The sequence below is a fragment of the Miscanthus floridulus genome, chromosome 9 (genome assembly GCF_019320115.1).
Source record: "Miscanthus floridulus cultivar M001 chromosome 9, ASM1932011v1, whole genome shotgun sequence".
NCBI classification, from domain to species: Eukaryota; Viridiplantae; Streptophyta; class Magnoliopsida; order Poales; family Poaceae; genus Miscanthus; species Miscanthus floridulus.
In genome coordinates, this window is record NC_089588.1 from 22,184,217 (window position 1) to 22,256,305 (window position 72,089).

At 42.1% G+C, this 72,089-nt stretch overlaps 1 protein-coding gene and 3 pseudogenes across 1 annotated transcript; 1 reads left to right on the forward strand and 3 right to left on the reverse strand.

Annotated features, from left to right (window-relative positions):
- Positions 1–16,892: 16,892 nt before the first annotated feature.
- On the reverse strand, positions 16,893–17,384 carry LOC136479437 (uncharacterized). The gene has a single exon (XM_066477312.1). It carries the CDS (start codon positions 17,382–17,384, stop codon positions 16,893–16,895), a length of 492 nt encoding a protein of 163 aa, XP_066333409.1.
- A 21,141-nt stretch (positions 17,385–38,525) lies between these two features.
- Positions 38,526–41,145, reverse strand: LOC136479438 (protein FAR1-RELATED SEQUENCE 5-like; annotated as a pseudogene).
- A 7,395-nt stretch (positions 41,146–48,540) lies between these two features.
- On the reverse strand, positions 48,541–58,795 carry LOC136479439 (zinc finger BED domain-containing protein RICESLEEPER 2-like; annotated as a pseudogene).
- Positions 58,796–63,513: 4,718 nt separating this feature from the next.
- Positions 63,514–64,428, forward strand: LOC136479440 (uncharacterized; annotated as a pseudogene).
- The last annotated feature ends 7,661 nt before the right edge of the window (positions 64,429–72,089 follow it).

A 72,089-nucleotide genomic window follows, 5' to 3' on the forward strand; every position in this document is an offset into this window, starting at 1 on the left:
ATTAGTTCATGCATTTGTAAGACTCTGGCTTATTGCTCTGAGAATTTGTATAGACTTTGTCCAGTTCTATGTCTTTGCTTCTGAATTTTGCATATTCAATGAATCTAACTTGTCCTGCTCCTGTATCACTGGTTTGCCTATATATGCAATTACTTCATGCATGCAACAATAGTTTGTCATACCTGATTCTAATATCGTGCTTGAAAGCTTTTGTTCATTCTGTTATGGTGCATGCTGACCTAGTACGAGTAGTAGTGAACTAAAGTAAAAGAGCTCACTCATGTGAGTTACTGAATGATAAGCATGCATTTTTTAGAAAACACTAGTTCATTAAAGTTTATTATTTTTTATTATATAGCCATGGTTGATGATGAGTTGGGTTCTGATGCTCAATCTATAAATGGTGAGAGTGATGGTGAGTTTGATATGAACTCTGAAGAAGACAAAAACTCTGATTCATTGAATATTGGCAAGGTAATAAGTTTACTTGATTTATCTTGTTTATGCACCTATGTATATAATATGATATATCTTGTTGCCTTTTTAGGATCCAAATTCCTCAGATGGTGATATTGATCCTGCTATAGCTATCCGAGCTTTGAAGCATCTGAAAGGAGTGTTCTCTAGAGTATGTTCTAAAACTTTTTTGACTGAACCATGCATATTTCTGTATCTCTTTGGACTATTACCTTCACTATGTCATAGTTATAGGAGTAGGACATCAGTCTGTCTCTCATTTGCACATATCAACCTTTTCTGTTCTTATTCTCTAGCAGTTAAGTTACTGGAATCAGTCCATGCCACTATGTTTTTATGAACTAACTATTGATATTGTTTTTTCAGTTCTCTAAGTCTATTGAGAAGAAAGGGAAATCACGACGTTCTGGAGTTCAGAAGCGTGCTGGAAAGGTAAATTCAGTAGCATGTGCTTTTTTTGACACCATGTTTCATGAATTGATGATTAGTTTCATAACTGGAAATTTTTTCATCGGTTTTTCGGAATCTTAGAGATGTTAAAGGCACCGGTAAAGGAAAATCAACTGCTGGTGAAAGTTCATCTGCTAAAGCAGGAAGCTGGTGCAATAACAAGTATTTTGGAGAGAAAATAAGAGAATTGGATGAGCGTAAGAAAAAGATCATCAGGGATCATGGATTTGGAATCTTGCTTGAGTATGATGGATGTTCAGAGCCTAGAAACTTTGTGCAATGGATTGCGGATCAAGTCGATGACAACTGTTGTGATATACTTGTTGGAGGCAAAGTAGTCCCTTTTTCTGCAAAATCAGTTCACCTTTTCTTAGGGATTCCAATTGGTGGTGAAGACATTAGGCAACAGAAAGATGAGTCTACAAAGGCCAATTTTCTTAAAGAAATCAATGAGACTTCTTTGCCCCTCATCAAGACCTTTGCCAAGAAGTTGGTAGGCAACAATTTGTCTGATGATGACATCTTCCGATACTTCATGGTTGTTGCATTGTCAACTTTCCTGTGCCCAAACTCAAGTACTCTTCCCAGCCCCAAGTATCTAGGTGCCTTGATTGATGTTTTGACTATGAAAGATTGGGACTGGTCTAAGTTTGTATTTGAATGGCTGTTTGCTTCAATATCATTATATAGAAAAAAGCAAAGAAGGACAACCGGTGGCTACATATACTTCTTTGCGGTATGTCTTTTTTCCATTGCTTATTTTCCTATCAATTCCTTTTTTGTCATCTATATGTAATGTATTTACTGACCACTTTGTAATTTCTTGTAGGCTTACTATCTAGACTTCCTGAACTTTGGATCTCATCTCCAGCTTCCCCCAAATTTGCCAAGAATTTTGTGTTGGAAAGGTTCTATGATCAGAAAATATGCTTCATATGATTGTGTCTCTGCTAATAAGTTTGGAAAGCATCCGGTAAGTCTTGGTTTGAGGTTTTATGAGTGTTGTGATGTTTGTTTTGTTCCTATTGAGATTACTGACTGACTAACTATAATATATTTTGTGTAGGTCAAATCTATTGAGGAAACTTGTTATGCTGAATCTTTGTTACCGGTTGATGCTTGTGCTTCTTTTAGGGATTCTCTGTATACTGATTGCAATTTCTTCGATGAACAAGTAGGTGCCTTGTTCAGTATGTTCATGAGTATTTCATTTAATTTTTGTGAAGAAATTACTGGTTTAGTTCATTGCTATTTTAATATGCACAATCTGTAATTTTTGTAACCCAGCCTCTATATTGAACTTTACATGATTCATATGGCACTATTAATTTGAAGCTTTGTGTGGCATTTTCCAAGAACATCACACAACACATGGAAAAGCGTCATGGTCATGCAGTTGATGATGATCCACTGCCTAAGAATTCTCAATGTTCTAGTACATGAAAAAGCGTCATGGTCATGCAGTTGATGATGATCCACTGCCTGAGAATTCTGCTGCCGGAATCCTTTCTCTAGCCAACGTTAGTGAGAAAGATAATGATGCAATGGCTCTTGAATATGAAGCCCCAATGCCTGCTGATTCAACTCATATGACTGTGGAAGATGTTTTGGATACCACATTGGCTGCTGCTACTGAAGTTAATGTGGAAGATGTGGATCCCACAATGGCTGCTACTACTAAAATTAATGATGAAGAAGTTTCTGTGACTGAAAATGTTGATACAGATAGTGCATACAATGTTTTTGGTAGTGAGAATTGTGGCTTTTCTCAGGCAACTATAATTATTTCTTCAAATAACTCATCAGCTCAAGGTACATGAAGTGTTCTGTAACATTGTTTCAGCATTGAGTTAACTTTGTATCTCTTGTTCATACTCTTATGAATATTTTTCAGGTGCAGATTCAGGGAGAAGGAAGAGGAAGAGGAAAAACAATGCATCACAATCTTCTAGCCCTGATAGTGTAGCTTCTAGGACTAGACTTGGACTATCTCAACGTCTTGGCAAATCCCCTCTGAGCTGCAGAAAAGATGATTATGCTAAGGTCAATGTTCCTACATCTTATTTACTTTCCTTTAGTTTTTTATTTTATAAATTGATAGATTATGTGCATTCAAAATTTTCTTTTTGTTGATTATGTTCTTGTGTTTTGAATAGTCATTTCAGTTACAAATTATTTCCTTGAATAATATGTATTTGTGAATTTTAGGCAAATGTGTTGGATCATACTGGAAATGGAGGTGCAAAGGATAATCCTGTACTTGTTGAAGAAGCCCCAATGTTAGCTTCTAAAGATGCAACCAAAGGTCAGAAGCTCGAACTAAAAGTGAGTTTCTGTGTGTTCCCTGTTCGTTTTTTTTCTGTGTGTGCACCTCATGGCTATATGTAGATAGCGCTGCAAAATATCTTCTATGTATAGGTTGCACCATGTTTCTGCTGTTTGGTATTGGCTTTTTTTTATTTGTACAATGATTATGTGTTGAGTCTGCCCAAGTTGACCTTGTTAAAATAAAACCTATGCTAATCATTCTTGTGACAGTATAGCTGCTGCTGCTGTTACTGCTCTTCTCTGACATGGGGATCCTTTGAGCATTGCTTGGCACATGTCCCCTAGTAGAATGTTACCTGCCCTACATGCATCAGATGAAAAGGGAATAGAATTAATACTAGCAATGTAATTAAATCTGATAATTAGGAAGTGAGTTGACACAGTTGGAAGGCTTCTGTTGCTAAAACACAATCAGAGAAAGAATCACAATTGATTAGTAAAATTTGGCATGCAAGGCTGCTGTATGCATGTGTTTAAACTTATTTTATGGTGGAATTTACACATAGTGCTGTTGGCATCAATATTTCGTAAGATAGAATATGGTAATGGCACAAGGGAATTGAGGGCTGACTGCATATTTTTTTGGGGTTGACTTATTAATGGCACAAGGGAATTTGAGGGCTGTTTGTAGGATTAGGTATTTGCCGAAGTTCTTTCTCCTCGGGAAATTAGCATGTGGCTGCTTGTGCTCTTGCATCATGAGTTTGCGACTATGTATGCCCTTGATGTGCTCCATCTAACACTTATAGTACTATCAATTCAGAGCTTTAGGGCCATAGTTTTCTGTTATGTTTTAGCAAATCAAACCAAGCTTCCAGCTGATTCTAATCTTCCACCTGTTTTCCTTAACTATTATTTGACCGATCTTCCTATTGCATCCTATTCTGCAGGGAGGAAGTATACCTGCTGCTTCTAATTCTCAGATGCCACCTCTTCCTCATGAACCAGCTGGCTTGTACAATGATCGTGGTGCGACAGTGGACATACCTCTTGATTCAACAAAGGTAACAGACTTCCATTATTTTTGTTATTATTGTGGGATTTTGTATTTTACATCATCTGTTCTGGCTAAGACTAAAATATTACCATGATCTTTCATTCCAACACTCTTAAGTATGTAATTGTTGTGCATGTGTTCCTTTTGGATTATTTTTTTCTGAAGGTCATGTACAATGTTATTGATCAAGGGTGGTCATGTTATTTATTTTTAGATGTTCGATTCAAAATAAATTGCACATATTCTTTTATTGATGTGTCTATGGTTTTTTGATTATGTGATGCTTGTATGTAAATGTAGGACCTAAGTAAAAAGGAGAAAGAACTACAGGCAAGGGAAGCTGAGCTGAACAAACGGGAAAGGGTATGTGCCTTTTTGATCAAAACTTGAAACCACAATATGCACTTGCATGGTTGGCTTTTGTATCTAGTTCATTCTTTTATCTGCCAATGATATGTTTTCTGTTCAAATAAAATCCCAGCTACACTAAATTTATATAGGCTTGAGAGTTCAAACCCACCCTGATTACCTGAATGTTTTGTTTCACTCTTCTTACCTCTGTCTTTATTGTGCTTAGAGATATAATCTGTAGTGCATGACATATCTATTGCCTGATGCTCTGGCACAAAAGTAAAACCATTTACCAGAACACTGGGAGGCTATGAGTTTTTTTATTCTCTGGTGATCTATTGTGATTCTAGTAAAATTTAAATGTGAAAACGGGAAGGAATACTTGATATCAAAAGTGTAGTGTTAATTAAACTATCAAAGACATTTATTCAGGAAACGCCCAATGTATTCTGGGTTGCAGTGGCTTACTATGAACCATGCAGAGTGTCATATGTTTCAGTTCTTCTACCAATCATCCCATTAGTATGTCTAGTTGAAATTTGTGAGTCCAAGTCCATGGGCTTTTTGTTGGCCCCTGAGATCTCCCGCACGGGTGAGCCGACCGCTCACCGTCATTCCCGATCACATACTACGGCTGGAGGAAGAAGAGGGAGGGACAACAGAGCGTGCGCGCACACACACAGCACAAGCACCAGCGTTGGCCGGAGCTCTGCAGAGGATATGGCAAAACTGAACTCGCTCTCTTTAATGAGTTGCAGTGGGAAGCTACATATACAACTCTACCCATCTAATACTAGTACACAGACATGCCAGGCTGCCATGCTGCTACAGTGACTAGATGTGACAGTAGGACTGACTTTGGCGCATGCTCCTGCTGTGGCCACGTCAGGGGAGCCTTTCGACGCCTGCCCCTGCCACGGCTACAGTGCAGTAGCAGGGGAGCCCTTTCGGCGCCTGCCCCTACCGCGCGTACAGGGATGAGCAGCAGATTACTTTACAATTCTTCCCCTAATCCTGCTACAAAACCCTAGAACCTCCACCATGCTGATCATCTTCTTCAGCTCCGTGAACCGAAGATGGCTGAGTGGATTGGTGAGGATGTCCGTGAATTGTTGACCAGTTTCGACGAACTCGATGACGATCTACCCTCCATCGACACAGTCCCTGAGGAAGTGGAACTTGACGTCGATGTGCTTGCTCCGGTTGTGGAGAACCAGATTCTTCACGAGGGCGATGGCGGGTTGGTTGTCCACCATCATGCTGGTGGGTGGGCTTCCACGTCGGCCGGCGCCATGAAGCATCCCTCCAAACGATCCTGGAGGGAAATCCGGACTCAGAGTCCTAAGGCTCTACGGAGACTGTCTCCAAAACCTCCACCATGCAACCTCCTTTCCCGCCTTTCCGTGCGGGTGGAATCTTCAATGTCAGCATCGACAGCCCCCCACAGGACGGGGAAACCGAGGAGGAACACGCCGCCCACGCCAATAGGAATGTCAACCATGCGCAACGTCGAGCAAACGAGGATGCCCTTGTGCTAGCCGAGGCTGCTTGCAACGATCAACTCGACTCATAGGGAAGGCCATGCCAACTCCATCACAACCTCGACGATGAATTTGTCTGTGATGACAGCCACGACGTCTACAAGACCCCAAGTGCCAACTTGGCTGCGGCCGCCAATGAGCTCGCCCAGCTCCCGCAAACACCAGAGGTCGCCGCCATGCTTAAAGCGGCACACTGTCAGGTCAACGAGATCTGCCAGGATCAGAGACCTTCATGCTCGATGAGCACGGTTCGCCAATCCACTGCCCCCAGATCTAATAGCCACCCTAGCAGGAGCCGCTTCGCCGACCAGCATCATGATGATGCACTACCCCTCCAGGGGGAGCTAGGGGGGACTACCTCAACCACCCTCATCAACACAACCAAGAAGTCGAACAAGACGTCCGAGAGCACCTCAACAATCTCCTAGATGCACGGCGTTGTATCAACGGGCGCCGTTTTCCTCGCCATGAAGAAGAAGTATGCCGGCGTCAAGAGTATGAGCAAGAGTTCGGGGATCTGGACGTAGCCCTCTAGCCACTCAACGCCAGCAACGCTGCAGACGGTGACGATCCTAAGGGACCTCGAGCATCCACGAGGGCACTCCAAACACTCCAGTGGCCCTATGGTTTCAAAATCACCGGGGTCGAGCCCTACGAGGGACGGATGAACCCCACACAGTGGCTACAGGCTTATGCCACTACTATGCACGCCGCCGGGGGAGATACTAGCATCATGGCGAACTATCTTCCCATCATGCTCATGCCAACAACGATGAACTGGCTCATGAGCCTTGCCCTGGACTCCATTGGATCCTGGGAAGAGCTGAAGAAGGTCTTCACCGACAACTACATGGCTACGTGTGTTCGGCTGGGCACCAAGCACGATCTAAACCGCATCTATCAGAAGCCGTCCGAGCTCCTTCGTAGCTACATCAGATATTTTTCTGAGATGAGTAATTCTATTTCTAACATCATGGAAGCTGAGGTCATCACTGCCTTTGTGCGAGGACTCCATCACCGTGACCTCCGCTCCAAGTTCAATCGCAAGCCGCCGAAAGGGATTGGCGAGATTATTACGACCGCCGATCAGTATGCTGACACCAAAGAGGCTGAAGTGCGCTTCAATGAGGATGCGGGCACTCACCACCTGGCTCGCCGTAACGATGAGCGTCCCAACAACCAGTGCCACAATGACCGCCGCTATGATGACCGCAGTCACCATCGAGACAGTGGCCATAATCGGCCAGAAGGATCCAAGTCTGGTCAATATCGCCGCCGCCAACCAGACCACATCATCACCGCCATTGATGAACCTCGCGCCAAGTGCAACTACGACAAGCAGTACAAGAAGATCCTCAAGGGCCCGTGCCCTCTCCACAAGAACACCAAGCACAAGATGAATGACTTCCTCAGCTTGGCTAAGGAGTTCCAGGCTAAAAAGCTGGACGACGACAACAACGACAAAGCGAGAGGCCGCTGAACCACCTGGGGGCAACAACAACACCTTCCAGGATCATGATAAAGTGGTTGCCGCCATCTTTAGGGGCCTCGCCACCGCTGAAAGTAGAACAGATCAGAAGCTCACCGCCCACCAGGGGCTCGTCGTCAACGCGGAAGACGCCGTCGCCAGCCCTAGCTATTGCCCCTAGTTTGAGGTCCCCATCACCTTTAGTAGGGCTGATCAATGGTGGACATCCCCTACATAGGGTGTTTCCCCCTTGTCCTTGATGCAACCATCTAGAAAGTGCTTTTTAGGAAAGTGCTCGTCGACGGCGGAAGCGCTCTGAACCTCCTCTTCGCCGGAGCCCTAAAGGAGCTGGGCCTCAGGATTGGAGACCTCACACCCTCCGACTCCTCCTTCTAGGGTGTGGTGAAAGGTCCTAATATGACTAGAGGGGGGTGAATAGCCTATTTAAAATTCTATTAATCAACTAGAGCAATTTGATTAGTAAGACAAATAGCGAATTGCAAACTTGCTCTAGCTCTACGAGGGTTGCAAGCCACCTATCCAATAATTCTAGTTGCAATGATTACTAGACACACAACTTGCTATGATACTACTCACTAAGAGCTCTCAATCTTGCTACACTAAAGAGCTCCACTAGATGAACTTAAATAACAAATCAAGCTCTCAATTCTAATTACACTAAAGAGCTTGCCACAACTAGTTTGCAAGAATATAAAAGAGTGAGTAGGGTGATTATACCGCCGTGTAGAGGGATGAACCAATCACAAGATGAATATGAAATCAATCACCAAGAGAATGCCAAATGGCAAGAGACAACCGGTTTTCTCCTGAGGTTCACGTGCTTACCAACACGCTACGTCCCCGTTGTGTCGACCAACACTTGGTGGTTCGGTGGCTAAGAGGTGTTGCACAAACCTCGTCCACACGATTGGACACCGCAAGAACCTACCCATAAGTGAGGTAACTCAATGACACGAGCAATCCACTAGAGTTACCTTTCGGCGCTCTGCTGGGGAAGGTACAAATCCCCTCACAATCACCAGAGATGGCCACGAATAGTCACCAACTCGTGCCGATCCTCCACCGCTGCACCAAGCCATCTAGGTGGTGGCAACAACCAAGAGCAACAAGTGAATCCCACAGCGAAACACGAATACCAAGTGCCTCTAGATGCAATCACTCAAGCAATGCACTTGGATTCTCTCCTAATCTCACAAAGATGATGAATCAATGATGGAGATGAGTGGGAGGGCTTTGGCTAAGCTCACAAGGTTGCTATGTCAATGCAAATGGCCAAGAGAGTGAGTTTGAGCCGGCCATGGGGCTTAAATAGAAGCCCCCACGAAATAGAGCCGTTGGACTCCTCACCGCACTGAACACGGGCCGACCGGACGCTCCGGTCATATTGACCGGACGCTGGACCTCAGCGTCCGGTCGTGCGATATGCGCCATGTGTCATCGGCTTCAAACACCGATCGCCCGATTTCAACGGTCAAGTGATGACCGGACGCGTCAGTTAGAAAGTGACTGGACGCTGGACCTCAGCGTCCGGTCGTTTCCAGTAAGGTTCCAAACGCGAATTTTCACGACCGGACGCGTCCTGTCATGCCCGACCGGACTCTTTCAGCGTCCGGTCACTCAACGTCTCCTCTGTGCGCCTCATGTCAATGTCTGTCAGCACTGACTAGATGCACCCTGCCAGCGTCCGGTCACAGAGCGACCCAGCGTCCGGTCATAAGACCGAAACGTGCACGCTCCACCAGTGAAGTTTCTAACCCTTGCTCAAATGTGCCAACCACCAAGTGTATCACCTTGTGCACATGTGTTAGCATATTTTCACAAACATTTTCAAGGGTGTTAGCACTCCACTAGATACTAAATGCATATGCAATGAGTTAGAGCATCTAGTGGCACTTTGATAACCGCATTTCGATACGAGTTTCACCCCTCTTAATAGTATGGCTATCTAACCTAAATGTGATCACACTCGCTAAGTGTCTTGATCACCGAAACAAAATGGCTCCTACTATTTATACCTTTCCCTTGAGCCTTTTGTTTTTCTCTTTCTTCTTTTCCAAGTTCAAGCACTTTATCATCACCATGCCATCACCATCGTCATGATCTTCGCCATTACTTCATCACTTGGAGTAGTGCTACCTATCTCACAATCACTTTGATAAACTAGGTTAGCACTTAGGGTTTCATCAATTAACCAAAACCAAACTAGAGCTTTCAATGGTACCTAGCAGGGCATCCATGCCACTTGGAGAGATCACCCATCCAGTATAGTTCAGCATGGCCAGCAACTACCGTGTCGAGCACATCAACTTCTACGTTGCTGACTTCAACACCACCTACCACGCCATACTTGGTCGGCTAGCTCTGGCCAAGTTCATGGCCATACCGCACTATGCCGATCTGGTGCTAAAGATGCCTTCGCCTGTAGGAGTTCTGGCCCTACAGGCCAACCTCTCCATCGCCTATGCCTGCGAGACAGAGAGTCTTGCCCTCGCTGAAGCCATCGACCACTCCATCCAGATGGCTAGCGTGGTCACCAACGCCAAGATGTTGCTCGCCGACGACATGGAGATCCCATTGCTAGAGCCTCCTCGCGCCTCTACCAAGTCCAAGGAAATGAAGGAGGTTGGCCTCGGCCTCGATGACCCCTCCAAGACCGTGAAGATTGGGGCTCACCTCGACCCCAAATAGGAAAGTGCGCTCGTCTCCTAACTATGTGCCAACGCCGACGTGTTTGCTTGGAAACCTACAGACATGCTGGGGGTACCACGGGAGAAGATTGAGCACTCCTTGAATGTCTCGCCGATCGCCAAACCGATCAAGCAGAAACTCCAATGATTTGCGCTAGACAAGAAGGAGGCTATTAGGGTAGAAATAAATCAGCTCCTAGCTACCAGATTTATAAAAGAAGTGTATCATCCTGAGTGGTTAGCAAACCCTGTTCTTGTTCCAAAAAAGAATAAAGAATGGAGAATGTGCGTTGATTACACTGATCTCAACAAACACCGCCCTAAAGACCCCTTCGGTCTGCCTCAGATAGATGAGGTTGTAGACTCCACTGCCGGCTATGAGCTGCTCTCCTTCCTTGACTGTTACTCCAGCTATCACCAGATGTCCTTGAAGGAAGATGACCAGATCAAGACATCATTCATCATGCCTTTTGGTGTGTACTGCTATACCACCATGACCTATGGACTCAAGAACGCCGGGGCAACCTACCAAAGGGACATCTAGATGTGCCTCGATCAACAAATAGGCCACAACATCGAAGCTTACATCGACAATGTGGTCATCAAGTCCAAGACCGCCGACAATCTTATCGCTGACCCCGAATAAACGTTCGCCAACCTAAAAAGGTACAGATGGAAGTTGAACCCTTCAAAGTGCATCTTTGGAGTTCCATCCAGCATACTCCTGGGCTACATCGTCAGTGCCTGCAGCATCGAGCCCAACCCCGACAAGGTCTCCGCTATCACCAACATGAAACGACCAACTTGCGTAAAGGACATACAAAAGCTTACAGGTTGCATGGCTGCTCTCAGCCACTTTATATCGCGCCTCGGTGAAAAAGGACTACCATTCTTCAAGCTCCTCAAGGCCTCCGAGCAATTCTCCTGGTTGGAGGAGGCAGATATAGCTTTCGAGCAGCTTAAGTCGTTTCTAACGAAGCCTCCGATCATGACGGTGCCTCGACCAGATGAAACCCTACTAATCTACATCACCGCCACTTCTCGCGTCGTTAGCACAGCTATCATCGTTGAGCGCGAGGAGGCCAGACATGCCTATAATGTACAACGCCCGATCTACTTCATCAGCAAGGTCCTTAATGAGTCCAAAACTCGTTATCCTCAGGTCCAGAAGCTACTATACGCTATTCTGGTCACGTCACACAAGCTTCGCCATTACTTCGAGTACTACAAGATCACCGTGGTCACCAAGTTCCCTCTGGGGGACATCCTCCGCAACAAAGAGGCCAACGGCTGCATTATCAAGTGGGCTGTTGAGCTCAGCACTTACTCTATCGAATTTAGAAGCAGGCCTACCATCAAGTCATAGGCGCTCGCTGACTTCGTCGCTGAGTGGACCGAGATCCAAGAGCCCATCCCCGCTACCTGCCCCGAGCACTGGGTGATGTACTTCGATGGCACCCTTAACATCAATGGTGTTGGTGCTGACATCTTATTCATTACGCCGACCAAAGACAAGCTCCGATATGTTCTCTGAATACATTTTCCAGCCTCCAACAACGCCGCCGAATATGAAGCATGTCTCCACGGACTCCGTATAGCCGTCAAGCTCGGCGTCAAGCACCTTATGGTATACGGGGACTCCACGTTGGTCATCAACCAACTCAACAAAGATTGGTCTAGTTCCAGTGAGAAGATGGACGCATACTGTGCCGAAATTAGAAAATTCAAAGAGAAGTTCTACGGCATCGAGTATCACCACGTGGTACGAGATCAAAATCAGCTCGCCGACCACCTATCTAAGATAGGATCTTCTCGCGCCGCAGTTCTGCCTAGGGTCTTCATTCAAGATCTCTTTAAACCATCCATCAAGGAAGAGAAGGAAGTTCAAGAAATCCCCTTGCCGAGAAGCTGGTACTTACAGTACCTTCGCCGACCGCCGATTGGAGGGAACATTTCATCAAGTACCTCACCAGTGTCAATGTACCCGCCGACAAGACCGAAACTGAATGCTTAATTCATCGAAGCAAGCATTACATGCTGGTGAACGACAACTTGATGAGGAAAAGTGCCAAGGAAGGGATACTGCAGAAATGCATCACCCAAGAAGATGGAGTGAAACTACTTCTTGAAATTCATTCTGGTTCCTACGGCAATCACACGGCCTTGAGAAACCTGGTCGGCAAAGCTTTCCGAGCTAGTTTTTATTGGCCCACGGCCATCGCCGATGAAGAAGACCTCGTCCGATGTTGTGAAGGATGACAATTTTTCACCAAGCAAATACATGTGCTGGCACAAGAATTGCAGACCATCCTAGCTTCCTGGCCTTTTGGATGCTGGGCACTGGACATGATTGGGCCTTTCAAGCCAGCACCAGGTGGTTTCCGGTATGTGTACATCGCCACTGACAAGTTCTCCAAGTGGATTGAATACAAACCGCTTGTTTCGGCTACCGCAAAGAAGGCAGTCAAGCTCTTCGAAGATATCATCCACAGATTCGGTCTCCCAAAAAGCATTATCACTGACCTCGGAACCACATTCACTGGTCATTATTTTTGGGACTTCTACGAAGACCGATGCATCTCCGTCAAATACGTCTCTGTTGCCCATCCCAGAGCCAATGGCCAGGTCGAGCGGGCGAACGGCATGGTCCTTGATGCCCTCAAAAAGAGCCTATATCAGAAAGAGGAAAAGCATCCGGGCAGATGACTCAAAGAGCTCCTAGTTGTGGTCTGGGGGCTCCGTACTTAGGCTAGTCGTAGCACCGGTGTGTCTCCATATTTCCTAGTCTACGGCACAGAGGCCATACTTCTAGCGGACAATGCCTTCCGAGCACCTCGGGTGGAGCATTTTAATGAAGAGCAAGCCCCAGCTGTTTGGACAGAGGACATCGATAGGGCTGAGGAAGAACACCTAATCACTTGCGTCCGCATAGTCAAATACCTAGAAGGCTTGCGAAGATACTACAACTGCAACATCAAAGGTCGTTCATTTGCTACCGGCGACCTCGTTCTCCGTAGAAAATAGAAGACTGAAGGGATGCACAAGCTCTCCTCCCCCTGGGAAGGGCCTTACATGGTCAAAGAGGTTACCCGACCAGGGTCTTACTTCCTATGTGACTTGGATGAAATCGACATCCCCAACTCATGGCACATCGAGCACCTCATACGTTTCTATCCTTGAAATGCTCCAGATATATACTCTCCACTCCTTGATGAATAAAGTCTTTGTCGCCATAATTTGTCTCCATTTTTTCTCCACTACGGTCGCCATAATTTGTCTCCATGATGAATAATTTGTCACCATTAATCTCCATTTGCGATCGCTAGCTCTAAGCTACTCCTTAACGAACTCCAAAACGTGATCGCCATAAATGCTCCGCCATGCTTCTCCAAATCTCCAAGATATTTTGCCAACCGCCGAGCAGCACATGTTCTGCTCTGTGTTCTTTGGAGAAGACCCAGTCTTCGATCTCTCCCTACACGTGCTATAGGCTCCGCGCTTTGTGTTATGGGTGGTCGGCTGCGGTTCCTTAGTCACGCCTATTCCTCCTACACGTGCACAGGCTCCGCGCTCGACGTTATGGAATATGGGCTAGCTAAGGCCAGGAACTCAGTAAGGAACTAACTGCTCGGACACTACTTATACTATGTATAATTGTGTTAGGGTTAACGGGTTAACACTACAATGATTTTTTCACCGAAATACTGGCAAACGGCATAAACATGCACATGTCACTTTATAAACATTTATACACATACATGAATGTTTTTCTGTGCCCTAGAGCGTTTTAACTGGTCACTCCAGATATTATAGAGTATTCTCTGAGCATGTCATTGGGCTTCACCATCGCCATCCATCTCACCCAACAGGTCAACATCGCTGGCCAGTTTCTTCATCGTGTTCTCCACCTCATCCTCCAGCTGCTGATGCTCCGTCGCGCCCGTTTCCCTAGCGAGTCCATCCCCTATCGCTTGAAGGTCAATGGAAGGGTAGTGGGACCAGACAACAGCTAGGGCGTGTGTAACGGCGGTGATGGTGGTGTCACGGTTGAAGCTTTTGAAGGTCTCCCATGTCGCCTTGCACCTGTCAATGATGGTGTCAGGGCACGGCGGCCTACCGTCGGGCTGAGGGGCCACCTCCATGTTGACACAGTCGAGCATCGGTTTGACTCTGGCAACTACCGCGTCGAACTTGTTCGTCTAGGTTCTGGCCTCCTGCTCTAGCACATCGAACTATGCCTTGGCCCTCCGACGGTAGTCTACAGGCATCACAAGGATTCATCAAGAAAAAGAATTACTCCAGCAACAACTTCGACCATGAACTATTCACCTTTAAGCTCCTCGGCTAGCTTCTCCGCTCGCTCTGACGCCTTTGCCTTCTCCTCTTGTAGTTGCTCAATGGTTTGGCATAGCTGGCCAAGCTCCGCATCTTGCTCTACAAGCATAATGGTCGTCAGCAACAATATGACTATTCAACAATGCAAAGCAAATTCACCGATACGCCATACCTTTTCTCTACTCAGAGATGTTTCTCAGATGCTTGGATTGGTGTTTCAGCTACTCGAAGAGACTCATCACCTGCTCAGAGCTATGTTCTAGCTGCTCGGAGCTGCTCTGTAGCTACTCGGACACGCTCGCTAGCTATTCGGATAGGACACCCTTCTAGTACTCCAGGTCCTTTGCGTTGGACTCAGCAAGATCCCACTCGCGCTAGGACCTCTGGACATTTTTCTCCATGAGCTTCATCACCTCCTTTAGCTTTGTGTTCTCCTCAGTGAGGGGCTCCATCCTTTTAACCAGCTGTCGCCACTGTTCGGCGATCTGAGCAATGCCCTACAAAAGCGCCAAGATTATGAAGAAGAACAATCTCCAACGTCAAAGACGAACATTGCAGATGCAGTACTAACCTTGATCTGCTTCGTCACTGTGGAAAGGGAAGACTCTAGCCTCCTGAGCTCCCAGGTGGTGTCCTCCTCCTCGACGACCACCACTTTGTCTCCCCGCTTGTGGAGGATTCGGATGGGTTGAGGTCATGATTCCTCACGCTCAATCTCTTCCACCTCGTCCTCTTCCTCCGCAGCTAGTGGCGTCACCTGGGGGCTTGGTGTCCACACAACGCATCTGACCATGCCCTCCGTCATTTTTGGGGGAGCTGCCTGCTCCTCTAGTGCCACTGGTTCCTCCAGCCTAGACTCAGGCACGGCGTCGGCAATTCCAGCATCCGTCTGCGAAGACCCGGCGGTCTTCACCGTTGCCCCGGGCATCGCCGCTGATTCGCCTGCCACTGGCTCCAACTGTTCTCCACCACCAAGTACATCAGCAGCGGCGGTCAACTCCTCCGCAGGTCACCGAGCACCCGGGACTCCAAGACGTGGTCTGCCGACATTGCCTCCACGCTAGGACCAGCCCCCCGCTGCTCTCTAGTCTGGACAGATGGAGTCAAACCTTTCGTACGCCTCACCCTTCATTAGATTAGCTCGTTAATCACCATAGCTGTAAGGATCCGACAACAAAATAGGTCCAAGGAAAGGATACTTACACGTCGGCCTTCTAGAATACTATTCGGAACTAGCGCTGCCTACCAGAGCCCCCAATCGTGGCCCTAGGGTCAACACGAGCCCTAGGGTGGAGGTCTCGCGGCCTCCATCATCGGCTTCTCCTCCACCTATCGCTCTGGGACTCCCTTCGCCTACTGCTCAGGGACTCCCTTCGCCTGCTACTCGGGGACTCTGTGCGCGGAGGTGGAGCTACTGGAGCCTCGTCATCATCCGACCACTCGGACATCACCGCCCTTCGTGTCCGAGTGGTCTGGTCACCACTAAGCGAGATGCCGCCTGGCTTGTAGGGAACAGCTCCCGCCGTCTTCCTCTTCTTTTGTGCCAACTCATCTGCGGCTGCCCTCTTCCCCCGAACTTTATCCGACACCGGAGTGGGACTCTTCGTCCGACCAGTGTATGCACCTCTATACTCCGACAAGGCATTCACGGCGCCTTCCTCAGGCTGAGCTGGTGGCTGGGCGTCTAACGCCTGCGGCCAATCGCCCCTTGGCACGCCCGAGAAGTACATGGCTCGTTCCTACGAATGGACCTTTCTATAAGTGAATCAGTTCACTGCTCGGCAATGGTAAAGCATAAAACGAACTAGTAATAACATTTGAGACTTTTACCTGAGGAGGCAGATTCGTGTAGTTAAAGGCCCTCGTCTGCTTTGACACGGTGAATGAGGCATTTGGAGTGAATAGCTCTGAGGCCCACTCTAGCACTTCATCCTTCATCAGCTCCCCATGCTCTCCCCTGTGTCATCGGTGTCACCCTTAAAGTCGAAGCCCGGGTGGGCCCTCTCCTTGTAGGGCTAGATGCGGCGCACTATGAAGCTTGCCGCCACCAGTCCGCCGTTGATCTCGATGCCCTTTATCAGGTTGAGGAGCTCCCTCACCTGCTCTATGTCTGCACTGCTCGGCTTCTCCGACCAGCTCTTCTGGCTCTCTGGGATGTGGTCGATGTCGCAGCAGATTGTTGGGTGGCTCTACTTCATGTAGAACCACCTGGCGTTCCACCCCTTTAGAGAAGTGCTCTATGGTACATTAATGTACTCGCTCGCCATCCTGTCCCGGAGTTGCAGATATACGTTGCCGACCACCTTGGAACTGCCGCCACCCTTCTTCTTCAACCAGAACAGGTGTCTGAAGAGGTTGAAGTGCGGAAGAACCCCTAGATACACCTCACTGAAGTGGATAAAGATAGAGATGTGCAAGATGGTGTTTGGGTGGAGATTGCATAGACTAACTCTCCAGAACTCCAACAGATCCCTCAAGAAAGGATGAACAGGAAACCCAAACCCACACCAAAAATAATCCTCAAACACTACAACTCCATCAGTGTGAGGCATCGGGAAGGGCTCACCACTGGCTGGACACCATTCGGCGGTGACACGGTCTGGGAGAACGCCCGCCTCCACCATCCTGTTGAGCTCTGCCTCCCCCATCTTCGATGGCACCCATTCCTCATCATGGCTGGCTCTAGCGGTTGCCTTCTTTGGCTTCATAACTACCCACTTTGGCGCCATCTCTCAGATCTGATTTGAGATTGGCGCGGAAGCGCGTATGAATCTGGAAGTGCGAGGGCTGAGGAGGAAGATGAAGTGGCAAAGTGGCAAAGGTGGGAGCGCAGGGTGCGACGGCGTAGTTATAAAGCACTCCCCCACTCTTCGCATTCAAGGGTTTTTGGGAAACCGCTCCACGATTTGCGCATCTCCAAAATCTCCGAAGTGGTTTAATGGGCCGTTATTTGGGCTTTTGCGTAACTACAGCCCATATCACCCATTTATCGCCGCAATTTGTTACTACTCGCTGAATATTCGCCGACTTCTTCGCCATCTGTTAAGGCTCAGTAACCACTGCTGTACAACCGCTACACCAGTTTTTTCTCCATGGTTTGATTTCTCCGATATTTCCAATTGTGGCTCGAGGACTGCGCCACCACTGTGACTTGGTTCCTCACCACACTGGGGACTGTCTTCTGGTTGCTTTTGTTTCTATCCCTAGCACCATGTGTCTATGTCACCTAATGTCAGGCTCAGGGACTAAATGGGCACACTTCACCTTGCGGTGAATGTGCGTTTTTCTTTCAAGGCTCAGCTCGGGGACTGGCTGCCTGCTCGGCTGGTCTTCTGTTTTTCTTCTGCTTTGGACCCTGGCACCACGTGACTATGTCACCTACTGTCGGGCTCGGGGACTAAGTGGGCACACTTCACCTTGCGGTGAGTGTGTTTGCTTTAATCTAGAAAATTCTGCGCCTCCTGAAGTTGAAGAAGACTTTCTCCTTTCTCGTGGTCGGACTCTAAGTTGGCACACTTGGTCCACTGTGAGGAAATTTTTTATTTTGAACTTGAGCTCCTTATATCCTTATGGCAAGCCTTACTTGGGATACGCTGCTCGACGACGGTTCACAACTGCTCAGTAGCGGTTTACACTGCTCGGTGATGGTTCACGCTGCTCGGCGACGGTTCACACTGCTCGACGATGGCTCACGACTGCTCGGCAACTTATCACGGTGGTTGGACCATGAGTTTGACCCCTCGGCTTCGTTCGCACCTGCTCAGACAAGCTCAAGATGGCGTTGCACAATGGATACAAGGTGCTCGAGGACTAGCTGTGGGGGGTACGACGCCGGATACCCATGGTAGACCACACGAGCTGTGCCCCCAGGAGCGGTCCAACCCACAAGACGAAGACTTACGGGACACGGCGTTGCTCGGCGTAGCCCGTAAGACACTAGGAAGATATCCTAAAGATACTATGAGATCTGTTAAGATACGTATGATCCCATGATTCCTGTAATCTGTTATTACCTTCCGGTTATCTCCTAGATCTAACCGACTTGTAACCCTACCCCCAAGACTATATAAGGCGGGTAGAGACCCCCTCCAAACTCACGCAATATCGTACAATTGCCAATACAATCCAACAGAACACAGGAGTAGGGTATTATGTCGTGCTGATGGCCCAAACCTGTCTAACTTGTGTGTCTCTGTTGCCTTCTTGTTCTCGATTACACGCGTCTTTATCGATCAATCTACCTTCGTAGGATACCCCTCGGAGGACTGCCAATGATATTCTGTCGACAGGGAGCCTTTCGACGCCTGCCCCTGCCGTGGCTATAGTGCAGCAGCAGGGGAGCCCTTTCAACACCTACCCCTACTGCGCGTACAGGGAGAGCCATAGATTACTTTACACTTTTCATGTTTTTATGTTGTGCTTTTTGCCCGTGCACTTATGAACAATAGACCCCCTTTTATTTTGCCCATGCAACTTATTCCATCTGTTTGTCATTGTTCAGGTAGGTGAAAGAACTAGTGGAGCTGCTGGACCCTCGACAGATATGATTGAGAAGACCCCAGGTTTGTGCTGCTAATGAAAAAATGTTTAAGAAATCTATCATATAGACTAGACACATGTTTGAGCATTTTTCTCTGTGCAGGAGGAGTGTCTAGTAGAAGGAATCCTATTGGTTCTCTGAATCAGAGTGATCATGGTCTTTGTGAAGTGAAGAATGTCCAAACTGCTTCTAGTCCTAATTTGCAAGTTTCAGAGCCAAAAACTATTCCCTGCCATTCAAAAGAAACTCAACTGGCTGAAAATGATGCTCCTGCTTTGGATTGTACTGGTTAGTACCTTTTCTTTGATTGAACATTTATTAGCAGTAAATTGCACATTTGAAATACTGCAATTATAGTATTTGACATGTGCAATATATGTTCTTGTCACCTGTAAGTTTCAACTTTTTTTACCAATTTAATATTTACTTAAGCAGGGAAAGCACCTGTTGAGAAACCTTGTATGAAGAAGGCTCCTTACTTTAATAGTCCTAGCATACCATCTTTTAGAATGTTCGATTTTGACGATGATTTAGGAAATTATGTTGAAGACCGTAAACTGAGGAGTCCTGTCGGTCTAGTATCTGGTACAGCTTGTCCTATTGATCGAGTGATATATGTGATTTGATGTGATGTATCCAATGACATGCATCAAAAAGTCAATTCTATGGTACATGTTTTTTCCATTTCCTATTCTTCCCTTGCTAAATCATCATATCGTATGTATATACATTTTTGTACTTATTTGGTGTGCGTTACTGCAGCTGAAAACAACTTCTACTTTAGATCAGAATCAAGGTGCTAATATATGTCATGGAGGTGACCCTGTAAATGTATGTTTGACCTTACATGCATCTAATTTACTTTTTTATATGTTTGCACCTGATTTACTTGCTAATATATGTTTGTAACTTGTTCTTTGTAAAATCGTGGTTCTAATATGTATGTCTTATTCGCTGTACTAGCACCTGATTTACTTTCACTTTTTGATAGGTTCAATCTGAGAGCAGCTTCTACTTCCAATTTGGACCTGCATCAGAGGGTTCGACGTTTGTTGATTGGATGAGGTCTAATCCATTTGGTGGAGGCAGTATGTGAGCAATCAGGAAACTGTTGAGACCGAAAGAAATGGCAACGTTGAAACTATAAGCTTGTTTATTAGATTGGATCAATTTTGTATTGTGACATATCTTGTGATCTCTTTTCTCTCTTTTCTGTAACTAATATGGTAGTATTTTTTTATTAGGACCTTCTCTATATGGAGTATTTACCTTTTACTGATTATTCTGAGACTGCTGAAGATTCAACTGCGGCTGTTCCTCTAGTTGCAATCAGCACTTCAGGAGAACTCTATGACACTGTAAATTGGCATTTCTAGTTTTATCAATTTAGAACAATTGTCTTGTGAGATAACCTGTTGAATTTGCTTTTGCTGTAGCCATGGTATTGGAAGGATAATTATTAGTAGTTGGGGCTGCTCTCAGTCATGTAATAGCTTGTACAAGTAGTTGTAGTACTATCCATACTATAGTGTACTTTAGTGGTACTAGTGCTGTATATATTGAGAATAAAGGCAATAGAAGCATTTCTGTTGTCCCCTTCTTTATATCTCTTAGCCGTGTTTGTTTATGTGCTTGTTTGTTAGGTAGTTGGAGAATAGAATGAAATAGTATGAACCCTATTATGTCAATTTTTACTTTATGATTTTTGAACAACTTTATGTTTTTTCCTGATTTTGCAGGCACCTACACCTCTTCCATCCCATCGAGGTGGGAGTTCTATTTCTGCAAAAAGTATGGGAAGCAATGGTTTATCAGATGACTCTGAGTCCTTTTCAAACCAAGGTCCTTGGTACCCTTCTAGTGCAAAGTTGGTTGTTCATCGTCCTAGGAGGACAGTGATCCCAAGCAAATATAAGTTGAGCCCGTATATGATGCCTCATTCAAAGATATCAGTGTCTAGACTTGACGCTGATGTGTATGAGGTTGTTTTGAAGATGGCAGAAACTGAACATTTCGAGTAAGTTTTAAATGTTTACAACCTCCTTAGCATTTTCACCACTCATGAGTACACTTGAATCAAGTAATTATGAATTGTTTTCATTTGTTTCAGTCTTGCAGTAATCGATTATGGGCAAGTGGTTGTGAAATTAAGTGCACTTGCAAGTTCTCTTAAGCCTCAAGGAAAGGTCCATTACTTTGTAGTGAATGCTTTTATGCAGATTGTTATTCCATAGGAAACATCCTAAGAATTCTTACAAGCATTGTTTCTTCTCTAAAGTTGGTGTAAGTGTCATTTATTTCTTTTTTTCTCAATTACATGTGTTAACTATATCAAATAAAATAATATTGACCAATCTGTTTTTGTAGGACTATTTTATAGGAAATCGCAGTCCTAATGATAGCAAGAAGGAGCTATATGAGAATGCAGTGAAATGCTTTAAGGGTGCTTGTCGTGCAACGTCATTAGCATACAACCAATATGTGAGTAACACATCCTTTTAAATTTTTTAAGCTTTAGCACATATGTTGTGTGCATTGCTGTTGTGCTAATAATCCCTTCTTTTTCATTATGTGTTATTTGGTCAGCTTTATTTTCCAATTCTATTTCATGATCGGTGGTGTGTCGTTGTTGTGTATTTCAATCGAAGATTGATTGTAATCTTGGATTCATGTACTCTACATTTTGGAGCTGACCCACATTTCGATAAAGTTATCCATGATGAATTTGTTAGTTGCAGCAGCACATGGATTCACATCATTTAGTTTGAATGCAATGTGAAATTTTGTTCAAATAAGAAAAAATATATATCTGCACTCTAATTATTTCCTCTACCTGCTTTTAGATACCAAATTTGACCACAATCTGGAGTGATGTTGTTCAAATTGACTTTGGGTTCCATGGATATGAAGTTATCTATGCAGATCTACCTCAGTAGACTAAGAAGCAGGTTAAGTATAGTCTTTTTTTATTTTTTAGATCATGTCATTTTGTGTGGTGCTTATAATATTATGTCTTGTCTTTCACATATCTTGTTTCAGCTTTAGCAATGATAGTGATATCTTTGCAATGAAGAATCTAGAGCTTTGGGACCTAAATGTCTATTTGATGGACAAGTTTTCTAAAGCTAATATTTGGCATCTTTGTATCAAGTACGTCAACGACATGATTTTCGATGAATACAATTGTTCTGTTGATGGTCGATCTAAAGTGATGGAATAGATGCTGAGGTAATACTAGTTGCAATGTCACTTTGTGTATTGTTCCATCATGTACTCAATTGATACTTGTTTCTAATATTTTTTTCTCAGGTCTATGAAAAGTACTACAAGAAAGCATGACCTGCATGTTGTGTTTAGTTCTTGTGTTTAGAATCCTGTCACATAGGGTGTAGGTTGATGCTATGAGTGCATGGTACTTTGTAAAGAAGCAGCTACGTTGATGAGAACAGTTGGTGGTTGTAAATATTACTTGTTGGTACTAATGTGGTTCTAAATATTAATCTGCAACCATGTGGCCAAACATGAGTGGATGATATTTGTAAGTATACTTTACTGAATGTCCTCTATGTTCTACTGACACATGCTTTCTCCCATTACCTGTTGGAATTTGATGTTGTCTCAGGGATTGTCTGATTGACTTCTACACCAGTTCTAGGAAAAGAAAGCCTGACCAAGTCATCATCTTCAGGTCTGTTAGCAATCCTCCCACCTTTGTTGACCTGGGTGGTGGTGTAGTGGGTTGTAGAAGGTTTCTTTTCTAGCTTTCATGCAACCCACAGTGGACTTGCACTTAATATCAGTCTGTTCTTATCATCCATATGCCATGTTTTAATCTATATAAAGTACAATGATTATTTCTCTCTATGTCGAATTGTAATTTTCAATATATGGGTATTGGTCTTAACATAGTTGAGTCCAGTTGTGTAATGTTGTTTTTTTATGTTCACTCTGAAACATCCAGTACAATGATTATCATCCAGTTGAGTCTAGTTGGTCTCTAGTGCTGTATCTTGCTTTTGTAGATTCACACTGAAGCATAAAAATGGTAATGGTGACTCTGAAGAGATCACTGTTTTTGATTACTTCATAAAGAAACGTGGCATAGAGCTACAATACTCTGGTGATCTTCCTTGTATCAATGTGGGAAAACCAAAGCAGCCAACATATTTTCCAGTTGAGGTAACTATTATTTGAATCCTAGTGTTGTTCCTTTGCTGTAAAGCTCTTTTCCTGCTAATGTTGTGAAGATTGTTTCTATGTTTACCAGTTATGCAGTTTTCTGCCTTTACAAAGATACACTAAAGATTTGAGCATGCTTTAGAGGTCATCACTTGTTGAGAAATCTAGGCAGAAACCACAAGAAAGGATGGATGTTTTGTCTGATGTGAGTTTTTTTGTGTGGATTAAACCTAGCAATTTTTTCTTTTTGTTATTATATACAACAATAACAATTGGGCCTAGTAAGTTGGGTTATTGCCTTATTGGTAGGTATGGTTTTCTTAAACTTTTTTTCATGTCAAATTGGGTAGGTACTGCAAAGAAGCAACTATGATGTAGAGCCCATGCTGAAGTCATGCGGGATTACAATTGCTAGAAGTTTCACAGAAGTTGATGGTAGGATACTCTAGCCCCCCAAGGTTGGTCATTATTGTTTATCCTTTATCATTTTAGATATCCTTTGTGGTTATGGAATTTCGAAGGCATAAATCTGATCTGTCTTTTCGTTCAGCTTAAAGCTGGCAATGGAGAAGACATTTTTACATGCAATGGTAGATGGAACTTCAACAATAAGGTCAGCATGTATAGCATATTCTTTCTTGTGTATGTGGATTGTAATGATGTCACATGTAATATTTTGAATTCTATTTTTGAGAGGCTCATTAGAGCTAGCAGTGTTGAGAAATGGGCAGTGGTTAACTTTTCTGCACGATGCAATGTCTGGGATCTTGTCTGGGATCTCATCAAGTGTGGAGCCATGAAGGGGATTGTAAGTTTATTCTCCCATTATGTTGTGCATTTTTAGATATGCTCTAATTCATGTTTGGGATTTCATTTCCACATGTTCTTATTTACTTGTTTGGGGTTGCAGATGGTTGAAGCACCTTTCGATGTAATTGATGAGAATCCTTCAATGATATGGTCACCAGCTCTAACAAGGGTCGAAGACATGTTTGAACAAGTCAAAACCAAGCTTCCTGGAGCACCCAAGTTTCTTTTGTGTGTTGTAGCTGAAAGAAAGAATTCTGATATTTATGGTTGGTTAATACTACTAAATCGCTGTTAACTTCTGTGGTGCATTTTGTTTTCCACTGTATCATTATGCCATTGACCTTTGTAGGGCCTTAGAAGAAGAAATGCCTTGCTAATTTTGGGATCGTTACACAGTGCGTGGCACCAACAAGAGTCAATGAATTCGTTACAAATGTCCTACTAAAGATAAATGCAAAGGTTTGTTTCTTTTTGCCTTGAGATTTGAGAGCATGGCTACATTTGTCCCTTTTCAAATAGCCGGGTGGCATGAATTCGTTGCTCCAAATTGAAACATCCCCAGCAATTCCTCAAGTGTCCAAGGTCCCAAGTATAATCTTGGGAATGGACGTGTCGCATGGTTCTCTTGGACATTCTGATGTACCGTCCATTGCTGCTGTAAGTATAATTTTTGTAATTTTCTATGATAAATAATAAATTGTAGGTATTGTGACAGTTTATATTTTGTTGTTCTTTGGTTAGTTCTCGTGAATGGCCTCTTATCTCGAAATATAGAGCTTCTGTCCACACCCAGTCACCTAAAATGGAAATGATTGACTCATTGTTTAAGCCACGGGAAACTAAAGATGATGGTCTGAAATGATTGGCAGCTTCTCCATTTACCAGAAAAGTACTAACCAATAATAGAAGTTTTCATCTAGAGGGGAGTAGTCTGTTGAATTAGTTGTGGCTTAGAGCACTTTTATGTGCACAACAATGTTTATAAAGTTCTGAAATGATTCAGCTGAGGTAGTCAAAGTCAATTGTTCGTATGAATGTGTCAATGATCTCTGTTTGTTTTGATTTGTGCTTGCCCACACCAAGTTTTTGTCCTTGTCCTTTCATAGAAATAAAATTATCTCTTGTGTTTTCTGCTAACACATCTTAAACTTTGTAAGTTGTGATTTGTGCCAGCCCACACCTCTTATTTGTCCTTGTCATTTCATAGAAAAAAAATGTATGTTGTGATTTATGCTAACATATCTTGAACTTTGTTAATTGTGATTTGTGTATACACAAACCTCTTAATTGTCCTTGTTCTTTCATAGAAAAAATTGTCTCCTATGATTTATGCTAACACATCTTAAAATCTGTTAATTGTGATTTGTGCCTACCCACACCTCTTATTTGTCCTTGTCCTTTCATAGAAAAAAAATTGTTTGTTTTGATTTGTGCTAACAAATGTTTGAACTTTCTTTATTGTGATTTGTGTGCTGTTAGTGCTGCTTTTCTGTAATTTAGTAAGCTGCAGGTTTAGTGAATTGCCTTTCGTCCAACATTTTCTTGAAAACTCAGGGTTAGTAAACTATAGTACTATATATTCGCTGTGGAACAGCTGCATTATATGAGAATGAGATTACTAGTAAACGGGGATGCGTACATCTGATGTAGATGCCATTTTTTATGTGGACTGGTGTTACCCATTGTGTCATAAGCACAATGACATGATTGTAATTTGTAATTGCTGATCGACTGTAGAAACTCTGAAGTGGTTACATTTAGGTTGTTGATCTGTGGATGCACATATATGTGCCTTGCTCTAACAGCCATGTGCTTTGGATTATTCTATCGACTATCTGTTTTTTCTAAGGGAATCATATGTTAAGGTTCATTCAAATCTTATTTGTATTTTGAATTTTAGCCAGAAAACATTAGGTGATTCCCTATTGGTTGTCTTCACTTATGATAATTATTCCTAATTGTTGACTTATCTTTCTTGCTCTCAGGACTCCTACAAATGGCGGCTCAGGTGTAGCACCCAGTTTTAAGAATAAAACTAGATACACACCATATGTGAGACTAGAAAGTCAAATCTCACATATAGCTACAAATAAAGATAATATCAATAGACAATGCTTAATATATAACATACTTAGTATAAAGGACATAACCTTAGATAGCAAACAGCGGAAAGACAACTCCGATCTTCGGGTGAAGACTCCAATTCCACAGGGACAACTGACTGGTTGATCACAAGCCTAATTCCTCCAAACTCTAGCGATCTGGTACCCATCCGGGATTTTACCAAAGATTTAAAAAGTAAAGCAAGCGTAAGTACATGTCGTACTCAACAAATATAACATGGGGTTCATGAGGCTCCAAAGGCTGACATTGGTTTAACTACAATTAGCTTTTAATGAGTCATCTTTTAGCAATTGGGTGGCAACAAGTTTATTCACAAGCCCATATAAACACATGATCAGGTAAACATGAATAATGAACAGCATAAACAGTAATCATTAGTGTGCACAAGCCCGTATAAGCAAGCCTAAGGACTATGGGTTATATTACGCAAAACTACAGGGGCTCTTTTGCAAATAAACCCAGCAAAGGGTACGAGTGATCTTGGACCATTGGATTGAATCTGGATGGCCCAGATTAGAAAGGAGGGGGAGAGAGAGTCACCGTTCGGAGAAGAAAACCGACACGGCGGAGCTCCATTACCGGTAGCGAGAAGCTCCCTGGAGCACTTGGTTTGGGCCCTAGAGGCCACGGTTTGAAGAGACAAGACCATAGGGAATAAGAGAAGAAGACGACAAACTCACCTAGGACCTTCTTATGGTCGACGGCGGGTCGACGGCGTCGGGCACCGCAGCAGCGACGGCGACAACGAGAGGAGAAAAATCTAATTTACTACATGAGGGATTTCCCAAACTAGGGGCTCCCCTTATGGTAATTTTGGTATGCTTTACACAAGGGGTTGGTACATATTTATAGGGAGAAAAACTCCACACATCTACATCAACTAGCAATATGGTACTAATTGATGTTGCACCCTCCACATTTACTAATGGCCCTACATAATCATTAAAGCCCATTAGTAAATAAATGCAAGGGCCTTTGAGATTTATTAGGATTATTGCACATGGGCTTTTAGAGTTGGTTGGAAAATGAGATATATTATTTATTTTCAGAATTAATTAATTTTGTGAATAAAATAATTCTAGAAAAGTCTAGAATTGATATTTAAGCCACGAAAAATACTCCGAGACCTCTAAAAATTTGGGGAAAATCTCAGAGACACTTTGGAACATGATGAACCCAAATAAAGTATTTGGAGCTCATGAAAAGATTGTTGAGAACTTGGAACATAAAGATTAAGGTGAAGGGGGTAGGAATTAAATTCTAGAAATAAGCTAGAAAATTCCTAGAGATAGATATTCGTCTCCTAAACGTATTTAAAAAAGACACATTTTGCACATAGAAACACAAGGTACGACCGGCATGAGTGCAACAAACACGTTTCTACCTTAAGATAAATTTTAATCTAATGAAAATTTATTATTTCCCCATGTTTTTATGAGCATAAAAATACAAAATTAAATCATTTTAGCTCTATTTCAAGAGAAGCAAATTTTAGGTTGTTACAATTCTACCCCCTTAAGATGAATCTCGTCCTCGAGATTCGGAAGATGGTGATAAAAGAGATACATATTCTCTGCCTTTGGATTCTTCTCTACTTTGCATACATGTTAACCATACTCCAAGTAACTTGTCAAACTAATTCCAAGATTCTAAAAGGTACTCCAAACAATACTCAGGTAACTCCAATCACTATGTCACCTTTCATTTTTAGTCCATAATATCAATTATTTTTCTTAAAATATTCACCTTCCAATGAAGCTTCCTTACTTTCTTGATCTAAAGTAGATTATATTGCCAACTTTAAAACATTAATGACTTCAGATGCTCAGATCAAGTTGCTCAACTCTCAAACGACTATTCTTAGTCCATGGTGTCGTCTGAATCTTCTTAGCATAACTCTCTCTTGCTAAAGACATTGGCAATGACTTTTGCTTCTCTAAGTGATAGCACTTTTCCAAATCAAAAAACCTTGATTGCTTCAATCCAAACCTTCTTGTCATGCTTAGTATATCATTGGGATATCCTGAGACTCCATAGAACCATCTGTAGTTATCAGATATCTCATTCCTATGTCATCAACGCCTACTTGTCCTAGGTATGTTGAAGATTGGACTCCCAGCTGAGGATAGCTCGAATTGCAGAGCCATATTGATGAATGCATCCATTCCTCATAGATGATCCAATAACTTATCAACTGAGCAAAGGATACTTACTCTGGATGACGAAACCCTTAAGTGATATACATCCTCTGGGTACCACCGTTCTTATCAGATTAACCGATTCTTCCAAGTGAGAGCTAGAGAGCATAACTGAATTTCATATGGCACCTTGAGCATTCAGACCCTTCTTAGTTGGATAGTTTGCATAGGCACGATTGTCTATCTTATTTATCTCCTCCAAAGGTGTTTGTTCCTCTAAAGGTTTCAATCCTAGGACCTATGGGTTATGGGCCCACCATGCTTTCGCTGCGCAAACTAGAACGTATGATACTTCATCTTGCAAATTCTTCAACTTGGCTACCCCCTTTAAGAAAAATTAAACTAGGGGATACAAAAAGGGTAGCTTGCACCTTCTTACAGATGAGCTAACTAGTATCAAGACATTTTGACATCCCAATGATACTCTTGTGTATGAGCAAGAACAAGAAATCTAAAATTCCTTGCAAGCAGAAAAACAATAGCACAGTAAAACAGCTGTAGCTCTCATTCTGTTAATCCCATAGAGCTACCGTTTATATTAGAAAGCTTATCAAATTATCAACAACTTCCTTATAGAACACTTTTCCAAATTCTACAGTTTATGTAGTAAAAAATAGTGCACAACAGAAACTATTCCAGGCTTTAGACAGCATTGATGTATCGTCTTGTGATTTTCATAACTCCATAACCAACATAGCTATCAGGGTGATTCTTGTGGACAGCAAAAGATATTGAAGTCTACTATTGTCTAGAATTTTGTCATGATTTTTGGTAGTCTAAAGATAGAGATATAAGCCGATAAAGACTAGTTGCTCCGAAAGATAGGATAGAGAAAATAGGAGAGAACCAAAACTCGACTATTTATTTCATTAATCCTTATACCTTAGGCCTATAAACTAAATGAAATTGTGGGAACACCCAACAAGATCATTACAATCATTACAAAGATTCAAAACAAGCAGAAGCATAATGACAATTCAACAAAGCACTAAAGGTGCACAATTGAATCATTGACTCAACTTGCGATACTATCGTCCTCATTGTACTAGGAGTAATAATCCTAAGACTCATCTTCAGATTATGCAAGAAGGTGATGAGGGATAGTTCTAAAAGCATATCAAATCAAGGAGTGTAGATGAGAACAAAGACTTCAAAATAAGCACCAAGGTAGAGATGAATAACAAGGGTAGAGATATAGTAGAGAAGAAAATATCAAGGTTCATAGAACAAGGATTTTTGTAGCAACTTCTAAACCTTAAAATGACCAGTTTCTACTATGCTTGCATCCTATAGTCAACATTGCCCTGATACCACTTTGTAGCACCTAGTTTTAAGAACAAAACTAGATACACACCATATGTGAGCCCAGGAAGTCAAATCCCACATATAGCTACAAATAAAGGTAATATCAATAGACACTGCTTAATATATAACATACTTAGTATAAAGAACATAACCTTAGATAGCAAACAGTGGAAAGACAACTCTCATCTTTGGGTGAAGACTCCAATTCCATAGGAACAACTGACTGGTTGATCACAAGCCTAATTCCTCCAAACTCTAGCGATATGGTATCCATCCGGGATTTTTTCAAAGATTTAAAAAGTAAAGCAAGCATAAGTACATGTCGTACTCAATAAATATAACATGGGGTTCATCAGGCTCCAAAGGCTAACACTGGTTTAACTGCAATTAGCTTTCAATGAGTCATGTTTTAGCAATTGGGGGGCAACAAGTTCATTCACAAGGCCATATAAACACATGATCAGGTAAACATGAATAATGAACATCATAAACAGTAATCATTAGTGTGCATCTTCATCATCGGTATCATCCGTGTTCTTCATATATTCCATAAGGGTCCAAGGCCGCTCGTGACCGCGAGCACGACTAGTATACCAGTTTTACACTCTGCAGAGGTTGTACACTTTCACTGTGAGTCATGATTTACCATTTTGCCCGAGGCGGCCAACCTCTTGACCCACTACTAAGGAAGGTCGGCAGGGTTCACTATGAAGCCTTTCAAAGGTTCGTCTAACAAGTTAGGGTCGCTAAGGTTTCCCCATCAATAAGCATTAACCCCCCTCTAAGGAGTGACTAACAAAATACCAAGAAACCAAAGTGCACCCTCTTGGCAGGCCGAGATCATACCTGTCGGAGCCCCTCTTGCGCCATAAAGGTAACCACTAACAAGCTAGAAAAGGTCCTCATACTGAGCTAAAGCTAGAGCCATGTAGCCCTCATAGTTGTACTGTAAGTCCCAGATGTTCGCTTATAGATAAGTCCTTAGGAAGAGGAATCTAGAGCACCATAAAATAGCCTAATGCTCTAGCCCCCTTGTTCCATATTGCTAAAAAGCATCTTTTAATGTTTATTGCATATACCATTAGTCAAGTTACAAGATCATGGCTTTAGTTGAGCACTAGCATCATACTACCCAATGCAATAACCCTTAGGAATCAAGGAATCCAGGATATCAAATAGGTAGGAAAATTACTATGGTTGCCAAGGTAGACACATGCATATGATTAAAATGATATTAAGGTGAATAGGACAACAAGGAAGATCCCATGCTATACTTACCTTGAACTCAGATCCTTCTTCTAGTCTAAACCTTCAATGAATTGCTTCTGGATTCACCGCGTATAACTCACCGACCGGACATGATCATAAAACACCACACAAGCATCCATGTAATCAGACACGAAGCAAACAATAGAAATAAATTAGAACAATACACCAAACATAATAAACAACATGTAAAAAGGTTTTAATGATGTTCTACACGTTACTATGAACACAGACGCGAAAAGCACTCTAATCGAAGCTATAACAAAAAAGTTACGAATTAAACAAGATTTTCTTTAATAAAATAATAGATTAAATCTAACCTCAAATTTCAAAACTTAAAAATATATTTAACAGTAGGATGAACATGTAGATTACTCAATTACGAATCTAACGCAACTTGAATGGATCAAAACGGAGTTAAAATAAAGATTTTATGGCCTAAATAAGACTAGTGGCAGAACTGTAAATAGATGAAAGCGTATTTTGGATCTAACCGAAAAAACTATGTTTTCAAAAGAAGAAAACGTATTCTAAATCTAACAGAGGGATATTACGCTTTCTGAAAGAGAAAACGTATTCTGACTCTACTAGAAAGAAACTAAGCTTTCGGAATAGGAAAATGTATTCTGGAAGTGCACCATGGACTACGAGTTATATTACGCGAAACTACAGGGGCTCTTTTGCAAATAAACTCGATGAAGGGGTATGGGCAATCTTGGACCATTGGATTGAATCTAGATGGCCCAGATTAGAAACGAGGGGAGAGAGAGTCACCGTCTGGAGAAGAAAACCGATGCAGCGAAGCTCCATTACCAACGGCGAGAAGCTCCCCGGAGCGCTTGGTTTGGGCCCTAGAGGCCACGGTTTGACGAGCCGAGAGCACAGGGAATAAGAGGAGAAGACGACGAACTCACCTAGGGCCTTCTTGCGGTCGACGGCGGGTCTACGGCGTCGGGCAGCACGGCAGCGACAGTGACGGTGAGAGTAGGAGAAAAAATCTAATTTACTACACGAGGGATTTCTCAAACTAGGGGATCCCCTTACGGTAGTTTTGGTGTGCTTTGCCCAAGGGGTTGGTACATATTTATAGGGAGAAAAACTTCCCACATCTACATTAACTAGCAATATGGAATTAATTGATGTTGCACCCTCCACATTTACTAATGGACCTAAATAATCATTAAAGCCCATTAGTAAATAAATGCATGGGCCTTTGAGATTTATTAGGATTATTGCACATGGGCTTTGAGAGTTGGTTGGAAAATGAGATATATTATTTATTTTTGGAATTAATTAATTTCATGAATTAAATAATTCTAGAAAAGTCCAGAATTGATATTTAAGCCACGAAAAATACTTTGAGACCTCTGAAAATTTAGGGAAAATTCCTAAAGACACTTTGGAACATGATGAACCCAAATAAAGTATTTGGAGCTCATGAAAACATTGTTGGGAACTTGGAACTTAAAGATTAAGGTGAAGGAGGTAGGATTTAAATTCCAGAAAGAAGCTGGAAAATTCCTAGAGATAGATATTCGTCTCCTAAACGTATTTAAAAAAAACATATTTTGCTCATAGAAACACAAGGTGCGACTGGCATGAATGCAGCAAACATGTTTCTACCTTAAGATAAATTTTAATCTAATGAAAATTTATTATTTCCCCATGTTTTCATGAGCATGAAAATACAAAATTAAATTATTTTAGCTCTATTTCAAGAGAAGCAAATTTTAGGGTGTTACATCAGGTCAGGAATTATTAGAGCACACTGAGGATGCATTTGGAATGAGTGACATTATTCTAACACATTACTTAGCCAAGCAGTATGTAATTGTTTCATGTTATTCAGAAGGTATATTATACAAATATTTCTGTATATTGTTGACAGTGGTTGTAGTGTAGCCATTCCTTCTGTTTTTAACTGTGTCATTTTTGCTTGCAGGGGTTGCCTATTAGTAAGTGAATCATTCTTCCACAATGATCCTTCCAACTTTGTTCAAATGAGTGGTGGTGTAGTTTCAGAGCTAGAGCGACACAGACTGGACTTTCACTCAATATCGGTCCTTTACTTTCTAAATAGGTGTGCCTTTTGTAGTTGTCTAAAATTCCATGTTTGACATTTATATGCACATAATTTTGACATTTTTATCTTTGAACAATTGGCATCTCAGGAATATATCTTGGAGTTGAGGTATGGAGGGATCTGATTATCTTGGCAAGGGTGTTCTTAAGGTTAGTTTACCAGCCAATATTTCCATTTCAGTCAGAGGGTATTGTACTAGCTGTATTTGCCATGCACTTGCATGAACCATAGTCATTCATGCATCTAGTGGTCATGGTTAACTTTATATAATAGAAACCAACATGTGTATCATCCACCTTTTTACTTGTGATAAAATTGATTTGTGAAACTTATGTGAAGACTATACTCTAAATCAATTTGTGATTTGTGCCAACACACACATAATAGATTTGTCCTTGTCCTTTGTCTATTGTGTTATGTGCCGACACACACAACATTTTTCTCCTTGCCCTTTCATGAAAAATTGTTTCTTGTGCTTTGTGCTAGAACATACCATATATTTGTCACTTGAGATTTGTGGTAGCACACACCATATATTATTGTGATCTGTGTGAACACTCATATGTTTTCTGTGCTGTCACTGCTACTTTTCTATAATTTAGTAAGGTGTAGGTTTAGTAAACTGCCTTTCGTCACTCATTTTCTTGAAAACTCAGTGTTAGTAAACTGCAGTACTATATATTAGTGTAATATCATGTTAATTTTTACTTTCGACCAGGTTTGAACTACAGGTTGTGCAGCAGCTGGTAATGTCTGCATGTGTTAATATGTTGTGCAGATGTGTCCACCACAATGATAGTGAAACATGGTCATGTCTTTGATTTTCTGCTTGCCAATCAGAAAGTTGGTAATCCAAGCATGATTGATTGGGCTAAGGTAATGCTTCCTGCTAAATACAACAAATAGTATAGGCCTGAAGGTTGAGTTCCACTAAACTATGGCAGTTTTTGTATCCTAGATTTCACTGAACTTGGTTCTGCTATTGTAAGTTTGCCTAGGTACACATTATTTCTTTCTATGAATTGATAGAACTAACTGCATGTTTTTTGCCAGGGGACTACGAGGCCAACTCACTATCACGTCCTGCATGATGTGAGTGTTCAACCCTGATGACCTGCAGGAGCTAGTGCATTCGCTCTCATATGTGTAAGTGTACCAAGGAGAATTATCCTTGATGCATGTTGGTGGCTGCAGGAGCAACATACTACTGAATTTTCAATTGCTCTGTTACTAATAATATCTACTATTGATGAAAACCAGACAAATAAAACTTTCAGTTACACAATTGTAATCACCAACAATGTAAATTGCAGCTATTGGGCACTGCAATTTTAGTTCTCAACATGTGCAATTGTAGTTCTAGGCATAATTTAATTTAAGATTGTCTTGTTCATTAAACAAATTACATAAATTAATTGGTCACTAAAATTGACTGCATCGCTCCTTCTGATTGGTAAATTTCGCTTTCTATCTGTTGATCATCTTTGATTACCATGTCCTCAGTGTTCTGTTGCTTCGGGATCAATGCTACCATTTGATGTTTCCTTCCTCTTCTTTCTTTTTGGCTTCACTGGGGAGCCTACAAAATATTATTAGTTCATATAAATAAGAATATGTGCATTTGGATTCAAATTTTATTTGTATGTACTGAAATTCTATTTGTATGTACTGAAATTTTTTACCTGCACTGTCTGTGTCATTTGTTTTCTTCTTTTTCTTCATTTCTGCTGCCACTATCTTTTCATTATTTCTTCTATATGTGTCTTTATTCTCACGGGTTTAGGTGGCCTTCCCTTTCTCTGAATTCTTTTCGGATCATCTATTTCAGTCTCTGGATCTCCAGTTTCTGCTGCTATAGTTTCTCCTTCATTCCCTTGTTGGTCATTTTATGCTTCACTTGTTTGCTGAGCAGATAACATTCTATCTAAATTGATTTCCATCTTGTCGAATTCTGCCATATGTATTCTATGGCTTCCTCATTTTTTGATGTTTTTGAATTCAATATTGTTGACTTCTTGGATAATATGTTGAATCTCAACAATGAGCTTGTTGCAACTATTTCTTCTTCTTTTCTTTCAACATGTATCTTCATATCCTTTTTCATCCACCTGTCTAAGAAGTATTTCTCTGGAATTGTGTTGATTTCCTTTTCAATGACTATTTTCAGGATATAAGAGCAGAGTATCCCATCTTTGCTGAATTTTGCACATATGCAGGTAAATTCTTCTTCTCCTTTTGTTAGGTCAGAGTTTACTGTATCTCTTCTGAACCTATGAACCTTCTGAATCTGGTTACTTTTGTGCCACACGTAAAATGTTTTCCCATATTCGGTTTCCCTATAGTTCAGCCTTGGTGTTGCCTTCAGTTGAAGCTGAAACTTTTTAAATATGTTTCTATTGTATAGCTGTTGTGCCTGCTGCTCTATTCTGTAGCCGAATATAAATTCCTTTGGCCTTTTCTGCTTGCTTGTAACACCCTAAATTTTGCATGATTTTAAAATAGGAGAAACTGATTTATTTATGTATTTTTGTGAGCATTTACATTTAGAAAAATAATAACTTTGTTAAAATTAAAATTAAATATAAGGTCTACATATATGATTATGCATTCATGTTGATGCATATTTATTTTGTGATGCTTGGGTTTGATTAAAATTTCAAAAGAATTTGAATTTGGTTTTAATTAGGATTTGGAAATGAAATTAAAAAAAGAATATTATTTTTCCTCTCCTCCTTCTGGCCCAGCTCAGCCTAGTCACCCATGGCCCACTCTAGCTTTCCAACGCGTCCTACCTCCTTCTCCGCTTTTCTCTCAGCGCGCGGCCTAGTCTTCCTCCGTGGCCCGCTAATCCCCCGTGCCCTTCCCACAGGCCCAGTTCGCTTCCCGCCCTAGCATTGCCGCCCCCTCCTCTTTTTGCTTGGTGACGATGATGGGTGGGGCTGCTCTGTCAGCCGCATCCTCTTCTTCTTCCCCGCTCGAGTCCGCGTCGGTCACGACCGCCGCCATCGGAGTCCGCTCCACGCACGTCTCGCCATCTTGCCGTGCCTTCGAAGCCACCTGCTCTCTTAAATAGTAGCAGAGCACCGCTCGCGCCTCCCTATCTCGTTTTTGAGCCACAGCCACATCACCGAGTAGCTGCGCCATAGCTAACCCTAGCGTCGCCGCCATAACTGTCTGCTGCCAAGTGCTGCACCGCCCTCCGTCGCTCTGCACCACGGTAAGCTACCTAGCCATGATCTCCATTCCCTCCTCTACCTGCTGGTGTTTTTCTCGCTTCGAATCGAGGGCCGTAGGCCGTGTTCCCTGTGCACCGCTCGTCGCCATCAATGGCGCCGCTGGCAATGTCGAACCACTCTCTCTCTCTCTCTTTGATCTCTTCCTAGGCATTCGATCTTGATTCAGCGGCCGACATCACGCGATACCGGTTTGACCGGTAATCTTACAAATGAGACCCTCTATTTTCCGCAAATCAACCCGCCGTCCCTGTAATTTTGTTAAAGAGCCCCTATAATTTTCTAGGTCTAAACCCGCGGTCCAAAGTTTATTTTCAAAATACGTTTTCCTATTCTGAAAGCGTAGATTCCCTCTATTAGATCCAAAATACGCTTTCATTTATTTACAGTTTTGCCACTATTTTATTTAGGCCATAACTTCTCTGTTTTAACTTCGATTTGATCGTTCAAGTTGTGTTAGATTCGTAATTGAGTAATATACATGTTCAAGCTGCTGTTAAATATATTTTCAACTTTTGAAATTCGAGGTTAGATTTAATCTATTATTTTATTAAAAGAAATCTTGTTTAATTCATAACTTCTTCGTTATAGCTCCGATTAGAGTGATTTTTGCACCTGTGTGATTGTAGTAACATGTAGAACATCTTTAAAACCTTTTTACTTGCTGTTTCATATGTTTGATGTACTGTTCTAATTTAGTTATATTGTTTACTTTGTGTATTATTGCATGGATGCTTGTGTGGTGCTATAATCATGTCCAGTCCATGAGATATACGTGATGAATCTAGAAGCAATCCTTTGAAGGTTTGGACTAGAAGAAGGATCTGAGTTTAAGGCAAGTATAGCATGGGATCTTCCTTGTTGTCCTATACACCTTTAATCATTTAACTCATGTTGCATGTGTCCACCTTGACTACCACTAAGGATTTCCTAATACTTTGTTACCTTGTACCTTGATACCTATGGGGTATTGCATTGGGTAGTATGATGCTAGTGCTCAACTAAAGCCATGATCCTGTAACTTGACTAATGGTATATGCAATAAACACTAAAAGATGTTTTTTAGCAACATGGAGCAAGGGGGCTAGAGCATTGGGTTATTTTATGGTGCTCTAGATTCCTCTCCCTAAGGACTTATCTATAAGTGATCATCCAGGACTTACAGTACAACTGTGAGGGCCACAAGGCTCTGGCTTTAGCTCGGTATGAGGACCTTTTCTAGCTTGTTAGTGGTTACCTTTATCGGCGTAAGAATGGCGTGATGAATCGGGTATAGTGCGGCCTTTGTCCCCTTATGTATAGGCTGCGCGTCATTGTGCCATCGGGAAGGGGGGCTCTACATCTGTTTGCCAAGTGAATCTAATGGACCTAACTTATTAGATGAACATTTGAAAGGCTTCATAGTGAACCCTACCGACCTTCCTTGGAAGTGGGTCAAGAGATTAGCTACCTCGGGCGAAAGGGCAAATCACGACTCACAATGAAAGTGTACAACCTCTGCAGAGTGTAAAACTGGTATATCAGTCGTGTTCACGGTCACGAGCGACCTTGGAACCCTTACGTAATAGATGATGAACACTGATGATACTGATGATAAAGATGATCATTAATGATTACTGTTTATGCTATTTATTATTCATGTTTACCTGATCATGTGTTTATATGGGCTTGTGGATAAACTTGTTTCCGCCCAATTGCTAAAATCATGACTCACTAAAAGCTAATCGCAGTTAAACCAGTGTCAGCCTTTTGAGCCTCATGAACCCCATGTTATATTTGTTGAGTACGACATGTACTTACGCTTGCTTTATTTTTCAATTATTTGGATAAAAATCCCGAATGGGTACTAGATTGCTAGAGCTTGGAGGAATTAGGCTTGTGATCAACCAGTCAGTTGTCCCTGTGGAACTGGAGTCTTCACCCGAAGATCGGAGTTGTCTTTTTTGTTGTTTGCTGTCTAAGATTATATTCTTTATACTAAGTACGTTATATATTGAGCATTGTCTATTGATATTACCCTTATTTGTAGCTATATGTGGGATTTGACTTCCTGGGCTCACATATGGTGTGTATCTAGTTTTGTTCTTAAAACCGGGTGTTACATTGCTATAGCTATCCTACAACTTTTCTGCTCAATTTATGGTATCAACAATCCGATTGTACTCTTTAAGAAAGCTAATGATACTATAAGTTGTCCCTACATTATCTTTGAACCATGCATTTGTTGCCTCACTTCTGGATGTGGTCTGTATAAAAGGGATGAAGTCATTTTTTATGTAGACCAGGATAAACCTTTTCCTCATTGCCCACATTTTGGAAAAGTAGTTATTCCCTTGAAGGTTTCTTTCCTCAATCATTCTCTTCCAAAGTTGTTCAAATTCTTCCACTATTAGACTATTGTTCACTTTATCTTCAAAGTCTTCATATAGTCCTTCGTTTGCTGCAAACACCTTGACATTCTTATTGTAGCATTTGGTCTTTATGTGGAACAAGCTGTTTCTATGCTTTGTGTTTATGAAGACTTGCTCTATTGCTGATTTCATCACCATGTCTTGGTCTGTGATGATTGTTTGAGGGTGTTTTCCTCCCATTGCTTCAAGGAAAGTTTGAAATACCCACTTAAAAGTGTCCACTGTCTCATCATGCAGGAAAGCACATCCGAAGAGGCAACTTTGGCAATGTCCTGTTATCCCAACTAATAGTGCGAAAGGCAAGTTGTATCGATTGGTCATATATGTCATGTCAAAACTTACACATTCTCCATAATCTGCATAATATTACATAGAAGAACAGTCTGTCCAAAACAAGTTTCTAACTCTCTTGTCCTCATCTAAATCAAACTTGTAAAATAAAGAAGGATCCTCAGTTTGTTTCTTTCTGAAATAATCTAGTACTTTTGTCATATCTGAACCTTTAACTTCTATGTTTAGCTTTGTTCTATAGTTGCTGATATCTTTCTTTTTCATCGGTAGAGTTGCAAGTCCACCTCTCAGATATGATAGAATAGAAACCATCTTCCTAGTCGGGATATTGTTATTGTTCAGAGTCCTGATAAGTCCTTTTTCCATATCTGTCATGTACTTGTGACCAAAAAATAGCTGGTCCCTCTCTCCAGGGCACAACTGATGATTATGTTCCAAATCAAGAGTTTTAATCTTCCATACACCTCCTTCTTCTTTCACCATCATAACACAAGGACAGTCTTATTTCTGCTGAACATTTGTTTTCCTTACCCGTTGATTTCCAATATCCTTGTTTATTTCTATTTCTTCTTGCTCTAAAGACTTTGGTGCCTTTTCTTTTCCTTGACGATTGCATCTCATTGTCACTTTCACTATCTCATTATTTCTTTTCTTACGTGTAGTTCTTGTTGTATGCGTTATGACAACTTCAAATCCGGCTAGGAATGCATAGAAGTTGAAGAAATGGTGAGCATCATGCCTAGTCTTAAATTCCATTGATAGTTGTGGGGTGTACTTGCTATTGATTGGGCATTGTTGCCTTCAGATGCTGGAACCTGCTCATTTTTTATGAATTCTTCAATCTCTTCCTCCGTTAGTTCTTGGCTGCCATTTACATGTTCATTATCATCTGTTACTGTTGATGTAATATCTAAACTTGTCGGTTCTGCTGCTATGATCCTCAAGTCATTTTCTCCCATTGTTGGTTGATCATCTTGATGTTCTTGCTGTGCCTATAAATATATTAGCAGCAGTCTTAGTTTCTGAGTAATGGCATTTATAATACAAATATTTTTTTCACTGTAGACTAAAATAGTTTAAGAGATCATTTTTTATGTACCTCATCAATTTCCATGATATTGAATACATCAGATTGCCAATGATATTGTTCAATTTCAGATCTATCATCATCAGCCATGCTTGCCATTTCTCCATCCTGTTTTTTGCAAAGATAAGTTTACTTTTGATGCCAGTGCATATTTGTATTGCTTATAAATGTAATCAAATTGCTTAGTTGTCTGTATGTACCTCATATGGCATTCTTGACTCTGATATTGACCACTCAGTTTGTGGTCCAAAGATTCCATCTAGATCCTCAAGGCTCATATTCTGTGTTATTTGTTTGTTAATGACAATGGTTATTATTTACCAAAAATATAACACAACTAGATTGACAAGCATATACAATTTTACCTTAGTCATGTCATTTCCAATTATCATCTATGTCAATGTTCCTTGCATCCCTTTATGTAGCTGCATAGTTTATAATGAAGCATTGAAAATTACACTCCTATTATGCTGAATTTACATCGCATATATCGGTGTAATTTGCACATGTGTGCACCGTAATTTCTGTATACTTGTAGTATAATTTTTACCTACCTATTCCTGCCAGTCTGATCATCTTCCTGTGAGTTCCTGATTTGTTCCAGCATAAGTTCCGTGTAGCCTCCCTTCATTGAAATATAATTTAGTTAAAAAACAACCTTTTCATCTTGACATTTTTTAATCTAAGCAATGATTTGCTCACCATTTTGTATCTGTAGGTATTTGAAGGGCCGGCATTAGATCTAGTAAGTATTTCTGCATCATAATTGGTGTTTCTACTATGCTCATCTCTGTCATTGTAACTGATGTCTGATAGATTTGTCAACATAGAATTTGCAAATGCATTCTGTCCACCCTGCATCTATTTGAACATATATACTAATTAACATATGTCTAGTTGCACTGAGTAAATGATTATTTGATGCAATATATATTAATCTAGTACCTGGTTAGTCAGGTACATCAATTGTAGTGTTTCTTGCCACTTCTTTATCCCATCTATGTTGTGAGAACAAAGTTTGGTTCTGAGTTTTCACTTGCATGTGTATATGGTACCTGTAGTAGATGATCTACATCATTTAGTAATGATAAATTTAGGAGGATTCACCTATATTTCTGGTAAGTCCATGGAAAATAGATTTTTCCTAAACCAAAAGTTAATCTTTGACATTTATATTACCTGAAAGTTATGACCATCCATAGTTTCAGTGATCTGTAATACATCCTACTCCAGTCTCAATTTTGCCCTATTCTTTGCCTGCATTTAGTAATAAATGATGATATATCATTAGGATAAAGTTGAAGCATCATAAAGAATCAGTATGTGAGATTATAGCCATTCCTAGCCACCTCTATCCCTGCACCACATCAAAACTACTAGTTGAATTGATAGTGGTACAAGTAGCAATACTTGCATGAGCCGGATCTTTAAATTGTATACATGTACAGTATAATTGCATTACCAGCAAGTACAAGTTGCACTATGCCAAATGTGCAATTTCCTTATTTTTGTTCTGTAATTTATCTACAATAGGAATATAGCATATGCATAACAGATATATTTGTAATTTTAGTTGAGGATTGCTGAGTGGTGTGGCTGCAGAATTCTGTTTTGCACTATGCTCTCTGTGTTTCTAGCCTTTTAGACCACATCACAACCCCCAAGTGCTGGATCCGCTCCTTGTGCATAGTGAGCAACCAGGGCCACGCCCTGCTGTTGGAGCAAGCACAAGCATTTAGAAATAAATGATACCAATAGTATAAAGTTGGAGCATCAATTATATATAGGAAATGGTGATTGAGCACTTGGCATAGAAAATTGTGATTCAGCAGCATGCCAGGGCCATTTGTATGTCTACAAATAATTGGTTGATTAACTAGGATGTGATCGAAATATGGCTACAAGTAGAGGTTCATATATATAACTCTTATTGTAGCTTTTTTGTGCTTTTGGAAATTGTATGCTCTCATATGTTTAACTCTTTGGCACTTGACAGTGAGTTATATAAATTGTACTTTTATGTTTTTCTTTTGGAAAAAGTCTACTTAACCCCCACCCACCTTTCATACATGGTCTACTTCACCCCCCCCCCAACTATGAAACCGTCTGTTTTACCCCCTGAATTTTCTAAAACCGTCTATTTTACCCCCCGGGCTGTTTTTGACAGCGGTTTTGCTACAGTAACATCGGGTTTGTAACAGCAAGTACAAGTTGCACTGTAGCAAACCCACCATTACTGTAGCAGACCCGCTGTTACTGTAGCAAAACCGCCGCTGAAAACCGCCCAGGGGGTAAAATAGACGGTTTTAGAAAGTTCAGGGGGTAAAACAGACGGTTTCATAGTTGGGGGGTGAAGTAGACCAAGTATGAAAGGTGGGGGGTTAAGTAGACTTTTTCCTTTTTCTTTTGTAGGTGCAACACCGTTTGTGGCCTTTGTACAGTCAGGTGTTATATCCACTGTGAAGTATCTACTTGATCAAGGTGTTGATCTAATGAAAGCAGATGTAAAAGGACATGCAGTTCTACACAATGTTGTATGTGCAAGTATGTGTCATCAAGGTTTTTTGTCATGCTTGTGTGGTTGTGTGCCAGTTTGGCTTTATTTCTATGTACGCCATAGGTGGTTTTGTAAGATGGTGTAAAAGCTAGCAGACTTTTGTCTTGCTTTCTTTTTCTTTCTGTAGGCTTGTTTCTACCTTTAGACCACATCACAACCCCCAAGTGCTGGACCTGCTTCTTGTGCACAGTGAGCAACCAGGTCCACGCCCTGCTGTTGTAGCAAGCACAAGCAGCATGCCATCTTTGCCATCCTGAATGTCTTTTCCATAGATCTAGATTCTCCTAGTCTTTGATCTGAGTTGCTATTATTTTTTGTTGCTTTTTCAGAAAGTAGATTCAAAAGATTAGGATACTAACCTTTGCTGATGAGGTATGGATCAGTCTTGTAGTGCTTCCTGTTGAAATTTTCTGTTCTTCTTCTTTGCAATCTGATGTTTGCCCCTTTCCCCTGCTCTGAGCAGAGGCTTTCCCCACACACGCCAGATCTATTTTTTTTTTTTTTTGCTTTGCTTCTCTCCCAAGTCTCTCTGCAATATTCCTATGTATTCATGGTTTTGGGCTTTTCTTATGGGATGATGCTATTTAATGGGTTATTTTGTCATTTTAGTTATTGGGCTGTACTGTTTTACTCTTTAGTTGCACAGAAATTACAACAGAATTTCTCTACGTGGGCTTTTTTTTAAAATCCATTGTTTTAGAGGCAGCCAACAACCGTGTGCTAGCTTGTGCTAAAACACATGGTTTTTGCTTTGTTCGAAATCATGTATTCTGCAGGCAGCCAACAACCATGTGCTAGCTTGTGCTAAAACACACTGTTTTTTCTCTGTTACAAATCGTGTGTTTTGCAGCCAGCAAACAACCACATGCTAGCTTTTGCTAAAATACACGGTTGTACAGTAGACAGACTTTTATTATATCTTTCCTTCTTTTAATTAACTGAACCCTCCGGTGCTGCATGCAGGTCAAAATGGTGTCTGGGCATCTAACTGTAGTGTACACCATCGGAGATGAACTATCGTTCACTGAATTTATAGTGGTTCTCCGTCGCATCCTCGTTGACCACTCAGACCGCGAGGATATCTTGGATGGACACCCAAAATTCTCAATTCTCTCTTCCACTGGAGAACATCCAGTGCTTTCCAAGCAGCGTGCTGAACAACGGGTGAGGTGGATTCGCGTCAAGCTGAAAGCAGTGAAGGGAGAGGAAATATCATCGACAACCCTACTCATGCGGGATGAGAACTTGTACGTCTGTGGCTTCATGAACCGGCAAGGAGATGCATTCGAGCTCAGCGAGAACCGATATACTCCCAGTTGATGAATACAGTCCTCAGCGTCTAAGCTGGGGCATCAGTTATAGATCCTTACTGGACGCCGACACTGGATATGATGCCGCGAGAATACTGTTGCAAGCAAGGATGCGCCATGACGTCGCGATGGATGCCGTGCACGTGTTGTCACACTTCCCAGCTTGGGTGCACAGATTGAACCCTAGGATGGCACTAGCAGGGCTGACGGTCATGTTCTGTGAGTGTGCAAGGATGAATCCTGTCAACAACTTCATTGCACGTCATTGGAGCAAAAACATGTATGTCTACAACAATGAGATGGACGTGTTCAATTATGGGAGGACTCCAGGCGAGCTGTTGACGTGGAAGAGTAAAGGATATGACAATCCGTGACATTTACCTCGTGCTCAACTACCGTTTGTATCATCCACCTCATCAGGGCAATGTTGGCGGCACTTGCAACCCTACTAGAAAATCAGAGGTGGCTAGCGATGCCTACAGCAGCGGCAACCCTACTAGCCAACCTGACGAGTCCAGTGATTTAAGCAGCTCTAGTGGCTCTAAGGACACCGGTGGCTCCGGCTCTAGCCAACCCTGGGAGGCTGACGACGCCCAGGGCCGTGGTCGGCCCCGGGTGGAGCTGTTGGCCATGCGTGCCGACCTTGAGGTCGATGGCACGACCATAATAGTCTTCGACGGGAAACGAGGCCAAACCATCTATAGAAAGGAGGAACAAGAAGAAAAGGTAAATATATTAGATCATGTCCATTAATTCTTGGTATCAATAATCCATATGAATCATTTTCGCGAGAAAGCAATACTAGATTATTAATCAAGCGATTTGCATGGTTGTAGGGAATAATGGTTGATTTGGTGCTGACTGGACCCTGCACAAGCATCTCGGCATACGGGTGCTTTGCCATCAAAATTGACATTCCAGCCGAAGTTACAGGTAGCAGCAAAGGCGATGCCAATGGTTCCATCAAATGGGAATGGGATTGCTATGACCCAGAGTATGCTGACGAAGTTGACAAACCACCTGTGACTCGCACCATAAGCTCTTCAGGCCCTGGCCGCAATGTTGAGGTCACCTATGCGGTGATGTACAATGCCCTGGAGGCCACAATGCAGGTGAAGATGTGGCGCATAGATGGTAACAGCTCTTGTAGCGTTCACGGTAATATCATCGCACGCATCGGTGACTTCAAACACCGGATCATCCTCTTTAGACGTACACAGGGGATGGGTCAGCGTCTATCTCCTACTGACATGCTGGTGTTTCAGCTGTCACGGTCTGTCTTTGCGGTGCCATGTGATTGGGTGCTTCACATAGAGGTGGACCTGCAGATTGAAACTTATTCCAACAACCGAGAGGCCAAGCCACAGCATTTCAATACTATTCTTGACTTCGCCAATGGAATGGCAAGTCGATGTCACGAAGTTGACGGCAATGTAGTTGAAGTAAACGTCACCTGGTACCCGGATTATGTTTCTTCAAAAATAATAATAAGGCAACTAGAGAAGGTACGTAAACAATGAAGACCCAAGCACTTGTTAATTGCTACAGCAAACGATGAGGACATTTATTATCTCTTTTCCTTCTGTTTTGCTTTGCGTAATGATGTTTATTTTATGCCGTCTATTGGTTCATCACTATATATATATACTGCAGATCGAAATCAATCCATCGCGGCGGCGGCCTGACATATCGTACATCGTTGGGGATAGTGGAGAAGGGTTCGGTACATTCATCACGGAGCTGCGAAGGCTTGTCGCCAACCACCCACGCCGCAAGGATGTCTTGGAGGACCACCCAGATCCACTGCGCTCCTCCATACATAATCACCCAGTGCTCCGCAGTGCTGTAAGGGACTCAAGAATCAGGTGGGCGCTTGACATCGAACAACCCAGATGGCTTCTTCACATCAAACTGCATGCGAGGTCAGGTGTGGCAGCGCGGTCAACACTAGTCATGCGTGTTGACACCTTGGACATAATAGGCTTTATTAACCAGAACGGAGATTGGTACAATATTAACAAGGACTTGTCTATTCAACACTCGTGTGTTTCGAAGTCAATCAAGTGTGTTTTGTGCCAACAAAATACATGGATTCCAACCCCCACAAAAATTTGTGTGTTTTATAACAAGGTAGCACACGAATCTGGGCAGCCAACACAGGAGTCTCACTAGACAAAAGGAAAATCATGTGTTTTTTCTGAGTAGCACACAAAACATGCAGGGGGAAACCGTGTGTTTTTCAAAGAAGCAGCACACGAATCTAATTGTAGTTGTACTTGTTCTCTGTAGAAGTTGTATTCTGTAGAAGTTGTTCTTTCATTTCAGGCGACATCTCTCAGCCTTTAGATTTGCATCCAACAGTGTCACAGTCGTTTCTAAACACACCCAGTCATAACGGGTCCATCAAAACTATTCAAAGCACCCAACTATTTCATATGCTGCTAGATTTTACACAATCTTATATGCAAATTAACTATAATGCAGATGAAACTACGCTAAAAATTATTTACTCACACATAGGGAGATGTACTCGGTGGAAAAACGCACAATGAATATCATCTTCAAATATTACAAAACAAGAATATAAAAATTGCACATTTTAAATAGTGCAAATACTACATATCGTTATTGCAATTACACTGTATATGTATATAAATACATAATCCACCTCAATAATCACTACGTAACTAAATAGCTTGGACGACATCTACACCACTAATCCAACCAACTTAACAATGCAGGCCCTAAGAATGATCACATCACTAATGAAAAGACCATAGTTTAATTAGTACAAATTAATAAGTCGTGAGGATTCCCTGTGTACTAGTAGAAAATTAGTACGGAATGCGCCGACCTTACATGGATTACTAAATGGCCTCTCGAGCTTTGGTCATGGGCAAGAATGCATCGTGCCTCCACAATGGATGAGATCTTGGACAAGATCCCTGACATTGCATCGTGCATAAAAGTTGACCACTGCCCATTTCTCGACACTGCTAGCTGTAATGAGCCTCTGAAGAACAAGATTCCAAATATTACATGTGACATCATGAAAATACAAAATACACAAAAACAAGAATACACTATACATGCTGACCTTATTGTTGAAGTTCCATCTGCTATTGTGCGTAAAAATGTCTTCTCCATTCCCAGCTTTAAGCTGAACGAAAGACAACAAAAAGTTTGTTTATTAAGCTAAAAAACATACACAGCTCTAAGTTGGAAAACAGTACTACAGCCATAACGTGCTAACATACTTTTCTGAAAATTCTGGACAACAGAACATAGTTACCTAAAAAAATCATTACTAGAGTTCCAGCCAACCAAAAATATTGTTCTTTGACAACTTGAAAAGCTTATGAAATTACCTACAATTTTGTTGTTACCAACAAGAACTGATTCAGTACTGATCAAGGTTGGAAAACATAAAAGTTCAGAATTGCACATCACAACTAATTCATGATAGTGAACTTCAGAAAAGCATAACTCCCAAATTTGATGGGCTAAAATCACAAAACTTTAGGACATAATAGATATCAAAGTTTCCTAGAAATTTGGTATTAACAAGTATTACAGAAAAGACAATAAGCCAGCAAAGAAATAGAGTTTGGGACATGAATATGGACTTCTGGACAGTGCAGAAAAGAGAACAAAACAAGTCCCACAAGTAAGTCACCAGCTAAACATTAATGTACTCTTGATGCTTGCTTTATTGTGTATACAATATATTATATAGTATATACAGGTATATATATATATGTCCTGATATATAGGAAGACTACATGGACGACCAGGGTCGACTAGGCTCAACTAATAGGCCTGGTCGACGACTAATTGCGATTAGTCACTTGGTCAGTCCCACGGCGACTAGGTTCAACTAGACAACTTGTGAACATTGGACACTACCTTCTATTCACAATTGAGGTTGCTAATGTACTATGTGCAGAGTAATAAGTAGAAAACCCATGAACTGCTATCAGAAGACGCAAACACATAACTGCATCTGCACTACCTACCGAATTGCTGATAGCTTAAAATCTTTCAGTCAACAAACAACAGAGTCTAGGTCTTAAAAACCTATTGAACTAATATGGCACTCAGGTGACATAGAGCACTGATTAGATAAATGCCTAGCAAACGGTAACAATGTAGGTGGCTCAAGCAAATTGTATTTAAAATAAACATCAAAGCATCTGGAATAGTCTCAAATGCATATTTCCACGAGAAGTAAAGCCAAAAAGTTTAACTGACCAAGTTCAAGAGAATTTTCTGTGACAGAATAATGACCAAAAGAAGAACACACAGTGCACAGCCATACACTCATACATTACAAACTTATAAGTTATAAAGTTCTTTCACTATTTTTTATTGTGTTTTTTTCCTTTTGATGGCAGTCCACTTTGAATTATTTTCAACTAACAAGAGTTCTCGGAGCAAATAATGGGGCCGCTTGGATGATATAATCATAAGCAATATCAGGTATCATAAGTTTCAGTACCTGAAAGATTTTCTGTAGAAAATTTAGGCAAACAGCTTTAAGCTCCATGGCTCGGTGCCTATCAGCCAATGCCAGCGTACTCGCAGCTGAGGCCACTGATATGCCCTTGCACAGGTAAGACTCACATAGCAATCTTATCCTTGCTAACTGTCGATGGGGAACCCTACGGGCCCCCCATAGACCGTACTGTAGCCCGACCGCAAAGAAGAACACGGAGCAAAGCAACGTGCAAGACCAAAAACTCCAACTCGGACTATACAAGGAAAGGCGCCCGAAGCATAGCTTAGGACTCTGACCTTGTATCCGAGTAGAAAAGAAACAACTCCTCCCAGCACCTGGACTATAAAGGGCTGGTGAGGATACCCCTTGTAAACAACTGAACATACCCAATACTCAAAAAAACACGACGCAAACAGGCTAACGCCGAACTGGACGTAAAGTTATTACTTGACCAAGTCGAGGGCCCGAACCAGTATAAATCGTGAGTCTCTTTGCGTAACCGCCAAGTTCCACTATTCGCCGAAGCCCGAACAACTGTCCCGGGTACCCCCGTGGCAGGCTATCGGTGGTAAAACATCGACACTAACTGATACTTGTCGGCTGCAGCCAACAGCTTAGCTGCCAGAGTATCGAAGACAGAACCATCAGAGCTTGACGCACCCAATTCATTATCATCAACAAGGGTATCTCTATAGATGAAATGAAGCATTGCCTGCAAGAAATATTCACCAAATACTTGCTAGTCACTGTTTTACTAGAAGGATAAACACAAACACAATACAAGAACAGCAACAGACCTTGAAAACCTTTGGCTCCATATCATCAATAGAGAACTCTTTAGTTCATCAATCTCAGTAACCTCACTCTTCTCTCCATCAGATTCATCGTCAAAAAATAGAGAATTGAATACAGGAGACCGTGCAGCCAACACCAACTTATGGGCATGAAACCTCTCTCCTCCCACATTAAGAATGACATCAACACCCTCCTGACTGTCCAACAGTGAACCAAAATCATAGCCGATGTCTGAGTCTGGAACATGGATAGAGTGTGGTATGGAGTAATCAATAGTTGACACAACAACTCCCACAGTGCAATTTATCTTCAGACAATCGTCTTTGAGAAAGTCTGATGCTTCAAGGGCAGTTCGCCGAAACAATCGTTTGTAACCCCTGAAACAAAGAAGGATAGACGTAAATTTAATTATCTGAGGCCAGTTAGATGTCCTTATTTTATGGATTGAAATACTATTGCAAGAGCAATGATTCCCACAAATACAGGTTCCACATGTAAAGAAACATTAAGAAAGCTTGATCCATCTCTCCTCTCAATTTACATAATAAATGCATCAAAGAGAGTTTCATTTCTGTGATTAGACTGGTTCAATAAACAATACACATCCAAAATAAATGGGCAGATTAAAAAAACTGATGTTTACACTGAATAAAATCATTCTGTGAGCCCATGTAATGAGATGGTTGTCTAACAAACAATACAGAACTCAAATTGTACAAATTAAAATAGAACCACTTGTTCTAATAACAGTTTGCCTACCATAAAAATAACAGAAAGCGGACAAAAATAGAATGAACAAAAAAGAATTATCAAATCCAGGGATCTAAAAAAACAATGTATCTAATGCCAGATTTCTATCACATGCATACCAGCATCCCCCCATATTCAACCACAAACAAGTTAGGATTGTAACTGCTTCTAGGCAAGATTCAAGACTTGATTCACTGATCGAGAAGGACCACAAAATCAAAGAACTCAACTTATTCAAACAGGAACCAGAAGAAATGTCAGTATGCTTTAGCACAAATGCACTAAAAAGTTACAGAACCAGTTCACCATTACACAATTACATTGCAAAAATTGACAAACAAACATAAAAACAGAAAACAAACATTCAACACCAGCATTAACATGTTGGGGTGCTGAACTAACAAAAATCAAACTGTATGAGGCAATCAGGGAGATGTGCACTTTCATCAAGGACTCAATAACCCCATAACAAGTATATACAATCTAATTTCAACAGCGGAAACTGGAACTCGTCAGTGCACAAGTATAGTTAACGATGAAGCATACGTAAGAATTCTTGGATGAGAACAAATTGCAACTGAAAATTCATAACCACACACATATGAAAATGGATAAACAATTAGAACATAGCCACACACATCAATTAATGGGGAATTCATGACTACCTGAACACCAATATGACAACCACCAAATAGACCCTTAATAAGCACACTAAACTCACATATCAAACCTGCTCCATTCACTGATAGGACAGAAAAACAGATCACAAGAAACAATTTTATTCTATAGAAGGACAAGACACAATTTTAATCTATTCAAGCACAATCACAAATCATAAAAAATAATTTTTTCTATGGAAGGATAGATAAATTTTTTTTCCTATGGAAGCACAATCACAGAAAGGTGTGTTAGCATAAATCACAATTGACAATTTTTTTTCTACGAAAGGACAAGGACAAAAAAATTGGTCAATTTTAATCTATTCAAGCACAATTACAAATCACAAAAAACAATTTTTTCTATGGAAGGACAAATAAAAAAAATTTCCTATGGAAGCACAATCACAGAAAGGTGCGTTAGCACAAATCACAATTAACATTTTTTTTCTACGAAAGGACAATGACAAAAAAAATTGGTATGGGCTGGCACAAATGACAATAAACAATGGACTTTTTCCCTTCTGACTTTAAATTGAACAGATCCGAAGGAATGGGTGCAACACCCCAACTGCTCCTTATAATAGGTGCTTTGGCAGCTTGACACAGATAAGCACATAGCATGACAAATTTACTAATTATAATCATCTTAGGTGCATCTTAATGAAGTTTGTCTAGCTCTGAACATTACAAATCACAAATATGTGGGTTTGGTCAAACTGATAACCTGCATACAGGAGGTTTCTAGACAAAATCTGGTCCAATAGTTATGCAACCTCACATAATCTACATAAGTAGAAGGTAAGACTTGAGTTATAATTAGAAAATCCGGTGCCAGCAGACTTGACAAATATACACAATAACAAACTAGCTCTAGCTGCAAACAAGGATTCTCTAAGTATAGAAAATTAGTAGGGACAATGACAAGCTACAAATCAGTTGCGACACAAAAACTAAGGCCTACAATCAGTTGCGACAACAGATATGTGTGTGGGGACTGAAAGTCCTTCTGCCAGTTGCATAATCAATTGTTCTACTTTTTATACCATGTCAATAATTTCAGACAGTACAAAAGAAAATTGCACGTTTCAATTAGTGTAACTATTACTTTTTGAGAATGCAATTTCTATTATATATGTATGCAATTAGGGACAGTGCTAATCCAAAACCAGTGTTAATCATTTCACACAGGGTCTCACCGTGGGCACGCAAGCACTATCCATGTCACAGTCGCTGCTGGAGCTAGTACTATCAAGCAAGGCGACCCTCAGCTTGACTAATGCCATCTTCTGCTCCAATTTGCTCGTCTAACTACGCGCTAGGTGGCCTCTCCTATTCCTCTGCAGGCCAGCACAACAAACCAGATGAAATCAGGAACATATTCTATGAATCCATTTCTATGAATCAAACTTGAGTGGCAACACATCGACCAAGAAATATTTTTTTTGTGTGAAAGGACAAGGACAAATAAGAGGCGTGTGTTGGCCATCAAAGTACAAAATAGGTTACTTCCAGTTATAAGATTGTGCCATCAATGCTAAATTTGGAAGTAACTTATAACTATCACAGAATAAGTTTCAATCCGTTGACATCAGAGCAAGAAGTCTTTCAGGAAACAAAACTATATAATTAACCGGCATCCTAGTTATGTACCAAATTTACCAAACTTTGAACTTCTATATCTCCTAAACCATTGCAGATTCGACTGTGGTGTTTAAATAGAATTGATACAGCAGTGAACCTTGAACAATAGTTGTTAAGGATGATCAAGTTATTTATACGGGAAATTCACAGAAATCCCCAAATCCCTACCCAAATCCCCAAATCCCTACCCAAATACCCAGCAGACAATAGACAATGACCACGTAAAAGTTAAGCATAGTATAGAACCTTTTAGATGCCATAGGTAAACAGAAGAGACTTCTGAATGATTTGCAATGTACTTCCTCTGCATTGAGACCTGAAGACCGTTCAATGTATTTCTGAACGATTGCAATGATCTTCATTTCCTGCTGCATTGAGAGCGAGTGAGCACTCTGCCTACAGGCAGTGCTACTGCTCTCTCAAAGTTCCTGTAACAAAAATGCATCACACAGCCCCAGCAGACAATAGAGTTCATAACGTATTTCCATGCAGAGACAGCAGCCAAATCAATGAAGCCAGACATGCACTGCATTCGATTCTGAAAAAATCAGGCTGCGGACTGCAGAACTACCTAGATCGAGACTGCAGCAGCTAGCTTAGCCTCGCCTCCTTGAGAAAAATGGAAACAAGTTACTATTAAGGATAATGCACATAAATGTTGCATCATATCATACTTACTCTGTACAATTGCTCTCTTTTCCTTACTTCTTTTTTCTCTTTTTTTTTTTGCCCCTTTAATTTAACTTAATAAGGACGGCAATCTTCCATCCATTCTAACCAAAAGAAGAAGAAGAAAAACAACTAGAATCTTCTTGTCTTAGAATCGAAAGAACAAGGAAATGTCAGGTCCAGATCGACGATCACCTCCTCATCACAATATCAGTTCACTCCTAGTAGATCGATTAAGCCGACGACTGGGACTGCAGGACGGCATGGCAACGAACAGAGCAGCCTACAGCCGACCACTCACTCACTCCCTGTGCTTCAGGTCAACGACGATGATGCTGATGTTGTCCTGGTTGTCCCTCCCGATGGCGAGCCTGGCCAGGAGCGAGGCGGCGCGGAGGCACCGGGGCTCCTCCCGGTGGCCAGCAGCGACCGGAGCTCGTGGTGCAGCTGCAGCTGCAGCGGTGACGAAGGCGGCAGGGTCGACGCGAGGATGGATCCTGTCCTCCAAATCCCCAAATCCCTACCCGAATCTCCAGATCCATGAAACAAACGAACCTCTAGAAATCAGAGCGATGCACGACGAGCCAACAAATTGCCGCGACGACGAGAAAATCGCAGGCGAAAACCTCCGACAACCTCCATCTCTCCACCCCACCCACTGCCTGCTCGTGGTGGCGAACTAGCGCAACCCAAAAAACCACAAATACGATGCAAAATCCCTCAAAACACAACACAGAGACAAGATGCACTACAAACCTAGGACACGAGTCAGAGACGAAGAAGAACGAGTTCCCCGGAACTCAACCCACAGCCGCCGATGAATCCCTCGGGCGCGCGCCAGGAGAGAGACGGTCACCGACGACGGGGAGAGGATCTCAAGCCGCTGCCGCCGCCGAATCGCCTCGCGCGTGCCGGGTGGAAGACCGTCGCCGACGGCGGGGAGCGAAATGATGAGGAGAAGCGTCCGAAAAAAATGGAGACTTTTCCCTGTGCCCTTATAAAAGATCGTAATTCCCCGTGTGCCCTTGAGAAAATTCAGCGGTCTTCAGCGCCACTACTTCAACTTTTTCGTGTCATCCATGCCACTTCCGTCAGTTTGGGCTCTAACGCCGTTAAACTGCAGGTGTGAAAAGACGAAAATGCCCTTAAGTTCAAATATGTTATTAATTTTTTTTGAGCATCTTAACGACTTCAAATGAAAAAACTCAAAACTAGAAAGTTGTAGATCTCGTCGAGATCTATAATTTTCATATAAATTTTTTTTTATTTAATTTCGCAAAAAAAATATGATTTGATATGATTAATATATCTTAGAAAAATCATATTATTTTTTTTGCGAAATTAAATGAAAAAAAAATTTATATGAAAATTATAGATCTCGACGAGATCTACAACTTTCTAGTTTTGAGTTTTTTCATTTGAAGTCGTTAAGATGCTCAAAAAAATTAATAACATATTTGAACTTAAGGGCATTTTCGTCTTTTCACACCTGCAGTTTAACGGCGTTAGAGCCCAAACTGACGGAAGTGGCATGGATGACACGAAAAAGTTAGAGTAGTGGCGCTGAAGACCGCTGAATTTTTTCAGGGGCACACAGAAAATTACGATCTTTTATAAAGGCATACAGGGAAAAGTCTAAAAAAAATGAGGGAGAGAGATGTCTTCTCCCCTCCGGGCGCGTGTTCCCAAAAACTTAGACAGTTTTGACAGAAGTGGACCTCACACGTCAGCCAAAGAACGAAGGGGCACCTCGGTGGGAACAGACCCCACCGCTTTCAGCCCTCGATCCTTTATCGCACGGAGCAGATATCTGTGTGCTGCCAACGAAAGAAACACACGAGTGACGTATAGCAATTCCCTATTAACAAACAGGTGCTCCCAGAAGAATACGAGTCAACAGTTTTGGACTGGGGCGACAAATACAAAAGCATCCTAGACGTTGGAAGCAGGAAAGGAAATCATGGGTGTACCGAGTACTCAACTCCAAAAGCCTGGGTAAGACCTTCGCAGCGGACTCTGTGAGTGTGCTTTCACGCTTTGACCCAACTAAACAGAGCCAGAACTCTTTTCCCCTACCGACGAGGGGCAGAAAGTGGCTTCGCCTAGAGGACTCCAGCTTCGGCGGCGGAGCGGGTGTGGGGGAGCCCTCCCAAACGCACTCTAAAGTAGTGGCAGGTGGCGGCAATGGCAACCTCAAGCTGGCACTGGTGGGCCTGATGGTCATGATCTGTGGGTCCGCAAGGATCAATCCAGTCCATGACGCCATTGTACGTGGCTGGGAGAACGGGACGGGACTCACCGAGCAACTCATGGGTTACGTTGAGAAATGGCCGGAAACGTCAACAGCTCGGACTGGAAGGATCACGTATACCAAGGATGGCCGAGAAATATGCAGCTAGAGAAGATCGGAATCAGAAACCCAGACGATGCACTCGACAAAGTCCACCTCGTGCGCACTGATCCGGAACGCTTGACAACAACCACCTCCGACTTCGGGGGCCATGATCGAACCCGGACGCAAAGGTGGTAGCGCCTGGGAATGGATCCTGATCCACTCCTAACCCCACCCTAATCCTAGATACTTTAGAATAGATCGATCCTGATCCAAACCCTTTTTTATGCAGGATAGTTCGATCCAGCCCTGTTCGTTTTAAATTATACCCTGCTCCAATCCACTCCTATCTAGATCCTCAGGCCCGATCCTTGTACACTATTAGGGCCCGATCCTTTTACAGTGTACAGATACACACTCGCTGGTTATTGGATCCTTGGACAGTATTAGGGCCTGATCGCTGGTTACACTGTACAGATACACACTCGCCGGCTGGTGCAGTGCAGTGCAGAGCGCTAGTGCCTGCCTGCATTTCACAAATAAAATATAATATACTGAAGTGGTACCTTGCTTCACTTAAGACTCATCACTCAGTACAAGGGTATTGAATCATTACATCTCAGCCTTGCTCAAAGATAAAGCTACCAGTTTCCAACTGCCGAAATACCAGCTGCAATCTTAAATTCAAGAAGAAACTAACTAATATATAGCAAGCAAAGAACGCAAAACAAAGAAGAACACCACAGGTGTTGTGTCAAGTGTCAACCATGCTAAAAAATGACAGCTTGAGTTGTGTCAAGTGTCAACCATGCTCAAAGATGTTCCGTTTAGCAAATGAATCGAATGAGGGCCCATTCTCAGATTTGACACGGCGAGATTTGCAGTCTTTTGACAGGCAGTCATCAACAAGCTTCCACTTCAAACACAGGGAATTGGATTCTTGCGGAGATGCCATGAGAAGCCTTGCTTCTAAGTTCTAACTCCAAACAAATATGAAACAAGAAACTAAGCCCTAATATATACACAAGTTACAGGTCTCCCTTCATATTGACATCTCAGAGGTCCTGTATAAGACAATGAATGAAATTTATCTCAAGCAGAAAACACAGTTCAATATTCTAGAAATTGGCGAAATAATAAATGGAACATTAGTAACAGTGACGCTAGCATTCGTAACACAAAAACTAAGTGGACAAGGAAGATCAATTGCATATAGCAAACATCAATCATGCAAATAAAGGGTCTAATTAAGTTGTTTTTTAAACAATGAATATCACAACATTCCTAGTGAAACAACATTCCTAGTGAACCAACAGCTAGGGCACTAACCTGTCAATCATCTACTTCTTCATCTGATTCAAACATACGATGTCCGGTCATTGGTTGACATGCATTGAACAACACAAACATATTAAACCACTATTGTAAATAAAATCGGCTTTGCAATATGTATCTGAAATATGACAATTACCTTCTTCTGCATCATTAAATCCAATCAACCAATCTTTCGCACAGCCTAACGCTTCAAGAGTTACTGGAGAGAGAGATGTCCTATTTTTACCAAGTATCCTTCCAGCAGCACTAAAAGCAGATTCTGAGGGCACTGTGCTAACAGGAATAGACAAGAAGTCTCTGGCCATCAAAAGACAACATAGGATAGGCATCCAAGTTTTTCTTCCACCATGCTAGAACATTAAAGTTCTCTGTCGGACACACAACTACTCTAGGGTCATCCAAATAAATATCTAGTTCTGATCTTTCTGAGCGAGTACTCGAGTTTTGTGATGAAAATTGAGCAAATGAAAGCTCTACACACCGTTAGCCACGAAGTCTAGAAGAACTCGATTCGCCCTGACTTAAAACTTCCTCTTCATATGAAACAAAGACAGGACCTGTGTTGTTCCTCACAACCCTCTCGTACTCTAGATAATATTTCTTCAAGTATTGTCTAAGCTCTCTCATCTTCGCTTTCGCTTCTGCATTCTCAACAGTCAAGTAAAAGAACCTGACAAAATCAGCTTTCATTGATGGGTCCAGGATAGCAGCTATGAGAAGTACCATACTAGGCGCAGCCCAGTATTTCTGAAACTTGGTATACATAGCTTCAGCCAACTAATTGAGCAGTTCATTGGTATTCCACGTCTCATCAAGCAATACATCTCGAATTGCCATCAACATCTTCAGAAAGAGGTGGGCCGTTGGATGCCTATCCGCAGAAAATGCTTTTGTAGCCTCACTGAACTGCTCTAGGAATTTGTGAAGCGATTCAGCTTTCTGCCAGTCTTGCTCACTAGGAACATCCTGATACTGATCTGCTGCGAATCTGTTGAGAGCTGCTTTATATTTCAGAGCTTCATTCAACATGTCATACGTAGCATTCTAGCGGTGGGGAACATCTAGAACCAGCCCCGACTTGCCTTTGAGACCTCATGCCTGAATGATTGAGTTGAATGTTTGCAGACGAGAAGGTGTAGATGTGACAACCTTGATAATGTTTCTTACCCTTCCAACTGCATTTGTTATGACTTGCAATCCAGCTTGGACCATTATATTGAGCACATGAGTGGCACATCTGACATGTATGTGTTCACCCTTAAAGAACATCTGAGCACCTAGAGCAGCACGCAAGTCTCTAATCGCTCTGTTGTTCACGCTTGCATTATCTAGAGTCACTGTGAACACACGATCAACTAAATCCCACTCCGTCAAGCAAGCCGTGATGCCATCTTGCACAGCAAATGAGTTATGGGGGAAAGAGATCTGCTTGAATGCAATAATCTTCTTATGGAGCTCAAACTCTTCATCAATGTAATGAGCTGTAACTCCATGATACCCCAAAATTTGGTTTGACGACCATAAATCAGCAGTTAAACTGACATGAGACTTCAACTTTGTGATCTTTTGATGTAACTGTAATTTCTCTTCTTCATACAAGATCAGACAGTCTGCACGAACAGTTTGTTGACCCACCACATTGAATGAAGGCTAGCAATAAATTATCATCTCTTTCCAAGAAGGATCATCTACTTTTCGAAATGCAACCTCAGCACTAAGGAAGTACTTTGCAATCAAACCTCTGAATACAACAGGATCAAATACAGAATTATCTCTATCAGACTTGTTCTTCAAAGTTGCTAAGAATCTGTCCCTGTCCTCTTGAGGGATATGATGACAATAATATCCAATATGCCTATTCAAGTGAGTTGTCCCTTTCCCTGACACAGAAAACAACTGGAGCTTGCAATACTTGCACATAGCCTTCTTAATTCCATCAACGATTTCCGAGTCAACATAATCCCAAACTTTAGCCCTCTTTTTCCCTGACCGGCCTGACTGATCAGTGGAGATAGCATCAAGACTATCCCCAACTTCTGCTGCTGTTGCTAATGAAACCCTCTCCATAATAACTATATCACAAGATTATAAGTGCAGTCAGCACAGCTCTAGCAAGCTAATTCTACGGTACACTGAAACAATTGTATAGAAAAAAGCATACAACTAAAACAATTGTATAGAAAAAAGCATAGAACTGAAACAACTGTACAATTTATACAGCTAGCAATACAACTAAAGCAAAATCTAGAATTGATGTTGCAGCATATCACAAGTACAAGTTTATACAATACTATTGTACTGTACTTTTCATAAAACAGAAAGTCCCATTTACTAGTAACCGTAAAAGTGATATTCACTCATGATACTGGAACCTGTACGTATTTTTTCTAAATTATAATCATGCATCCCTGATACTAAAACAAAGCTTGCAAAAAGTGTCAGATGAGGAAATCAGGTTACTGCAACTATGCAGGACCCTACCATGAACTCTAATCTACTTTGTGCAAGGAAGATCAATGTTTCAGGTTCATTACAGTCTCAAATAGATATTAACAACACTTAAAATAACTTATTAACTCTACCGCTATTGGACATTTCACAAGAATATAGGATGAAGATTAGCTCAATGTTTCAGAAGCACTAACAAAGAGGTCTGGATGATGAAAATTGAATGCCACGGTCCACATACAAAGAACATCTACAAAAGAGTACCGATCTGTTGGAGCACATCTACCAAATAGTACCGATCTGTGGTGTCTCTGTCCAAATAATTTTAAGTAGCCATAAGAGCAAAAATGAAAATTTTCGATTTTGAAATGCCGGCACCAGTTTAGTCATCATATTATTTCAGCATCAACAACCGGATTTGCATCTAGAATCTAGAAATAACTAAGCACTCTATTGATACAATATCTAGTGCTAGACATGAGTTCTCTGCACTTTGCAACTACATTACCGAACTGTGGGAACTGGTGATGCAGCTGAACTAATTGTAAGTACTCCGTAGCTAACAATGAAGCCACATCAACAGATCGAAGGAATAATTTCTTATCGGATGAACAGATCGAAGGAATAACCTTTGGGAGAGGCGCCGACTCTTCCTATAGGCGGCTGGAGAGGGTCAACCCTGATTCACGGCGCTTGGCTGATGGAGAGGGGCGACGCTGCTTCCTGGCAGGACGGCTTCTCTTTCCTACGTTGGAGGCCCGATCAGTGGCTCGGGGGCCAGGAGGAGCGGCAGGTGGGGATCTTGGTGACGGATGGAGAAGAGATGGGGCCCGATGAACTGATGCCCTCAAGCTCTAGCATTGGCGAGTAACGGATCTTAACGAGGAACCATCTCGAATGTACAATCGCAGCTGCCACCGCCGCCGTCGTCGCTACCGCAACCTCCGCCGCCTTGACCCTCAGCTCCGAGGACCCGCGCCGCCCCTCAGGTCGCGACTAGCGAGGGCTTCAAGAGACGGATCCTTCTCCCGATCCGTGGGCCGGCCCTCTTCTATTATCCATGCTCGTTGACTCGAGCCAACTCTAGAATCCAGCCCTTCTACAACAGAATCCAATCCAGATCGACTTGTTCCATGACACAGCCCTTAAACGATCCATAAAAGAAGGCCCATGACTTGGGGGCTCTGTTCGGCCCTTGGATTTATACGATCCATTCCCAAGTATGGATTAGTCTTGTAGTGCTTCTTGTTGAAATTTCCTGTTCTTCTTCTTTGCACTATGATGTTAGCCCCTTTCCCCTCCTCTGAGTAGAGGCTTTCCCCACGCACAGCAGATCTGTTTTTTTTTTGCTTTGCTTCTCTTCCAAGTCTATCTGCTATATTCCTATGTATTCATGGTTTTGGGCTTTTCTTATGGGCTGATGTTGTTTAATGGGCCATTTTATCATTTTAGTTATTGGGATGTACTGTTTTACTCTTCAGTTGCACAGAAATTGCAACAAATTTCCTCTACGTGAGGCTTCTTTAAAAATCCATTGTTTTAGAGACAGCCAACAACCGTGTGCTAGCTTGTGCTAAAACACACTGTTTTGCTTTGTTCAAAATCATGTCTTCTGCAGGTAGCTTGTGCTAAAACACACGGTTTTTGCTTTGTTCGAAATCATGTGTTCTGCAGGCAGCCAACAACCATGTGCTAGCTTGTGCTAAAACATACGGTTTTTTCTCTATTACAAATCGTGTGTTTTGCAGTCAGCAAACAACCATGTGCTAGTTTTTGCTAAAACACACGGTTGTACAGTAGACAGACTCTTATTATAACTTTCCTTCTTTTAATTAACTAAACTATCCGGTGATGCATGCAGGTCAAAATGGTGTCTGCTGTAGTGTACACCATCAGAGATGAACTATCATTCACTGAATTTGTAGTGGCTCTCCGTCGCATCCTCACTGACCACTCAGACCGCGAGGATATCTTGGATGGACACCCAAAATTCCCAATTCTCTCTTCCACTGGAGAACATCCGGTGTTTTCCAAGCAGCGTGCTGAACAACCGGTGTGGTGCATTCACGTCAAGCTGAAAGCAGTGAAGGGAGAGGAAATATCATCGACAACCCTACTCATGCAGGATGACAACTTGTACGTCTGTGGCTTCATGAACCGGCAAGGAGATGCACTCGAGCTCAACGAGAACCGATATACTCCTAGTTGATGAATACAGTCCTCAGCGCCTAAGCTGGGGCATTAGTTACAGATCCTTACTGGACGCCGACACAGGATATGATCCCACGAGAATACTGCTGCAAGCAAAGATGCGCCATGACTTCGCGATGGATGCCGTGCACATGTTGTCACACTTCCCAGCTTGGGTGCACAGATTGATGTTAGTGGTGATCTCTCTAGCTCGGTCCAACAGCCGAATTGGGCCTTGACCTCGCGCCCTGATCGAGGGCGCCCAACCCTACATGGTTGGTGGGCCCCCGTCACACTATGCTATAAAGAGAGGTGGGGGCTGGCAGCTCTCTTTACGAGGTTCACCGTGAGCAGCCACAGTCACCCCACCAACATAACCCTAATCCGATCTAGAGGGTGCGCAGCCAGTGACGGGAAGCTCCACTGCCTCGCCGCCATCGGACTACGTCACCGAACTTCACCGCCGGGACACCGTGCCACTGCTGGACCACACCATCGGACTCCACAGCAACACCGACATCGCCATGGACGGCTCTAGCTCCTCCGCCAAGCCCTCCGACGGTCAGTGACGTCTCACATCCACACCCCTCTCTCTCTCTCTCTCTAGTTCCTCGTCATTGTTCATGTTCTAGGATCTTTTATCCCGAATAGAAAAGGTAGTACCCGCTAGATCTATGGCTAAGGTCCTGTTCTTTCTATCAATGGTGTCATCAATGCCAGTCTAGGCGTAGATCTAGACTGGGTTAGCAATTAGAAGGAGATGACATGAATTTTTTTATTCGGAAGAAAAGCAAATCCTGATCGAACATCAAACCCAAACCCTAACCCTAATGGGGATTGGATGGACGGGGAGGAAACTACCTGGTTTACTCGCCACAAAGCACCACCGCCGGCTGGCATCCATGCCGCGCGGGTAGCCGAACCGCCGCTCACCGTCGAAACGCCGACGTGCGGGTTTAGGGATCCAGGGCATAGCCACAAGGCCGCTCGACGGCGGTGCGCCCAGCCTAGTGCAAGAGCGCTCGCTGGCGAGGGGACCCGCAGCTGCGCCGCCACCTTCTTCCTCTCTGGCTACCACAGGCTATCGTCACATCATCGTTTCTCTAGATGTGGCGCTAACGAAGAGAAAGGAAAGAGGAGAGAACGAGAATGGCTAGGGTTTTCAGGGAAGAAGCGCCGCGTCCGGGTTTTGTATCTCTGATCCACGCGCGCAGCCGTCGGATGAGATCCGATGGTCATAGCTCACTGGACCAAAAACGGCCCAGGCGGGAAGACAAAATCCCGGCCCAGGCCCAGGTTGCGGCCTGGGCGCGGGGAGCACGCGCGTGCACGAGTTGGGCCTGGGCTGCGCTGGAGCTGTGCTGGGCCGCGCGCGCTGCTGGGCTACAATGCAGAGTACCATTTTTCATTTTTGTTTATTATTTTCAAAAGCATTTTTGATGAATTATGTTAAGTTTTGACAATTAAATCTCTGTCAAAATTTGAACCAATGGAATATTTTTTTCAGAGAGTAAATGAGTACAGTAAAATGCTTCTGAAAAGTAGATAAATTTATCTTTGATGTTTCTGCTGCAAATGATGAAGTTTATGATCTTCTAATTAAATTTGAACCAATGGGAGGATTTAATTTTGAGGAGTAGTTATAATTTTCCATAAATTATGATATTATTATTTTCTGACCAACGTTGATAATAGCAATATTATAATATTTATTTATGAGTTTGTGCATTAATTCTATTGGGAAAATGGTGTTCTTGCCCCTTAGACAGATGTGCAATTGTGATTTTGCCCTCGTTTTTCTAACTTTGTGATTTTGCCCTTAACTGTTCACAAGTCAACGCGATTTTGCCCCTGGTCAACGCGAATTTGCCCCTGTTTTTATCGTTGACCAGGGGCAAAATCGCGTTGACTTATGAACAGTTAAGGGCAAAATCACAAAGTTAGAAAAACGAGGGCAAAATCACAATTTCACAACAAAGTAGGGGCAAGAACACAAGAGCCTCAATTCTATTTCTGCCCAACGGTGATGTAGAATTAATTTAGAAGAAGTTGTATGTTTTAATTTTGACCAATGTTAAATTAAGGCATGCAATCATTATGTTATGTTTTCTCACTTTCTCTAACACTGTTTTTTAGGACTCAACCCAATGGCTTTTATCTCGCATATTCCGCCTCTTGAAGGGGGCAACTACAGAGTATGGCGAGAGAAGTATGAGCTCGCACTTGCGCTGTCCGAGAATGACTTAGCACTTACCTCTCCGTGTCCTACTGAGCCAAAGGACTCGGTGAGGGCAGAAAATGAGACTGATGCTGATTTCAATGCTCGAAAGCGAGATCATGCAAAAGTTAGAATAAAATATGATCTTGATCGGAAGAAATGGGACATCTCGAACCGCAAGTGCTTGATGGTGGCCAAGTCCACTATCTCAGATGCTATAAGGGGATCAATCCCAGATTATGATACTGCCACCGAGTATCTTAAGAAAGTGGAGAGTCAGTTTACTGGCTCATCAAAGGCTTATGCAAGCACCTTGATAAAGAAATTATTCAATGATAAATACTCTAGTGGAGGTATAAGAGAACACATATTGAAGATGAGCAACACGGCATCCAAGCTCAAGCCAATGGATTTGGGGCTCAAAGATGAGTTCCTGATTCATTTGGTTTTTGCTTCCTTGCCGAAAGAGTATGAAACTTTTGTTGTTAACTATAACATACAGCCCGATAAGTGGGACATTGAGAAGCTCATTGCAATGTATGTGCAAGAGGAGGAGAGGCTTAAAAGCTCACAAGGTGACTCTACAAACCTTGTGAAGAACAATAAAAGGAAGAATTTTAATGCCAAACCTCATGGGAAAGCCCCTCAGATTGATCACCAGTAGAAGAACAACAATGTACAAGTTGACAAGGATCAGTGCAAATGGTACAAGAAGCGTGGACATTACCAGAAAGACTGTCCAGAGTTCCTGAAGAACCTTTTGAAGAAAGGTGAGGACATTATTACATTCATAGATGAGTCCTTATATTTAAGTTATTCAAAATCTACTTGTGGATTGACTTAGGTGCAACTATTCATGTTGTAAATTCATTACAAGGATTCCATATGAGGAGGACCCTACAAAGAGGAGAAAGAAGAATTAAAGTAGCAAATGGAATTGAAGCCGAAGTTGAAGCCATTGGAGATCTCTCTCTAGAATTAGTTGATGGTTTTATACTTAAGCTTTCAGATGTTCTATATGTACCCTCTTTGCGAAGAAACTTAATAAGTGTTTCACGTCTAGATGACGATGGATATGATTGCCATTTTGGTAATGGCAAATGTCAGATTGTTTATAATAATAAATGTGTTGGTCTTGCCTTCCGACAAGACAAGCTTTATTTATTATCACTTTCTAAGAATGTGAACGATGTAAGTACTGAGAATGAGAATGCCTCTTCTTCTATGAATGCAAGTAATAAGCGGAAGAGAGTTCATGATGTATCATCGAAATCATGGCACTGTCGTTTAGGCCATATTTCAATGGGGAGAATAGAGCAATTGATTAAGAAATCAATTCTTCCGCCTTTAGAATTTTCAGATTTAGAGCAATGCATTGATTGCATAAAAGAAAGTACGTTAAGAAAATAAAGAAAGATGTCAAACAAAGCATAGGAATTTTAGAAATAGTTCACACAGACATCTATAGTCCTTTTCCTGTGAAGAGTGTGGATGGTTACGATTCATTTATAACATTCACAGATGATTATTCTTGTTTTGGCTATATTTATCCAATTAAGGAAAGATCGGAAGCATTGGATAAATTTAAGATATTTAAGGCTGAAGTAGAAAATTAGCACAACTTAAAGATTAAGGTAGTAAGGTCTGACCATGGGGGAGAGTACTACGGTCGACACACCCCATATGGCCAAGTTCCTGGACCATTTGCAAGGTTCTTATAGGAAAATGGCATATGTAAGAAAAATGGACCCTAGGCCAATTTACTTTGGATTTTGGTGTTTGATTACCAACACAACCAAATTGGACTAATGAATTTGCAAGTGATTATTTTGTAGCTCAATAGGGTGCAAGACATGACTTGGACGAAGGCGACGTGATGATCCGATGATCAACACTATAAGCAAGACCTTAGAAGCACAAGAGAAGACCCAAGATATCAAGTAAAGTACAAGCACGAAGATAGAAACCAAGCCGGACGTAAGATCACGAAGAAACGAGCTCACAGAGGTGACCGGACGCTAGACTAGACACTGGCGGAAAGCGACCGGACTCTCTGATCAAGAGGCTCGACAACAGCAGGCGCGACCGGACGCTAGAGACAAAATGACCGGACGCAGGACTGCAGCGTCCGATCAAGTACAGAAAGGTTCTAGAGCTGCAAAATTGCAACCGGACGTATCCGGTGGCATGTGACCGGATGTTGGCAGCGTCTGATCAGTTGATCGCGGCTCTAACGGTCGGGAGGACCGGACGTGTCTGGTCAGGATGTGATCAGCGTCCGGTCAGTAGCAAAAAAGCGGGATTTCATCCCCAACGGCTACTTTCTCAGTGGGGCTTATAAATAGACCCCCAACCGGCCATTTGATGTGTGTGGAGCTAAGGAAACATATCTAGGGTGTTGATACATGATTTTAGTGATCTCCACTTGCATAGTGCTTAGTGATTCATTAGGTGATTAGTGTAGGTGCTTTGCGAAGTGCTTAGGTTGATTAGACCACCGCTTATGCGCTTGCTCTAGGTTTAGGCCTAGTGTTTAGTGAGGTTTGCATACCTCTTACCACTCGGTGCTTGCGCGCACCATTGTTGTACATCGGAGGGGCTTGTAGTCTTACGAGATCACACCAACCATGTTTGTGGTGTGGCCGTCTCCGTGTACCAGAGGGAACAAGGTCCACGGTGTTTTGGCCGGAAGCTTGATAGTGAAGACGGCGGGGTGCATCTGGGAGAGGCTTGCCGGAAGGCACGTCGGAGACCCACTTGCGTGTGGGGAAGGCCTGAGGCTATCCACAGAGTTATCCGACCGGGAGCTTGGCCCTTGCGAGGGATTCCTTGCGAGGGGCTCCAACAAGGACTAGGGGGATGCTTGCGTGCTTCTTGATACCTCGGTAAAAATATCAGAGTCATCGACGGGAGTTTGCATATCTCTACCTTGCTCTTTAGCTTCTACATTTACATTGTTTATATTACTCCTTTGTGGTAGAGATAGCAACACACTAGCAAAACCGTAGTTGCACATTTAGAAAGTTTATCTTTTGCATAGGTTTTGCTAAGGTTAGAAAAAGAGGCCTTAGTTAAGAAGTAGATTTTTAAGTTGCCTAATTCACCCCCCCCTATTAGGTGTCACGGTCCCCTACAAGTGGTATCAGAGCCAGGTTGACTCAATTTGGACATTTGGCTTAACCGCCGTTGAGCCGACGCTATTAAGAGTTGTTGGGATGGATACCTCTAGGCCTCCGCACTTTGACGGCACTAACTTCGCCTATTATAAAGCTAGAATGGCTTACCACCTTGAGGCAGTTGATTTGGGTGTTTGGAGAGTCACTCATGATGAGATGAAACCCATTAAGAATCCCGATAAACCCACAAAGAGTGAAGAAAAGGAAATGCATTTCAATGCTAGAGCTAAGAATTACTTGTTTGAATCATTTAGCATGGATGTGTTTAACCAAGTGTTCACTTTAAATATGGCACATGAAATTTGGTTAAAACTTCAGGAGCTCCATGATGGCACATCTAATGTTCGTGAGCAAAAATATTGTCTAGCTAAACAAAATTATGATTCCTTTACAATAAATGATGATGAGCTTGTTCATGATATGTATTTTCGTTTGAATCTAATTGTCAATGAGCTCCATTCAATAGGATTAACAAAGCTAGATGATGCGGACATCATGAGGAAAATCATCTCCGTGCTTCCACAAAATAAATATGCAAGCATCATCACCATCCTTCACAACATAGAGGACTTGAGCACCATGACCCCGGCCATAGTAATTGGCAAGATAGTGGCATTTGAAATGTCACGCAAGATGGGTCAAGAAGAAGCCTCTTCATCAAACAAAGGCAAAGCTCTTGCATGTAGTGAGAAAAAGAAGATGAAGGGCAAGCAAGTTGATACAAGGTCAAGCTCAAGCTCCTCAAGTGAAGATGAAGAAGAAGATGAGGATGAGGATGATGATGATGATGAAGATTCAAGTGATGATGATCAATCTTCCTCCTCCACCTCCGACCTTGATGAAGAATCAATCAAACTTATCAACAAGGTGGAGAAGATGATCCAAAGGCTCAATGTCAAGGGTGTGCCCATCCAAATTCAAGATATCATCTTCACCAATCAAAGAAATGAGCAAAGAAAGAGAGGATGCTATGGATGTAGCGAGTTGGGGCACTTTGTGGAAGTTTGTCCAAACAAGCCCACACCCAAGACAAAGAAGAAGGCGTGCAAAAACCAAGCCCTCACATCAATAAGGTCATGGGATGATTCTTCAAGTGAAGAAGAACATCATCACAAGAGGCGAGGCCGCAAACACTCATCATCAAGCTCTTCTCGTGTGTGTCTTATGGCACGAGGTAACAAAAGCTCATCCTCTAGTGAGAGTGATAGTGATGATGAAATGCCTTCTTATGATGAAATTGTGCAACAAAATCTTAATTATGCTAAAGTTTGCACTAATCAACAAAAGAAGCTCAAAAAAGTAAAAGAAAAGCTAGATAGTTCACAAGAAGCATATAAAACTTTGCTTGAACAATATGAGACATTTGCTAATCTCAATATTGAACTATCTACTAAAATTGAGCAACTTGAGGTTAGTGCAACAACAAATGCATGCACAATCAATGATGAGCAACTTGTAAAGAAAAATGAAAAATTAAAAGAAAAGTTAGCTAGCTCACAAGATGCTTATAAAAGTTTGCTTGCTAAAATGGAGACCATGTGCAAACATTGTGATGAGCTAACTAATAAAGTTGCTAATCTTGAAGCCGTTGGCACAACCCCCACCAAGGCATCTAAAAAGAAAAGTTCTATCTTTAACATGCCTAAAAAGGATGCCTCTACTTCTTGCAATGATTTATATTTAGTCTCACCCTTGTGCAACCAAGTTTGTGTTGAGAAAGTTGTTGTAGATACATGAACACAAGAGGTTGCAATGGAAAATGAGAAACTCAAGCAAGAAGTGGCTCGCCTCACCAAGGACTTGACACAAGTGAAAGGCAAGGCGGAGCAAACCCAACTTCACCAAGATAACACCATCAAGGGAGTGAAGAAGCTTGATGAAGGACAAACCGTGGTGTGCTACGTGTGCCACAAGGAAGGCCACAAGTCTTATGAGTGCAAGGTGAAGAATGGGGGAGGAGTAAAGAAGAAAGAGAAAAAGCAAACAAGCAAGCTCTCCAACACCTACACCAACAAGGTGGACAAGAAGGCCTCCACACCATACTTGTTAAAGAAGAAGAAAAATGACAAGGTGGTGGCCATCAAGGTAAACAAGCAAGCCAACAATAGGGTCAAACACTTTTGGGTGCCAAAGGAAATCATTTCCAACATGAAGAGCACCAAGAAGGTTTGGATCCTGAAAGGAAAGTGAGAAGTCCGATGGACATCGGGGAATTTGGAGACTTGGCAAAGTATGGGTGCATTTCATGGGGTGCATCATTATGGATAAAATCATTGCCAAGTGGGTTAGTGTATACTATGGACCCAAATTCCCTTTCCAGGTTAGGTAACTAGATGTTATTACTTTCAATTGGTACTTCCTTCAAGTGGTATTTCTTACAAATTGGTATCTTTAAGCATCTAGTTACTTTTCATGCCTATGTTTGCATGTGCATGCTTATATCTTTTGTCATGCATACACTAGGTATATCTTATGGTAGGCTTGCTCGATTTCATTCTTAACCCTTGGAGCAAACCTTCATGGTTTAAAATTGTTTAGGAGCATGGCACATAGCTTGTCTTTTGATTGTTCATCTAATATGTGCCAAAGTCCAAATTGTAGATAATTTCTCCCGAATATCACCTTTGAAAATGACTCTCACATTCATGTGATTTCATTTTTCAAGTGGTATTTTTTATTCTAAAATCAATGTGCATGTTTTCTACAAATATTCCATACTTGTGTGCACAAATTTAGGGGGAGGTTACTCTACAAGTTGGATGTTTTGAGACTAACACCTTTTCAAGCTTATCATGTGTGTAGTAGTCTCATTGCAAGGAAAATGGAGTCCCCGGAGTTAAGCATCATACTTCAAATATCCACCACAAATTGCAAGTGGTAGAAATCAAATTGATTTCCACATGTGGTATTTCTAAACCGATATCATCATGTTGATTTCTTTTTGATATTTATATGCTTTCTCCATGCATTGTATAGATTAAATTCCCTTGAGCAATAATTTACCAATTATGCATGTGCTTTGCCTTCTACCATATGTATGCATATATTTAGGGGGAGCTTAGTCTATATAATGTGAGAGTCAAATTTTGTGACCTATTCCACTCCACATACAAAGAGGGAGAATTTAGAGGACCAAAAGCAAGCATTATTTTGCAGGGAACAAAAGCTAGATCATTTATAAGTAGTAATGATCTACAAGTGGTAATGGTCCGAGAAAGGGAGGATAGTGGATTATGGATTAGCCTATGTAATGGGGAGAATTTGTGGCTTAAATCCATAATACCACATGGGGATTTTTGCAAGGGCAAGATCAGTTTTCAAGTGTATCTTCTAGTCTTACAAGTAGTATCTCTTAGCATCATATAACCTTGCCCCTTGCATTGCACCCTAGCAAGTAGATAGTTTTTAAAATTTCAAATTTTTATTATTTGCTTGCTTTGGTCATGTTGTCATCAATCACCAAAAAGGGGGAGATTATAAGGAAAATGGACCCTAGGCCCATTTACTTTGGATTTTGGTGTTTGATGACCAACACAACCAAATTAGACTAATGAATTTGCAAGTGATTGTTTTGTAGCTCAATAGGGTGCAAGATGTGACTTGGACGAAGGCGACGTGATGACCCGATGATCAACACTATAAGCAAGACCTTAGAAGCATAAGAGAAGACCCAAGATATCAAGCAAAGTCCAAGCACGAAGATAGGAACCAAGCCAGACGCAAGATCGCAAAGAAACGAGCTCACAGAGGTGACCGGACGCTGGCGAAAAACGACCGGATGCTCCGATCAAGAGGCTCGGCAATAGCAGACATGACCAGATGCTAGCAACAAAACGACCGGACGTAGGATTGTAGCGTCCGATCAAGTACAGAAAGGTTCCAGAGCGGCGAAATTGCAACCGAACGTGTCCGGTGGCATGTGACCGGACGTTGGCAGCATCCGATCAGTTGATCGCAGCTCTAACGGTCGGGACGACCGGACACGTCCGGTCAGGACGTGATCAGCGTCCGGTCAGTAGCAGAAAAGCGGGATTTCGTCCCCAACGGCTACTTTCTCAGTGGGGCTTATAAATAGACCCCAACCGACCATTTGATGTGTGTGGAGCTAAGGAAACATATCTAGGGTGTTGGTACACCATTTTAGTGATCTCCACTTGCATAGTGCTTAGTGATTCATTAGGTGATTAGCGTAGGTGCTTTGCGAAGTGCTTAGGTTGATTAGACCACCGCTTATGCGCTTGCTCTAGGTTTAGGCCTAGTGTTTAGTGAGGTTTGCATACCTCTTACCACTCGGTGCTTGCGCGCACCATTGTTGTACATTGGAGGGGCTTGTAGTCTTGCGAGATCACACCAACCACGTTTGTGGTGTGGCCGCCTCTGTGTACCGGAGGGAACAAGGCCCACGGCATTTCGGCCGGAAGCTTGATAGTGAAGACGGCGGGGTGCATCTGGGAGAGGCTTGCCAGAAGGCACGTTGGAGACCCACTTGCGTGTGGGGAAGGCCCGAGGCTATCCACGGAGTTACCCGACCAGGAGCTTGGCCCTTGCGAGGGATTCCTTGCGAGGGGCTCCAATGAGGACTAGGGGGAAGCTTGCGCGCTTCTCGATACCTCGATAAAAATACCGGAGTCATCGATGGGAGTTTGCATATCTCTACCTTGCTCTTTAGCTTCCGCATTTACATTGTTTATATTACTCATTTGCGGTAGAGATAGCAACACACTAGCAAAACCGTAGTTGCACATTTAGATAGTTTATCTTTTACATAGGTTTTGCTAAGGTTAGAAAAAGAGGCCATAGTTAAGGAGTAGATTTTTAAGTTGCCTAATTCACCCCCCCCCCCCCCTCTTAGGCGTCACGGTCCCCTACAGCATAGTAGCCCAGTATTCTACACTGGGCAAGCCTTAGCAGAATGGAGTACCTGAAAGACGCAACCGTACCTTAATGGATATGGTGAGAAGCATGATAAGTTACTCTACCTTACTGATAAGTTTATGGATGGAGGCGTTAAAAACCGCCATTCATATTCTTAATCGAGTGCTAAGCAAGTTGGTGCCCAAAACGCCGTATGAGTTGTGGACAGGAAATGAACCCTCGCTTAACTATTTACATGTGTGGGGTTGTCCAGCTGAGGTAAAAGTTTTTAACCCAAACATAGGGAAGCTAGACTCCAAGACAGTCAGTTGCCATTTCATTGGCTATCTAGAAAAGTCAAAAGGTTATCGCTTCTATTGTCCTAACAGACAAACGAAGTTTGTTGAAACAAGATATGTTGTCTTCTTGGAGGATGATATGATCAGGGGGAGCATGGTAGCGCGAGAAATTAGTT

What these genes read in the sequence shown, in the direction of transcription:
- LOC136479437 (XM_066477312.1), bottom strand. Translation starts at nt 17,384, where the DNA reads ATGGCGCCAAAGTGGGTAGTTATGAAGCCAAAGAAGGCAACCGCTAGA.